This window comes from Peromyscus leucopus, chromosome 19 (genome assembly GCF_004664715.2).
Source record: "Peromyscus leucopus breed LL Stock chromosome 19, UCI_PerLeu_2.1, whole genome shotgun sequence".
NCBI classification, from domain to species: domain Eukaryota; kingdom Metazoa; phylum Chordata; class Mammalia; order Rodentia; family Cricetidae; genus Peromyscus; species Peromyscus leucopus.
The window spans coordinates 2,130,686-2,202,774 of NC_051079.1; positions in this window are offsets into that span (position 1 = coordinate 2,130,686).

Consider the following 72,089-nt stretch of genomic DNA (forward strand, 5'->3'; position numbering starts at 1 on the left):
AGTGACCATCAAGCTTTCTTTTACAACCCAAAGGGGAATGGTAAAGGAGGAAGTCAACTAAGAACTAAAATCAGATAATATATCAGAAAAGGGGAATTTATGTGCTCAACTACATTCCTAGAAGTGGTTAGGTAAAATGTTAGGAGTCTATAAAGTTAGTATAAATACCACTAAGGCTGTATAAGAAAGGAGGGTCCGAGCTTAATTTGCCTTAAATCAGGAGATCGTTTGGCTTTCGATGCTTGATAGGTATTTCAGATCAAATACACTGTTATGAGTTCTTGGAAGCATACATAGCTTACAAGAAAATCAGTGCAGGGATCGGCTAATATACATACAAAAGATAAAATATCACCAAGACTTCTTAAGCCGTGACTTGACCTTTGGAAAAGTCCTTGACCTTTCCAAGTAGTAGCTTTTGTGACAGTAGCTGAGTTCTGTTACATTTTCCTATGGCTTGCAGCAGATGGTAAAAAAAAATAAAAATAAAATTCAGTGATTCCTAATGATATTCTGCTACACCCATAGATCAATGCCTAGTCCAATTGTCACCAGAGAGGCATTGTCCATGGGAACAGATACAGAGACCCACACCCAAATACTATGCAAAGCCAGGGAAATCCCACAGAAGACAGGGAGGAAGGATTCTAGGAACCAGACGGGTAGAGGACACCATGAGAACACAACCCACAGGACCAATTGAGCAGGGCTCCTAGGTCCTCACAGAGACTGACACAACAATCATGAAGCCTGTATGGGTCTGAGCTAGGTCCTCTGCATATATATTTGAATAGCTTGGTGTTCTTGTGGAACTCCCAACAGTGGGAGTGGGGGTTGTCTTTGACTCTTTTGCCTGCTCTTGGGACCCTTTTCCTCCTACTTCATCCAGCCTTGATATGAGGGTTTGTGCCTAGTCTTATTGTAATTGGTTATGTCATGTTCGGTTAACATCCTTGGGAACGTGCTCTTTTGTTTTGTTGTTTTGTTTTTGTTTTCTTAAGGGAAATGGAGGAGGAGTGGATTTGGGGGGGAGGGGAGGTGGCAAGGGACTGGGAAGAGTGGAGGTAGAAGAAACTGCAGGCAGACGTAAAGTATGTAAAGAATAAAAATTAAAACAACAAAACCCAGACTGCAGTGTTCAGGCAGAATGTCCGGCTCACCATGGATTTCAGCTGACCTTATACTTCTGGAGAAGATTAGAAAGTGAGGGACAAGGGAAGGTAGGAAGTGTAAAGCCTGGTGGATGGAAAGATGAGAGAGATGTTTACACAGTGAGTCAGCTCGATTGCTCTTCCTGAAAAGTCTATGCTATGAAATGAGTCATTGTAATGATTAAGTCTCAGGATTAAGAACATTACAAAACTACATTGGAAATTTGTATGAAGTAATTATTATAGAAATATTTATCAGGAAATTTAGCTAGAAAAATTAAAAGGGAAGGAAGTGGGGCAGTAGAGAGCAGGCGTGTGTCAAGGTGTTCCCTGGTGAGAGCAGTGGGCTCAGGACTCCACCAGAGTCAGTCCGGGCATCTCGCTAATCCTCCCTGCCACTGTGACTTCAGGCAACAGGTGCACAAGAGCCCCCGGCCACATCAAAGAAGCTGCCACATCGGAAGACTTTATTATAGGATCGAAGGCGTCTCACTTTTTCCTTTGTTGGAGGAAGTACTTCCTGGTATTTGGGGAGTGTTGTTTTTACTTCAACCATGCGTGTGGGGAGTTACTGCCACCTCCACTCGGTCAGTTACTTTGGATAAGAGCTGTTGTGATGCCTTTCAGCCGGACACCTTCCACGATTATATAAACCCCAGACTCCATAGTTTAACAGTGAGCCAAAACCATGCCACATCTGCTCGATGCTGCGGGTCACTCCCTGCGATGCATCATACTGAATGGAATCCTGCTTTCTGCCAGAACCTCTGGGGGCGTCTGTCACAGCATTCATCTTCTTTCCATCCTCAGCACCATCATCATCATATTTCATGTTCAAGCCTGGATGACATCAGAGACAACTCCCAGGCATACTTCTATAGGTTTTTGCCATGTGGCCACCTATTCCCAGAGTCCCCATCTCCTCACTATTATAGATCAAGTCATGTTCCTTATAAACCTCCCCTGAACTCTGCTCACCAGTAAAATCATTAATTCTCATAGCAGTGAGAGTTTGTATTTGACACTATCTACATCTCCTTATTGATTGACTTTTGTCTTCTCTACTAGAAAAGTTATAAAAATTTTGTCTTTGCTAATAAAGCTTTAAATGTTTTTGAATTATGACAATTTGACATGTGTCTCAAACTGACCAACCTGAATTATTTGATTATGATTCTACATGAATTTGTCTTTTAAAAAATAACTTTATTTTATTTCTCCAAACCTTACCGTGGGATAATGTAGCCAGAAGGTGCTTGGCACTGCAGCTTGAGAACCCTGACTAACCATAGTGAGGAAATCAGTTTTTCAAGTGTTTGCTTCTCCACTGATAGGCTTTTGTCTCCAAAAGCTGCCTGAGAAGTCAGTGTTCTTGCTGATGGTGTTGGTTATGAAAATTATAAGAAAACTCAGGGCAGGAGAGATGGCTCAGTTGTTAAAAAGCACTGTCCACTCTTCCAGAGGACCAGGATTTGATTCCCAGCACCCACATGGTAGCTAGTCACTCCAGTTCCAGTGATATCCTCCTCTGGCCTCCAAGGGTATCAGGTACCCATGTGATGATCAGATACATATGCAGACAAAACACTCAAACACATAAAACAAAGAAATAATGAACTTTTCTATGAAGAAGGACGCTGTCTACCTCATGCCTCTGATTTCTTAGTATTTCTTTCTCCCTTTTCTTTCCACCACGACTGCCGGCCTGGAGAGCCGGAGACCCCAGTTGGTCGTGCACACCTCAGCATTTTCTTAGCATTCTTTCTTTCAGGAGCAGGTACTGTGAAGCATCCTCCATACAGGCCCTGGGTCCACCAGGGAGCCATCTGCAGATGTGAGTAGTCTGATTCCGGAGTTAACTATTAAGACGCCCCCTTTACTGTACATGAAAGCTGTGACTAGCTGCCGCTTTAGCTTCCATATGACTTACTCTTTTTTTTGTCATAAAATTAGTCAAGGAACTGTTTTTTCCAGGTCTGCTCCCTACTGCGCCAGCACCACTGGACACTTGACTGGTACAGACAGAGGTGCTGGAGTAAGAGAAAGGGGGGCTCTGGACGTGGGCGTGGCGCTCTGGACGTGGGCGTGGCGCTCTGGACGTGGGCATGGGGCTCTGGACGTGGGCGGGGCGCTCTGGACGTGGGCGTGGTGCTCTGGACGTGGGCGTGGCGCTCTGGACGTGGGCGTGGCGCTCTGGACGTGGGCGTGGCGCTCTGGACGTGGGCGTGGTGCTCTGGACGTGGGCGGGGCGCTCTGGACGTGGGCGGGGCGCTCTGGACGTGGGCGGGGCGCTCTGGACGTGGGCGTGGCGCTCTGGACGTGGGCGTGGCGCTCTGGACGTGGGCGAGGCGCTCTGGACGTGGGCGGGGTGCTCTGGACGTGGGCGGGGCGCTCTGGACGTGGGCGGGGTGCTCTGGACGTGGGCGGGGCGCTCTGGACGTGGGCGTGGCGTAGCAGACCTCCATTTCCTTCCTGAAAGCCTTTGTTTTAGTTAACACAAATGACGGCCACCGCAGTTCCCCAACACTTCAGTCCCAGAGAAACTCCCAGGATTCTTTTATTCTTCTGTGATGTAGCTTGAGACCATAAACCAACCCTGGGCACACGCAGCAATCAACCCATGCATTCCCTCATGGAGGCAGAACTTCCCTTTAAACAGGTCCTGGCAAGTGAGACTTCTCCACAATGGAGCGCTTTCCATGTCTCAAAGGAAGGAGTCTTCTCTTCCAAATGTGTATCATGCCACTGTGGAGATTGGCAGTGTTTCTACTAATATAAAAATCAAGAACCTAGGGCCCCGTGGTGGGGGTGCCTACCTTTAATCCCAGCACTCTGGAGGCAGAGGCAGGTGGATCTCTGTGAGTTCGAGATCAGCCTGGCTACAGAGCAAGTTCCAGGACAGCAAGAGCTAAATAATAGAATAACCCTGTCTCAAAAAAAAAAAAAAAAAATCTAGAACCTAAAGGTCATTTTAAACAAATAAACTAATCCAAACCAATTGATGGTGTGGTCAGAATTCTCCCCAACAACGAAACACACAGTACCAAGTGCCTCACTTTCAGATGACTCAGAGAGCCTCTGAGACAGACAGTTGGGAAAAGGAGACGGGGTGAAATTTCCTTTCCCAGATATTCTCTTCCACATCCGCTGAAATCCAGGTCTCCCTTTCTTCTCTATGGACACTTTCCTAATGTAGGCGCAAATAGGATCTCCCAGGGTTTTCTCACTGTGACCAAGTGAGCTTATATAATCTCAACTCTCGTTCCAAAAAAATCAAGATCCATCTAAAAACGCGTCATCTGAATTTGGCAAATGTTCTTGTGGGAAAATCTTTAAGCAAAAGCAAATTTGTTGATGTACTGGGACAAGAAACTCAGAAAACAGATAAAATGTTCCATGAGCCAACTCTATCCTTAGCTTCAACATTCACACTTTCCTCAGCCAACAGTCCCTACCACCTTGGGTGAAGCCAACTCACCAGCTTGCCATTAGTGAGCCAACCGCCTTTACCAAAAGACCAGAGAAATTCTAAGACAGTCAGGAGAGTCCCTATGTGCAGAAACCCAGGGCTGTGGTAAAGAAAGACACCTGCTTAATACAAAAGGGATTAGCAATAGTTATGTGCTTTCAGTTTTTCAAGATGGGGTTTCTCTGTGTAGCTTTGGTGCCTGTCCTGGATCTCACTTTGTAGTCCAGGCTGGCCTCGAACTCACAGAGATCCATCTGCCTCTGCCTCCCGAGTGCTGGGATTAAAGGCGTGCGCCACCACTGCCCGGCTATTGTCAATGTTTTAATTCTACACATATGTTGTGAGTTGCACAATCTACCGCTGTTAGTTTTGCATTAAATTAAATTATACTTTAAAGAGATATAAGTAATAGCATTTTTCTACTTATGTGTTTACCATTTTTGGTGCCATTCTTTATTTTGTTTACATCAGGATTCCTTTGGTAATACTTCTTGTACAGGTCTAAGGACGATGATTTCTTTCTGGGTTTTTGTTTTTGTTTTTGTTTTTAGAGATTCTTTATCTTTATGTCTTTATGTGTATGTGTGAGTGTATGTAGCACATGCATGCTTGGTGCCCACAGAGGCTAGAAGAAGGTGTCAGATGACCTAGAACTGCAGTTACACATGGCTGCTTCCAACACCCACGCCCTCTGTACGAGCAGCAAGCGCTCTTAGCCACAGAGCTGTTCTCTGGTCCCTTATTTGCATTTTGAAAGTTTTTAAAATAGTTATTTTAATTTCTAATTGTGTGCACATGCATGTGTGTGCATATGTGTGTGTATTGCATGTCTGTGTATGTGTGTGTGCTCGTGTGTGTATGTTTGTGCGTGCGCGCGCGCGCGCGCGCGTGTGTGTGTGTGTGTGTGTGTGTGTTTGCGTGTGGTACCTGCAGATGCCAGCAGAGTCTGTCAGACCCCTGGAGCTGGAGTTAGTGGTGGTTGTGAGCTGCCTGACGTGGGTGCCGGCGCAATGGTTCTCACTCTTGCCTGCTGAACCGTCTCCCGGGACCTTTCGTAAGCTATCTTTGTCGGCAAATGGCAAGCCGACAACTTTTTCTTGTTATAATTTAAGAATACTGCTCCATTGTTATATGTCTTTTGTTATTTGTGAAACAAAAAAAATGCTTTTTGCCTTATCTTTAATCTTCTACACATATATTTTGTTTTTTGTTTTTTGTTTTGTTTTGGCTACTTTTAAATTTTGACCTGTTTGAATTTCAACTTGAGGTGTATTACAATAGTTTTCTTCCTGTCTTTCTTTCTTGAACTTTACTTTTCTTTCTGGGCCTGGGAGTTTACACTTTTCAGTAAGTCTGAAGATTTCAACCATTATTTCTTCAATTATTTCTCCTGCCGCACTTCCCTCTGGGACTCAGGAAAGTGACCCAGACACAAGTCCACCCCTCCAGGTCACGCTTTGGGGCTTTGCTGGATGACACCATAGAATCCTTTGACTGGCAGCCAAGTTTTCACTGCCCTAAAGCAAAGCCGTCCTTGAAGTCTACCTGACGTCCTATGAACTTTAGACTTTCCCAGTAAGCTTGGGTAAATGGCTACTGTTCCACAGTGCTCTCTAGGGGCAACTTTCTCCTCCCTGAACTCTGCCTCTTGGGGGAAGTCACTTCTTCAGCCCGAGTTCCTTTTCCCTGAGACACAGTCTGGTGCTTTCTTCAGAGAAACAGCTAAAGTCATATTTAGCACCAGAGGAATTAGATTTTTAGCTTTTGGTATAAGAAGTATCAAATATTCTGTTTGTAAGTTCTTTAAAGACTCTTGTTTTAAGGCTGGAGAAATGGCTCGGCCATTAGGAACACTTACTTCTCTTTCAGAGGACTTGAGTTCAGTTCCCAGCACCCACATCAGAAGACTCACAACTGCCTGCCACTCCAGCTCTAGGAGATCTAACATCCTCCTCTGGCCTCCTTGGGTGCCTGCCCCAATGTGGCAAAAATTTACATAGACACATTCATATATATAAATAACATTTTTCTAATCTTAAAAAAATAAAATAAAACTCATTTTTCCTCATTTTCTGCTTATTTTAATTTATACAGATAGTTTTTTCTATCTGATGTTCATTGATAGAATATGCATGTTTAAAATAGGAGCACTAAAAGCCTCCAAGTGTATGAGAGGGCTTGCTCCTGCCGAACTTTACTATGGCTTCTTCACTCTGGTACATGAAGGAAGAGAGACAGTTCAGAATATTGGTAAATATTATCCAGATCTCCCACTTTTCTGTCCAGTATTTCAAACTTAATTGCTGCTAAGACTCCATCTGCTGATGCCTGGTGGAGAGAACACTTTTTGCAAAGCAAGAGAATGGCTAGCTCGTCAGAATGTGTGTAGATGGGTGGGGGTCTGAGATCAGGATAATCCTTGGAACCTTTCAGCCTTTTCATTCATTCTCTACTCAGAGATTCTCACAGGGACCACCCTCGACGCCACCGCACCGCGGACCTGCCTGTAACCGAGTCAGCTCCTGCCTTCTTCCGTGCTTGCATCAACAGGTCTTTTTACCAGGTCCTAAAAGAACATCACTTCCTACTCCCAGATCCCATGACTTAGTTTTTCTTTCTCCAGCGCTCTTAGAAGCTTAGCAGGCTTCTAAGATCTCCTTGTTGTTTGCTTGTGGACACTTTTCTAATAGACTTTTCACCTTTTCATCGTTTTCTTGTATGATTTTACCTAATTCAAAGTCACTGTACTGGTTGGTTTTGTGTGTCCACTTGACACAAGTTCCAGTCATCAGAGGCCGGAGCCTCAGCTGAGGAAATGCCTCCATAAGATCCAGCTGTAAGGCATTTTCTCATTTAGTGATCAAAGGGGGAGAGCCCAGCCCATGGTGGGAGATTCATCTCTGGGCTGGTCGTCCTGGGCTCTATAAGAAAGCAGGCTGAAGTTGGTAGAGCAGAGGACTGTAAAGAAAACAGGCTGAGCAAGCCAGGGGAAACAAGCCAGTAAGCAGCTCCCCTCCCCCATGGCCTCTGCATCAGCTCCTGCCTCCAGGATCCTGCCCTGTGTGAGCTCCTGTCCTGACTCCCTTCAGTGATGAACAGCAATGCTGAAGTGCAAGCCTGATAAACCCTTTCCTCCCTGGCTTGCTTTTGGTCACGGTGTTTCATGGCAGCAATAGAAACCTTAACTAAAACAGTCAGGTTCTAGGTGTGCACTAAGGTCTGCATCAAGTCACTCTGGTGCCTTTTCAGTTATTAATGCTTTAGAATTGCCATCAAAGTTTCCCTCACTTTTTCATTCTTGTCCTCCCAGTCCTCTGGAGCAAACACACATACACATGGACGTGCATCTACTTCTCTAGCCTCATTCTTTTAATAGTGAATATTAAATGCATCCTTTTAATTTATTTTGCCTAGACAAAAGGCAAGATGAAATAAAATATAAATTTCATTACTGATTAGGATATTGCTCTAGAACACCACATTTTCTCCCAAAGTCCACAAGGCGTTTAATTTCAACTAATTACCAATCACAATGAACACGCAGGCCTCGAAGAGTTAAGAAGTTGTCCAGTGTCATACAATCAGAACATAGCAGAACCAGGCTTGTCTCCTTTCAAATTTCCACATGACTTGGATATATTTGGAACCTGTTTCCAAAGGTATAAGCATGATCAAGCACTCATCTAGGTGAACAGAGAGAAGGGAACAATGATGCTTCGTGTACTCATTGCTCAACTTGGACCATTCTCAGGGGTGAGCAACTTTGCTCCATCACACCCCATCTTTCCTCCTAGCAAATTAAATCAAAACAACCCCCCAAAAGGAAAATACTTCATAAACGACAAACTTTTCAGTTGAAAAAAGTTAATAGTTTAGATTAACTAGGTTTTCAAAAGAATGCCATTTTAAACTATGAATAAAATGTCACCAGTTTGAAACGAGTTCTTTTCACAATTAAAAAAACAATAAATTAACAATCTGTGTTTTAAAAATATCCCCACTGATATGATCATAACCCAGACACTATTTTATCTTTCAGCAGGAAAGTATCTGAGTGGATGAAGTTCTCAGACTCCAGAAACCTCAGATCCAGCCTCAGGAAGCACTGAGTACGTGACTTCCGTGTGCCCTCCACCTTCTGAGCTTTGTTTCAGGGTTTGTTGTTGTTGCTTTGCTTTTTACTTTTACTTTTTGGGCTCAGTCTGCTCTCAACAAATGTAGACTTACCTCAGCTCTTTGGGTCTTCTTATGTATTTCAGACAGTATTTATCTCTATATTATTTATCTACAAGATGAGCTTAATTCCAGTTCAAAGTAAGAATTCAATCAATGCTTACTTAAGGAGCTATGCGGACAGCAAAGTGCTGTGGGATGTCATTCTGTGTGCTGTGAATGTGTTGTTCTGGTTGGTTGATAAATAAAATGCTGATTGGTCAGTAGCCAGGCGGGAAGTATAGGTGGGCAAGCAGATGAAGAGAACTCTGGGAAGAGGAAGGCTAAGTCAGGAGTCACCGTGGCTAAACATAGATAAGAATTATGGGTTAATTTAAGTGTAAGAGCTAGTCAGTAATAAGCCTGAGCTAATGGTCAAGCAGTTATAATTAATATAAGCTTCTGAGTAACTATTTTATAAGCGGGCTGCAGGACTGCGGTGGCCTAGCGGGACCAGAGAAACCTTCCAACTACATCAAAAAACTCACAATGAAGGAAGAAACAGAGATCATCTCTCCCAGGGTTCCTCTCAACAGAGTAGGAACTCCTTTCTGCTGCCACTGTCTGTTTTTGAAAACAGAAAAACGCTGACCCACCCAATCATTCTCCCCTCTGAGATCACTCAGATGACCTAGCATTCTGCATATGAACCAGGAAAGCCCCAGCATGAGGTGGAACCAAGGTGTCTCATGGTTCCCACTTTACCTCATTGCCTGTGAGAGGATCTGTGCGTAGCAGTAGGGCCCCCAAGCAGAAGATGCTTTCTTGGTGCCATGAAGAGCATTAGGGAGGCAGGCCCAGATTACCAAGGGAAGAATATTCCTCTCAGTTGCTTCCTGTTGTTACAAAAGGAGTGTACATCTGATGGATGTCAAAGATCATTTTCACAGTGCTGCCTACAGAATGAGAGAAACTGCAGATGCCAGACTGTTTCCTGCACCAGAGGCCTGGCCTTACACTGTGGCCTGGTTAAACTGTGAAAGATGGCCTGTTCAGGTGTCAGGCACCGCCCTAGAGATGGGGGAACTCAAAAGAGGGAATTTACCAGCTCTTGAGAAGGCCATACAGTGACCCCAAACAGAACCCCAGGCTCCTGAGGAGAGCAGAAACATTACCATCCTGTGCACACAGATCACCTATTAAAACAGAAGCCACATTGAAAAGGCCTTGAGGAAGAAAAGGCTTTAGCCCTTCAGAAACGTGATGCTCATCTTTATGCCCCTAAATGTGGTCCCTGGGACTTTGATTCTTAGAAGCAAAAGAGAGAAACAGTTTTGAAGAACAAAGTGTCTTGGCCTGAGAGTAATTTCTTGCTTGTTCAGTCAGAGACAGTTCATTCTGAGTCTGTTCAGTGTCACGATCAAGGGAGGGGGAAATAAAGCATTGGTCCAAGAAGCCATCTTGCTCTGAGGAGTGATGAAGTACATTTTTGTGAGCTGAGGCACTCTCCGGGTTCTGCTATGCAGAAGGAGCCTGAGTAGGCAGGTACAGGAATAGGCCGGTTCACTGGGAGATTATTAGTGAAACCAGAGGCTTATCTGACACACCAAGAGGGAGAACTAATCCCCTCCAAGAAGAAGAAAGGACAGCGTCTTACTCTAACTTGATAGATCACTCGTGTGGTGGGTGGGAACGCTCTTTCAAGTCCTTTTGGCCTAGGCAGTAAATTATTCCTCATGTTTCTGTTTTGTAGTGGCCAGTGAGCCATGAGTCATGCAGTGACTCACAGCATCATCAGACATGTAGATTTGGGGGTGCTCACTGGGTTCACAGGTTCACACTGATAAAGAAAGTCAGCCTTTGTTGAGATGGTGTCTTTTTCCATGCTACGTGTCTCCTGTGTTTTTCTTAGCTGCCGCAGCCATCTGATTTTGCTATAAGACTCAGAAGATAGCAATGCACAACGCTAGAAACTAGAGAGTCGCGGATGTGATGTTTTGGGGGATTTTAAAGTGCACGCCCACACGGCAGGCTTTGGGGGATTTAAAGTGCACGCCCACACGGCAGGCTTTGAGGGGATTTTAAAGTGCACGCCCACACGGCAGGCCCTTTATGTATTTTTAAAACCATCTTCACTTTTGCAATTTGTGCTGGCTAGTTTTGTGTCAGCTTGAAACAAGCTAGACATTTTGGAAGAGGGAACCTCAGCTGAGAAAATCCCCTGCCCCAGATCGGCCTGTAGGCAAGCTTGTGGTGCATTTTCTTGATTGATGATTAATGTGGGAGGGCCTGGCTCAATGGGAGGTGCTGCCACCCCTGGACTGGTGGCCCAGGTGCTGTAAGAAAGCAGACTGAGCAAGTCATAAGGAACAAGGCAGTAAGCAGCACCCCTCAAGGTTTTTGCCCTGCTTGAGTTCCTGCTCTGACTTCTCTGGATGATGGACTACAATCTAAAAGATAAAATAAACCCTTTCCTCCCCAGTTTGCCTCTGGTAGTGGTGTTTTATCAAAGTATGTTTCTTTAATAAAAGGTAATATGCTGGTGCTTTGTTTAGGGACAGTAGATTGCAGTTGGATTTACTATTACAAAAGGGATGTCTCTCAACTTTCCAGGACTTATTTTCCTCATCTTCTGTGTATTCTTGATTCCACAGTAACAGTCCAACAGATTGCAAGTAAAGTGAGACTGTACATGCACACCTATCTCTCTCTCATAGGTCTCAGACCACACCTTTCTTAGCCCAGGTTCTCTCTCTCTCATGGATCTTCTCAGACCACATCTTCCTTGGTTGTGTTTACTGATGAGTTCTCTAAGCAGGTGACTGAGCTTGTGAGACAACCACTCAAGATACATACTCTAGCAGAAGGGGACTGCCAAAAGTCTATAGACCCTTGAAGTAAACTCATCCACCCAACAAGTATTTTTAGATATTTACTGCATACTGGACATTAAACGCCAAAGACCTGGTACCAGCAAAACAGAAAAATCCCTGCCTCTTAGGGAGTTTATGCTGTCCATGCACAAATAGGTAAAGTGTACAGGAGCTGGAAACTCTGAAAATGGAGCAGGTGTCTTAGTAGGGAGTCCAGTTTCAACAGCAGATCCAGGCTTGGCTTCACTGGAATGCTTACTTTCGGATCACAACTTGACGGAGTAAGAGAGAGCCAAGAGCATAGCCCAGGAAGAATAGTCGTGGAGAGGAAAGTACCATGGAAGTCCAGGCAGAAACATGGGACATGTTATGGAAGCAGCGGAGAGGCCACGAGAGTCACGATGGAGCGAACTCAGAGAAAGCAAAAGATGAAGAGGACATGAGGGAGCCCAGCACCAGAGCCTCTGGGGGATGGAGGATGGGAGGGCTAGACTGCTGACTTGTTTTGACTGGAATAAGAAGCCACTAGAAAATTCTGAAGAGAAGGCAAGTGAGATCTGACTTGCAATGTTACAATAAAGTTCAATCTGTCCGCCATATTGGAAGATAAAATGAAAGGAGGTGGCACATTTGGGGTCATTAATATTAAGGAAGCAATTTAAATGGCTCAGGAAGGAACATTTGTTTTGACTGGAGAAGTAGCAGGGAGGTATGAAAAGTAACTGGAATCTAAATATAATTTAAAGGTAAACCCATTAAGATTTCCAGATGGAGTCAGGCAGTGGCAGCGGCGGCGGCGGCGGCGGCGGCGGCGGCGGCGGCGGGCGGCGGCGGCGGCGCGGCGGCGGCGGCGGCGGCGCACGCCTTTAATTCCAGCACTCGGAAGGAGAGCCAATCGGATCTCTGTGAGCTCGAGGCCAGCCTGGTCTACAGAGTGAGATCCAGGACAGGCTCCAAAGTTACACAGAGAAACCCTGTCTTGAAAAAAAAAAAAAAAGATTTCCAGATGGATTAGAATTGAATGTGAAAAAAGAATTGCGAATGGTCAAGTTTGAAAGCCTCTTTTACTATGCATACTCTTGTGAGTCATAAACGTCCATGTGCTTTTATGAACACTCTCATTGGTCTCTTTTACTAATTGCCCCTGACCTATTCTTATTCCCTTTAGGTCTCTGACCAATAAGCCAAACCACTTAGCAGTGCTCGGGAACTCTGTAGACCCACACTACAGGCTACTCACATGAGGTGTGAATAGCACTGCACCCAGCCATAGTTTGTCACCCAAATATGCAGATGGAGCCTTAACTAATTAGTCTTTACCAATAAAAAATCAGGAGTCAGATATTGGGGTAAGAACCTGAAAGATTGGAGAAGCAGGGGAGCAGCCATCAGAGCTTCCCACCTCTTCCGTTCCTTCCTCCAAAAAAGTCAAGACCCTCTCTCTGCTCCACCTTACTACTTCCTGCCTCCTATCTATCTACAGTCCTACAAACATCTATGGCTAATTTTGATAAGCTAGTGGCTAGCTCCACCCTCTGACTCCAAGCAAGCTTTTTTTGTCAGAACATGAAACACCACACAACATTTTCCCCTTTTTGTCTAAATAAAAAGGGAAGTGTTTAACTAACATAGTTATACAATGTATACAATAACTATACAAATACAGATAAGAATTACATTAACAATGTTCAATCCATTTGTGTTAGACAAATTCAGAGAAAATACTCCATTATCTATCCTATCTTGGTGAGTCCAAAGAGTTGTACCTAATTCACTTTCCATCCTAACTAGTATTACCAAACCCAAAGTATCTTTTTATGTCTCTCAACCTTATACACTTTACACCTCTTTTGTGAGTTTCTTTTCTGAATTTGTTAACAAGAAAAACTATCATTATAACTATCTAGTCTTCAATTCCATCAGAGACCTGAGTAAACATTAAGTACAGAGCAAACAACTTCCAAAACTAAGAAATGACAGAAACAGTTGATTGCCTGCACAGTCACCCAAGGTTCCTCTGTAACGTTGGCCTGCAGGCCTAGAATATCTGATAGACTTTTCTATGAATCAGGATTTTTGAAGAACTGTTCCACCTTGTTTTGGCAAAGTTTGGCAGTCACTTTCTTTTATATCCTGCTTGTCTAATTTGGACACCATACCATCAGCATTTGAGGTGAGGGCAGTTTCTTGCCCAGTGACTAACTTTTGCCATAAAGAAAGTAAACACCATATGGAGTTCCTTCAATGCCTATCATCTTCTCTGAAGTAGATTGGTGCTGCCAGGAGCAGACATTTTTCATTGTCATAAAAAAACTTATGTTATTAAGGCATCTTAAATGCCATATTCTGCCTGGAGCTTATACAGGGACACTTGGCTCAGTCTGGGAGGAAGGGACTGGACCTGGCTGGACTGAGTCTACCAGGTTGATTGCAGTCCTCGGGGGAGGATTTGCCCTGGAGGAGGTGGGAATGGGGGGTAGGCTGGAGGTAAAGGGAGGGTGTGGGAGGGGGGAGAATAGGGGAACCCATGGTTGATATGTAGAACTGAATGGTATTGTAAAATAAAAGAAAAGAAAAAGAAAAAAATGCCATATTCTGTATCTCTGAAGTGCTTGAAGACCACCTATCTAAAACATATCTGTTTAACCTTAAAAACTTACCTAACCTGACCACAAGTTTCATTGTAATAGGAACTAACTACTAACCTGCATTCTATATTATCCTAAATAGTTTACAATAATAATTTTCAAGAACTAGAAATTTATATTACATTGTTAAATGAGCTGTATAGGTACAATACCTTAAACAAGAGTTGAAACATATGTACAGTATGTTCTAACAAAAATAACCATAAATTGGTATCAATATACAAAAAATCTTAAACAAGAGTAGAAACATATATACAATATAACAAAAATAACCTCAAATTTGTATTAATATACAAAAATCCATACCAATGTAAAATATTTAAGACTGGTAGTTTTTTTGTTTGTTTGTTTGTTTGTTTAAAAGTAGATTCAATAATCTACTCTTTTATCCTATCATTTCTATATCCCCCAATGTTCTTTTCAGAACAAGATTCCTGAATCTAATCTCCTTTGTTCAGTTTTTTTTTCTGGCCATTACCAGTAACAACTTGTAGCTAATGCCCCTAAAGGATGACAAATATCCATAACCCACTGAACAAAAACAACAACAAAAAAGCCTACCCCACTTCTTGGGAATGTACACATTATGTTCTTAAAATGACTTCCTGTTGTCTGAGGGTGGTGGCATCTTTAGGGGACCCTAAAAAATGAGATAATTGTCAAGTACTGGGAGAGCTAGTTGTATCATTTGTTGTCCAGTTTCTATATAAAGGGAAAGAGCAGAACTTCTCTCAAGTCCATACGAGAGGAGTCTGTGAGTCTGGATCATCTCAGCTAGCCACCTTGAAATTGTCCTGAACAGTTTATAGTCCAAAGCCAACATTTGAGTGGTGTTTCTCAGCTTAGTGACATTATTACACTCTGGGTGGAAATGTTGTGGGGCCTCATCCTCCTTTTGAAGACTTCAAAGGTTGCTGTTAGGAATGGTCATGGTTCACTGCATTTTAAATAAATGCATTTTATTTAAATGCATAAATAAAAACATTTTAAATGTCATATGCAGCAGATTTCAAAGAGTTTAAAGGACCACAATTTGTTAAGCACATCCAGAGCACAAAAAATTTAATTCCTAGTCACCTGATAAAAGACTCAAATGCAAAATCATGTACAGGAAGCTAAATAAAGCCTTTTTCTAGAATTATTTAGTACTCTGTATGACCCTTAATATCATGACAAAAAGTTTAATATATATATTAGTTTTTTAAATTTTGAGATAATATTTATACCTTAAGAGAAGTTTTAAAACTCAAAATAAAATCAAAGAATTATGAGATTACTGGCAATAGAATAGTCCCTTAATTTTGGTTTTTACTCTGTCCCATATCAGGTGACTCTGCAGGCATGAGACAGAGATTTTGAATTTTTCCTTTAACAAGCATGCTTGGGTTTAGAGAAGGAGAGAGACACACTCCAACTCCAAAGCAGCTTTTTTTTTTTTTTTTTTTTTTTTTTTTTTAATTTTTGTTTTTTTTTTGGACTACTTGGTAGAGATGGTCGAACTCACAGAATCTCTCTCTCTATGCTATAATGCAAGCTTCTTTAATTTTTAATGGAACTGGGACTACCAAAAGACGATTTGTCTCATATGTCTGTAGAGAACAGCAGAAACAAACATTTGGGAAGATTTATGAAATTGTATCCTGTTGGGAATGTGATATACCAGGTCAATTTACCCTTTTCCTTGGGACATTTTCTCTGGATGACTTGTCCTTTGTCTTCAGATGTCTCATTTGCCCAGTGGTCTTCAGATTCTTTAGTTGGATGCCTTCATTGTCCTGGAAAGACAAACATGAAATCCTGTCCCAATCCTAACTTTGGGTAGTTTCCTTTTTAGAAAGTTATATATGATCAAATGAAAAGTGTTTGTTAGTCTTGTAAGTTAGCTTAGCTTGAATGATTCCTGCTAATAGAAAAAGTCTTAGTTTCCCCCTGTAAAACCAACTCAGAAACCTTTTCTACATAGGTCTTGAATTTTTTACTCTGTTTGAATGGTAAAAATATCCATTCTAAGATGATATCTTCTCTCTGCCTTAGAATTTCAGTAGGAGAATGCATAGAAGGTAAAATAACCAGAATACAATCAAGCTCTGAATCCAAATGATCCATGTGTCATCCTATAATTTCTTTTCTACTGAAGCCAATTTTTTTCTCAGACTCAGATGATAATTTTCTTGGACTATTTAAGTCCTTATTACCTTGTAATGTTTGAAATAAATTACTTAGTTCTTGAGTTGTCAATCCAATTGTGGGCTGTAGTCAGTTAATATCTCCCAGCAATTTTTCAAAATCATTAAGAGTTTGTAATTGATCTCTCCTGATTTGTACTTTCCATGGTTGAATTTTTTGTAAACCTATCTTATATTTTAGGTAATTAATAGAATCTTCTCTTTGTATTTTTTAGGACCAATTTGTAATCCCCAACATGCAATTTTTTTTTTACTTCTTCAAACATTTTCTCTAAGGTATCTGCATCTGAATCAGCTAGTAAGATATCATCCATATAATGATAAATTATAAATTGAGGGAACTGATTACAAGTTATTTCCAATGACTGTTTTACAAAATATTGATATAAGATAGAACTATTTAACATTCCTTGTGGAAGAATTTTCCACTGATACCTTTTAACAGGCTGGAAATTATTATAAGTAGACACTGAGAAGGCAAATTTTTCTCTATCCTGTTCTTGCAAAGTTATGGTAAAAAAAAGCAGTCCTTTAAATCAATCACTATAATAGACTATAATAGACCATCCTTTAGGTAATAGAGAAGGCAAGAAAATTCCAGGCTGTAAAGAGCCCATTGGCTAAATCACCTTATTAACAGCTCTTAGATCTGTTACCACTTTCCATTTCCAGATTTCTTTTTAATAACAAATACAGGAGAATTTCAAAGACTGCTTTAGCTGCTCCTGTACCAGCTGTTCTAATAGCTGTAATTTTCCTGATATCAAAGACCATTGTTCCATCCAGACAGGGTTGTCAGTTAACTATCTTAAAGGTAGGGCTGTTGGTGCCTTTGAAAGATCAGCAGCTGTTGTGCCTTCTTTATGTACAACCTGAAAGGTCGGTGATTTTTTTATAATACCTTTTAATATTTTTTTCAGAAACATAAGTTAGTTTATGGTTTGTGTCTGAGATTGGAGGAATGTTAATCTGGGTATTCCATTGCTGTAACAAATCACATCCCCATAAATTCATTGCTATGTTAGCCACACATGGCTTTAATTTTCCTTTCTGTTCTTCCAGCCCTATATATTCAACCCATCTTGTGCTTTGTTTTACCTAAGATAAAGTTCCAATCTGTCAAAGCTGAACACTTGCCACACCAACTCCAGTGTCGTTCGTGTGACATGAACAATTATGTCAATAATAGCGGACGAGAGATACGTGTCCCACGGGACTAAGCTCCCTGGAGGTCCCTGGCAGAGTGCCCATGTTATGCCTCCTTCTCGAAGGAGACGTGCTTCACAGATCATGAGCTCTCTGGGCTTGGGTTCTGTATAACTGCTTTTCTGATAATGTTCTAATTAATCTATAGAACACAGCCAAAATTAATGAATGCTTGGGTTGTGAACTGTGGAGGAAAGGGAAGCTAGACATGGACCTTATTTAGATATAGCAGAATGAACTATTCCTTAAAGACCTCAAGCCTCAAGCCGCTAGATAATAGAAAGTATAATAGTTCAGGCACTTCTAGGGAATGAACACTCACCCACTAGGAATCCCAACTAAAGTGATTTATGGAAGAAAACATTATCTCATAGGAGGCAGATAGTGGGCCCCTCTGTTGAGGAAGTTCAGCATGGAAAACTTAAGGACTAGAACAGAACCCTTCCCCTTACAGGTGTAAAAGTACAAGTGTCCATATTCCAGCAGGTAAAAAGGTTTTATATTAGAAGAGATATATGGTAAAGAACTAAAGAAAGTCTTAGGGAGGATCTGTAGCATCCAAATTGGCTAAATGGGTCATGAGAACCAGAAAAGTAAAAATGAATAAATAAACTAGCGAGCGGCTGAGATAAAGATGAAGGACACAGCTGCAAGAAGCCTACACAAGTCTAGGAACTGTACTATGTTTAAAAAACACAGACTGCTCTTTGGGTCATAAAGTTCTTATGAGTGAAAGGATATGTCTAGCGCCGATTAATAACTGTGTGCTTGATGTTTTTTAAAGATGATGTAATTGAATTATTGCCAAGCTCTTGTTGTTCCCTGTATGACTTGATAGTTTTCTTTTCTGTATATAAACTACTGATTTGCAGAAGTAAAGTTGCAGCAGATTCAAACCACCTTTGAGTGTGTTTGTTGTCTGTCTGTCAGTCGCCGAATCCTTGCCTTCCTGACTACCCAAGCCCTGATTCTCCTACGGTCATGGTACTCCCGGTGGGCCAGTCCGTGGCAAACACTTATCTCCCGAAGAGGCCAATTTGGATGTCAAGATTTTGGTGTAATTATTAGTACATCTGCCCCTGTGTCTACCAAACCCTCAATTACAATGTCGTGTGTGTGTGTGTGTGTGTGTGTGTGTGTGTGTGTGTGTGTGTGTGTGTGTGTGTGTTTAACATTGGTCTTTGATCATGTATAGAAGTTTGTCAAAATGTTTGCTTTATGGTTTCTTTTGAAAATTTTGTTTTATCTTTTAAGGCTGTTCTGTCATCCAGAGCAGAATTTTTTTTTATAACAGGTGTTAAGTCTTTTAACTGCTCTGTGGAGGAGTTTCCCCAATGCTGACAGGGAATGACTGAACCAAGTTTGATATGGAGGCCTGCAAGAGGATCCCTATGATTTTTCCTAATGGCAAAGGGTTACCTTGCTGTCCCATGTTGATGTGCATTCATTAATCCAATATTGGCATTTGCTGTACCTTCTGTGTATTCCAGAAGACTGGACCTTCTGTTTGGATTCTTTCCAGAAAAAAACCATTGTTCCTAGGAATTGCCTTACCTACAATCCCTTTTCACATGATTTGGTTTACCACAATTAAAACATCTAATCTTTTTTCTTAATCTTAAAATTTTTAGAAGTCACTTCTCCTATCTAAGTATCATCATAAGCATGAGATCCAATATCAGCCATATTTCTAATCCATTCATCTATGGGTGCTGATCTTGCCTTTAAAGGCCAGATCACCCTTTTTACATTCTGAATTAATGTTTTCAAAAGCCAAAGATTCAATTAATATTTGTTGAACTTCTGGATCTGATACCATTCTATTGACAGATGAAGTCAATCTTTGTAAAAAATCAGTGAAGGCTTCTTTTAGGCCTTGTATAATTTTAGTAGGTGGCTCAGTCCTCTTTCCTGATTCTTCAATCTTGCCCCAAGTATTCAAAGCTGCTGTACAGCACAGGGCCAGCTGATCATCAGATGTCACCTGTCTTTCCACACCAGCATAATGACCATCACCAAGGATTTGATGTTGGGAAATCTCATAACCTCTACCCCTACTTTGTTGTTCTATAACCCTAGCTTCATCTCTCCACCAAGTGTTCCACTGTAGCTGAGAACCAGATTCCAATATTGCTGTAACTGAATCTTTTTTTTTTTTTTTTTGTTTTTCGAGACAGGGTTTCTCTGTGTAGCTTTGCGCTTTTCTGAACTCACTTGTAGCTGGCTCGAACTCACAGAGATCGCTGCTTGCTCGAGTGCTGGGATTAAAGGCGTGCGCCACCACGGCCCGGCTACTGTAACTAAATCTTTCCAGTCTTGTGGAATAATTCTTGTCTGAGTGGCCCTTGAATTTAACATCTGCTTCACAAAAAGTGAATGCATACCATATGAAACTATTGTTTCCTTAAATCTCTTTAAATGTAATGTTTTGTAGGAACCCAGTTAACTTTTGTATATCCTTAATGGTGCTTATCATCTGGTGGTCATTCTTGAATGGTAACTGGATAAAATAAAGTTAGTTTTCTGGTAAACTTGGACCACTCCTCTTCAGTTTCATAATGTAATGGTGTGGTAGCTTCTGTTCTAAACTCCTCTGTGTGTGAATATTTTTTAGTTCTATAGTCTGTGTTTCTGTTTGTGTGTGAATATTTTTCTTAGCTTCATTAGTCCATCTTTTTAAGAATTTTATCTTACCAGTCAATTTTTCGTATTCAGCACTGATATCAACCAACTTTTGGGGGGATAAAGGGAGAATGACCAAAATGATAATTGATATCATGTTAATCCCAGATAATAATTATCCCTTCATTTAATTGCTCCATTTTCAAACCATCCATTGCAGAATCATACAGAGACCTAACTCTGTGCATCATAGTATTTCCCATTTTCCACATGGGGATAAAACATTTTTGTAACTAAGTCTCCCTTTAAGAATTCCCAGGTGTCTCACCAGATTTACTGATAATGACAGTGAAGCATGAGGCTGGCTGCCACTGCACAGGATGGCTGAGCAGAGGGCACAGCTGAGGGCAGCTGCAGCTACTCTCGTAGTTGTCAACTGAGAGTATGTGGAGGTTGCAACAGTAATAGAAGCCTGAGCGGGTGTTGAGGTGACTAACCCAGTGTGTCAGAAGCCTGAGGAGGGAGTCCAGGAGAAGCCCACAACCCACAGTGAGAAGGAGCCATGGAGCCAGCCATCTGAAAGGCAGACACAGGAATGTGTGGGAGCAACACATGTGACAGATGTGGGAAGTGAGAGCACAGAGCTGCCCGACGGCAGTCAGCCAGTGTTGGGTAGTGAACTCTGGAGGCATTTGGAGCCAAGGCACCTGTGGAGCTTGGGGCCTGTGGAGACTGTTGTAAAGAGGGTACAACCAAAATATCCCAGACTCACTCAGAGAGCTTGGGAAAGAAAGGAAAAGCCAGCCAGTGTCATAGCAGCTCAGATGGGTGCAGCTCTGGTGGCTGGTGGCTGCTGCAAAGCCAGGGTCAAGCGGCTATCTCATGAATTTATGACCCATGTTGGGTGCCAAGTGAAGCCTTGACTAATTATTCTTTACCAATAAAAAATCAGGAGTCAGATATTGGGGTAAGAACCTGAATGATCAGAGAAGCAGGGGAACAGCCATCAGAGCTTCCTACCTCTTCCATTCCTTCTTCCAAAAGGGCTGAGACCCTCTCTCTGCCCCACCTTACTACTTTCTGCCTCCTATCTATCTACAGTCCTCCAAACCTCTATGATTAATTTTGGTCAGCTAGTGGCTAGCTCCACCCTCTGACTCCAAGCAAGCTTTACTTGTCAGAACACAATCAAAATATCACACAACAGGCAGGCATCAAGGCAAAGCATTTGGCCAATGGCACCTGAAATTAAGAGAATATAAGAGACTCAAAAGAAATGTCATGTATGAGATGGTGTCTTAGATACTGTTCTATTGCTGTGAAGAGACATCTGACCTAGGCAATTTGTTAAAGAGAGCATTCAACTGGGGGCTTGCTTACAGTTTCAGAGGTGAGTCCATGTCCATCATGGCAGGGAGTGTGGTGATGTACAGCAGGCAGGTGTGGTGCTGGAGCAGTAGCTGATATTTTACATCCAATCCAGCACGAGGCAGAGAGAGTGAGCCTGGACTTGGCATGGGCCTTTGAAACCTCTAAGCCCACACCCAGTGACACACCTCCTTCAACAGCATCATACTTCCTAATCTTTCCCAAAACATGATTCCAGCAACGAGGGACAAAGCATTCAAATATATGAGCTTACACATTCTCATATAAATTATCACAGGAGGATAGATGGAAGGCATATAGTTTATAATATAGCCCACATAGCATAGACTATTGAAGAATTCTGTATCAGACATGGATAGGGAACAGTACTTAGCAGGACTTTTTATTACATATATGATTTTAGAGACAAGGTCTCATTATGTAGCCCAAGCTGGCCTCAGAGTCATGGTGATCTTCTTGCTTCAGCCTTCTGTATGCTGGGATTACAATCATGTGTTTAGCCATTAGATACTTCACCTTGAGAGAAGAGTGTGATTATTTGGGATAAATTTACTATGAACATTCAGGGATGTGATTAGTTTGTAGTAGCATGAAAGTGAATACTGGAGAGTCAAAGTAATGGACCATCCTTTGTTCAAGATGTGAACCCATCAGCAAGTACAGACAAGCAGCAATCATGGAGTAGGGGGAGCCAGGGTCTTTTCCAGCTTGATGGAACTGAAAGTGCCAAATGATTCTCTCCACATCCCATCTATTGAGGGCAAGGGTGTAGCTGTATGCTCTTGCCTAGGAATTTAACTCTGAAAAAACTGCAACTAAGTATTTAAGTCATCCCACTGATAAAGATGGCAGCACAGCGGGGCCAGAAATAGCAGCACAGGAGCAGTGTCTGGTGTCGAGGGGGGCAGCAACGACAGCATTGTTGTACTATTCTCTGGATGTGGCCTGACTTTGGTGTGGCTCTGGCTACTTGGATTTCTATAGTTCTCATGTTTTCTGCAAATAAGCAATAACCTGGTCTTTAGTCAAGCCAGAGAACAGGTGGCATTCTGCCAACAAATTCCTTTTCCCCTTAATTTGGAAAGTTGGTTACTAGTATAGATAAGAAAGTGTCCCCACCAGGATAGAAGCAAGGATTGATGTTCCTGAAAACTAAAAATAGGACTACCATGTGATCCAGCTATGTCTGCCTGGGTGTATACCCAAAGGAAAGAAGTCAGGACTTAGCAGACCCATGCTTACTACAGCACGTTCTCACATCCGCCGAGTTACAGACTCAGCCTCATACCCATCAGTGGATGACTGGATAAAGAAAGGGGGTACACACACACACATACACACACACACACACACACACATACATACACACATACACACACACAGCCAAGGAAGAATGAAATCATACAGTTTACAGGAAAACTGATGGAACTAGAGTTCACCATGTCAAGCAAAATAACTGTCTTATCTCCTGTGTGAAATCAGGGGGCGGAGTGGGGGAGTGAAAAATAGAAGAGTGATTATTAGAGATGAGGGAAGGAGGGAGATGGTAATGGGGTGTAGTTGGAAGTTTTCCTGTGTTCTGCCTGGACCTGCAGTCACTCAGACCCAAGTAAACACACAGAGGCTTATATCAATTGCGAATTGCATGGCCATGGCCTATGGCTCAATTTCCTTGCTAGCTAGCTCTTATAACTAAACTCAGCCCATTTCTGTTAATCTAATGTTGCCACATGTTCCATGGCTTTACCTGTGTGCCATTACATGCTGCTCTCTGGATGGTGGGATAGTGTCTCTCCCTCTTCCTTTTTTCTCCCTCTCTCTTCAATTTCCCACCTTGTTATAACCTGACTTGCCATAGGCCAAATAGCTTTACTTGTCAACCAATCATAGCACACACATCCACAGCATATAGAAAAACGTCCACAATGGGGAATAATTTTGGACAAAGTATGTTATATGCGTGGATAAAAAGCCACTATTTGTGCCAGCTAGTTTTTATGTCAACTTGATACAGGCCAGAGTCACTGGAGAGGAGGGAAGCCTCAACTGAGAAAATGCCTCCATGAGACTGGGCTGTAGGCAAGCCTATTGGGGATTTTATTAATTAATGACTAATGTGGGAGGTTCCAGTCCATGGGGAGCAAGACAGCAAGCAGCTCCCCGCCATGGCCTCTGCATCAGCTCCTGCTCCGGCTTCCTGCCCTGCTTGAGTTCCTGTCCTCACTGCTTTTGATGAGGAACTGTGAGTGAAATAAACCCTGTCCTCCCTGAGTTTCTTTGACTCATGGTGTCTCATCACAGCAATGATAGCTATAACTAAAACACCATTGTTTTCTATAATCAATGTATGCCCCAACTATTATTTCCAATATCAATTTCTCTACTATCCTTTCAATCAAATCAGATTTCTGAGGAGTCAACCATGTACACAGCTCCAAGGGAAGCTCCTCCACTGAAGGTGGCTAAGTAGCAGATCTGGTTAATAAGTTGTAGTGAGAAGTAGACTTGTCTTGTATCTTTCTTCATATCTTCTCAGAATCACTGTCCCAGACCATCAGCTGCTTGTCCTACTACCAGCGTTTCTCTGGGGAATCCCATGTTCTGTGATGGTCTGCAACCTGACTCCAGCACCCAGAGTCTGGACCCTCATCATTCCAAACTCAGAAATACATTTCAGGATAAGGAAATCAGCTTCTCTGGTGGCTGCAAAGATTAGAGAACAACCCAGAAGCAGAAGGGAGTTAGCTTTTAGGGAGGCAGACACTGATAGGAAGCAGAAGATAATTCTTTTCTTTCTTTTGTTCCTCTGCCCCCTTTTTTTTTCTTTTTTCTTTATTTATGTTTTAAATTACACTCATGATATCAATCACATTTGTGGTATTCATAGATTACATTAGCATTATTCATTCAATTATATATACATATATATATATATATATATATATTTAATTTTAAATATCGAATCTCATTTCTTGAAGGGGGTAGGAGGTCTTAATTACAGGCTTACAGCACAATGGGAGGACCCCGGAGCCTCTGCCCCTTTTTTAAAGGGTGTCACTATGTAGATCAGAGTGGCCTAGAACTCACTCAATCTATCTGCCTCTGCTACCTCCTAAGAGCAGAGATTAAAGGCTTGTCACCTTACTCAGATGTTGTCAATTGCTCTTTCATTGGCTTGTGCTAAAGCATGATTTCTCCATGTAAATCACTGAGATAATCAGCATCTCACACGGCCAAAGGTGCAGAACTGCTCAAACAGTGGTTGTTTTCTTGACACCTGATGCAGCATAGTAGTGACTACCTGGAATCAGTGTTTTAAATGCAACTCCACCTCACTCTTGCTAGCCAAAGACAGACCCTCTCAGTAAAGCATTGGCACTTAAGCTTATCAAAGTCTCTACTTTTCAGGGATAGTCTGTTGAAACAATCTCCCTTAAAATTGTTTCTTCTTCTGACCAAGAGAAAAGGCTAGCACAGCTGTCCCTTCCCTTTTCCCACCTTGACCAGAGACCTGACCACTGGAGGCGTTTCCTGACCGTCAGTGAAGGAGAGCAAGTGGCAGGTCCTGGCCCTGGCAGTCAGTGCTCATCCACGACCCTCCTGCAAGCAAGAAAAACTAAGTCAATTTTCTTTTTTAAATTATATCATAGTGTAGGCTTCCTTATGATATTTCATTCATATTTAGTTCGGGTTGCATACCCATCCCTTCCTCTCACCCCCTCCCAGCTCCCCATCCTGGCTTAAACCTTACACCCCCGTCTTCCCTTCCTCTTCCACATCACAAGTTATTACCTCTCCCTTAAAGCCTCTTTTCTCCCCTCTTCTCATGGGTCCATTTTAATTCCCTGGCCTCTGCACACACTCAAATCCATATAAACACATAAAAATTATAATCTATGACTCTATGAGAGAAGATGTACCATGTCTTTCTGAGACCTCACTCAATTTAATATTTTCCATTTCCATCCATTTTCTACAAATTTCATTTTTCTTTACACTGAATGGAATTCCATTGTGTATAGGTATAATATTTTCATTGTCTGTTCATCAGTTGTTGGATATCTAGGATGATTCCACTTCCCAGTTATTATGAATAGAATATCAATAAACATGGATGTACAGGCGTCTCTGTGTAGGATATGGAGCCCTTTGGGTATAAGCCCTTAATTGATGTAGTTTATTGAATAGTAGTTTGCTATGAGCCACAGAAATGTAGTAAGAATTCAGCTGAATATGTTAAAGCAATACCTGGAAGAATCAAGGAATTCTTCCAGAGGAAAAACCAAATCTCAAGGAGTATTTGGTGTTATTTGGCTTTTAATATATCTGCTGTTTCCTGCTATGAATTTCATGTTCACTCATAACTTTCCCAAGAACTTTTAACAGTGTATTATCTGAAATATCTCTCAAGCATCCTAGACCAAAACTGCAGACAGAATAAGCCTTTCAGACCAAGTGCTGATCTGAATTAAGGTAAACACCCTTGCAGAGAAGGTCTATCTTCTAGGCCTGTCTCCTAGGCCAAGCACCTATCTCCTAGGTACATAGCTTTGTTTTTTGTGCAAATGAAGCTCAGACCCTCCTTTCTCTCACAGTCTAAGTGGCATTCCAGAGCAATTGACTCAGAACAAAAGGGTTTTTTGCCTACTAGGGGAAATGAAACCGTGAGGCAGGTTTCCTAGCATCCAGCAGAGTTACCCCATTGGACCAGAAGGCAGCAGGGCAGAGTTTGCAGATTATAGGGTTATTGAGACCAGGTCACAGGAAGAAGAATGGGAAGGAATGAGGATGGAGAAGAATGAAGATGAAGATGAGGATGGAGACAGAAAAGAACTTAATTGAGTTATAAGTGGACAGAAGAAAAAGTGACGGGGAAGAGCTAAGTATGAGTAACGAATTGAAGCTGTATAGATAGAATCTTGTCTCAGAGGAAAAAAGTAAACGGACTGTAGAGCTCGGTGTACTTAGATGCATTCCCTCGGATTATCCTCATTGCTGGACCCCTGGGAAGGAGACTAGAGGGGCTGGATCCCAAAAGTTTCTGAAAGTAGTTCTTTTTTGTTTAAAGAACCATATATACTGAATTTCAAAGTGGCTGTGTTGGTTTACACTGGGCACCAACGGTAAACAAGGGCTCCCTACCCCACATTCTCACCTGCGTGTGTTGTCACTTGTTTGCTTGGTACAGCCATTCTGACTGGAGTGGGACAGAGCCACAAAGTCATTTTAATATGCATTTCTTTGATAGCTAAAGATGTTGAATGCTTTTTAAGTTTTTATTGCCATTTATTTCTTCTTTTGAGGACTCTGTTCAGATCTATAAGCCCTTTTTATTGGATAATTGGCTTTCTTATTGTTTAGCTTTTTAACTTTTTTGTATACTCTAAGATATTAATCTTTGGGCAAAACTCTTCTCCCAATCTGATGGCTGTCTTTTTGTTCAGGTAACTATTTCCTTTAATGTGCAATTACTTTTTAAAAATCAAGATGCCACCATTTATTGATTATTGGTCTTACTTCCTGAGTAATTGAGTGTTGAATTGTAGTTTGCTCAGCTTTTTTCTTTTGCTATTAGAGTGATGATGCTGTACACTTTATATATATATGGCAGAAACAGGACAAAAACCTTGTTTGGGGATGGAGTAATACAGTAGAAGCTAATGCTTCTTAGTTTAATCTGTACGTTGATTCTACTAAATCTTCAAGGGCTCTTTTCTACACCTGGAAAAAGAGTTTTAATTCACCTAAAAGATTAAAGATATGACAAAGAGATAGGTGCCTGGAACGTGTCCTATAAAGCCGTGTCTTAGCCTTGGCTCTCTCTGTGCGCTGGTTGCCATGGTGTGAGGAGCTTTCCTCTGACACGCCCACCTCCATGGTGCCCACCTCACCTCCTTAGCCCTACAGCAATGGCAGGACCAACCATAGACTGAAAGCATGAACCAGAACAAATAACTCCTTTTAATGAAACAGTTGAAGACATCTTTGAAAGGGTGACAACCTTATTATTCCCAGAGGTCACAAGGTGTCACAAAGTCAGAGTAATTAAAATAGCAAGGAAACATGCCAAAATACACATCCAGATGATGAAATGTATGGTGTTGTGAAAATAGACCAAGTCCTTTTTGAGGATTCATTCTGTGATTAAAGTAGAATTTTATATTAGTGGAAAAGTATGGATTTTTGGAATAAATACTATTGAGACACCTGGTTAGAAATTAGTGAAGGGAAATGTCATGAAATCTCTCATGGCACTTGAAACAAAAATAAATTATTCAGTTTTAACTAATTAAAATTAACAGTAGAAGTGATAGCAGTAATGAAGACAGGTATAAATGTCTTTTTGTTGCATTTCTTTATTGAAATGCAATTCAGCCTTCAACTGCCCTGTGTCCACTCTTTTTTTATAATTATTAGGGGATGGAAAGATGGTTCAGCAGTTAAAAGCACTGGCTGCTCTTCTTAAGGATCCAGGTCCAATTCCCAGCATCCACATGGCAACACACAACTATCTGTAATTCCAGTTCCAGGGGTTCTAGTAGCTTCTGGTTTTTGTGGGCACTGCACACATGTGCGCATATGTACTTGAAAGCAAAACGCCCATACACTGAATGAAAATATAAGAGAAAATAAGTAAGTATGAATTATTAAATATAAATGTACTTAAAGGTGTCATTTCCTCTGAGCTTGGCTTTATCCATGTGACCCTCATTCTGCTGTGACGTGTTTTGTATGTTCTGCTGCAGTCAGGATTTTAGTTTTCCTTCCTTTTTTCATACAAAGGCTAACAAAAAGAACTTCCCTCACACTTCAGAAAGTTACCCTTCTGTGTTATTTTTTTGTTATTTATTTATTAGTAATAAGAGGTGGGTCTAATAAAGAATTGTCATATTGTTCAGAGCATTTAACCCTGGTCCACACTTGTTTGAAACAAATGCACAACTCTGGTGCCCCTGTGTCTGGAGTGTGGGGTCACATGTGTGTACAACCACACTAGGTCAGTCCTAAAAGGTTTAGCCCAGACAAAGCAGCATTGGCATTTGTAAGCATACAAATATTTTTTAAAAACTGATCACATGTATCATCTGAAGGAAATAATTATATACTCCATAAAAATTAAAAATAAGCTGGGTGGCTCTTGCCTTTAATCCCAGCACTTGGGAGGGAGAGGCAGGTGGATCTCTGTGAGTTCAAGGCCAGCCTGGACTACAGAGTGAGTTCCAGGAAAGGCGCAAAGCTACACAGAGAAATCCTGTCTCAAAAAACAACAACAACCAAAAAAAAAAAAAAATTAAGTCCAAAAAATATAGGAATAGAAATTGAAAAGTGGTGAACAAATGAATACATATGTTTTATATTTACTTAAATAATATTAGTAAAAGTTTATAGCTAAACATCTTAGAAAATACCTGTATTATTTAGGGTTATCCAAAGGACTGAACATACATGCTCACACATGCATGTACACATATATGCTCATGCACACACATACACACACTCTATAGCAATTGGTTCACACAATAAAGAAGGATAAAAAGTTCTGCAATCTCTCTCAGCAAGCGAGAGAACAATAAAAGGCTGATGGTATGATTCAGTCCTTGTTCACAGGTCTGAGAACTAGAGGGTGCTCCTAAATGAGGGTGTAAGTCTAGTCCACATCCAAATGCTCCAGGACGAGGGATGCCTGAGTATGGAGGAAGCAGACATGGATGGTACAGCTCAGGCAGGAGGAGAAGTTGTTACTCCTTCACCTTCTCATGCTCTATTGGGCCTCAATAGACTGAATATGTGTGCCTGCATTAGTGGATGTTCTAATGCTATCCTCTTTACCCAGTCCATCATTCAAATATTAATCTCTTCCAACACTATTCTCAAAGACTCACTGAGAGTTATTTGTTCAAGCCTCTGTCCAATAATCTTGATATATAAAATTGCCCTCACAATGTCAGCCTGAAAGACAAGAGTCAGATTGTGACAAGAGAGAATCCTGAAAACATGGTAAATGTCTCACTGCAATGAAGTGAAGGCAGGAGCAGAAGCTGTTGAAAATAGACTAACCCAGATATCGAGCAAATAGGACAGATGTAACTATGTGCTTTAAAATTTATAGGGTGGTGCTAGAAGAATAGGCACAGGATTCGGATCTTTCAAACCATAAAACGAACTAGAATAAGGAAAATGTAAACAAATAACAAAACACAAGAAAGGGAAAACATGGCAACATGGACTTCCAGGCATGCTGTAGCTGCTGCACTGTGGACCTCATAGCTTCTGTGGCGATCTGTACAAGATGGCCACAAGACTGAGTCTGTCAACACCCTGTCACCGAGGGGATTGTGAGACCCACCCCTCCCTGGGGGGTTATACACAGATAACAGCTGATAAGGGAGGGAGAGCTGTTTTCTTCAGTCATGTAAACAAACTGCCACCCTGTCCCAGGCCCGTAAACAACCCTAAGGAAACCCCTTGAGTCAGAGAAGAAAAAAACAGAAGGGGGCTATTTGAAGAGAGAGGGATTAACAGGGGCAGGGGTGGGGTGGGGTGGGGCAGGAGGGAGACACACAACAGAGGATAACAGGGAGTGAATATGATCAAAATTATTATATACATTTGAAAATGTCATAATGACATCCAATGTGATTGATATATGCTAATGAGCACATTAAAATAAAAAGAAAGGGACTATGAAGAAGGGAGGAGTTGAGAAAATGGGGGGGTGAAAGGAGTGATAGAGAAGAATGCTGCTAGCCCAGCCTCAAAATTGATCATAAGAACTTGGGTGCACTAAATTTCTCAATCATATGTTCAGAGCCTCATTGAATATACAGTATATTAGTGTCTCACCCTCCCTTTCTTCAGGGGATGAGTTCTAAGACTCTTCAGTGGATCTTGAAACTACAGACAGCCACAGTACTGAGGATTCTGTATACTATATGTACAAGCCTCTTGTGCAGTTCAATTTATAAAGAAGAAACAACCAGAAGTAATTATGATAACCAGTAATAAAATACAACAATCATTACAATATACTCTAAGTTAGGCAAATTTTCTCTCTCAAAGTATTTTATTTTATTCTCCCCTTTAATTTAGTACTTTCTGGCCTCTCTGTGGCCTAGCCATACAGCCATGAGTACTCTTGTGTTTGGGGGCTGTACTAGTCAGTGAGAACTAACAAAGATAGACAACGGTCACCCACGGGTGAACCCCTAATCAGACTGCTTTCTCCACCAGCAACTACACTTTACATTTAGTATTCCCCACAGGCACCACGGTATGGATGAGTTTAAAGTGTTTCCTTTTCAGGGTGAGGGGGCTTTCCAGACACGATTTCTCTGTGTAACAACTCTGGCTGTCCTGAAACTCACTCTGTAGACCAGGCTGGCCTTGAACTCACAGAGATCCACCTGCCTCTGCCTCCTGAGTGCTGGGATTAAAGGTGTGCATCACCACTGCCTGGCTGACAGTAGTTCCCAAAGGTGGAATCTAATAGACGAGAGTAGAGAGGACAGTGGAGAGGACAGTGGAGAGGACAGTGGAGAGGACAGTGGAGGGGACAGTGGAGAGGACAGTGGAGGGACAGTGGAGGGGACAGTGGAGAGGACAGTGGAGAGGACAGTGGAGAGGACAGTGGAGGGACAGTGGAGAGGACAGTGGACAGAGAGGACAGTGAGGACAGAGGACAGTGGAGAGGACAGTGGAGAGGACAGTGGAGAGGACAGTGGAGAGGACAGTGGAGGAGGACAGTGGAGAGACAGTGGAGAGGACAGTGGAGAGGACAGTGGAGAGGACAGTGGAGAGGAGGACAGTGGAGGGACAGTGGAGAGGACAGGAGGGACAGTGACAGTGGAGAGGACAGTGAGAGGACAGTGGAGGGGACAGTGGAGGGACAGTGGAGAGGACAGTGGAGAGGACAGTGGAGAGGACAGTGGAGAGGACAGTGGAGGGGACAGTGGAGAGGACAGTGGAGAGGACAGTGGAGAGGACAGTGGAGAGGACAGTGGAGGGACAGTGGAGAGGACAGTCCTCAAGAACATATCAAAGGCACTGCCTCCATTACTCAAGTTCTGCCTTTGATTATTTCACCCTAGCTATTGCATTAATTTTCTTCCATCTATCTGTGGATAAATGAGAAGTCAAAGCTTTGGTTTCTCAAACATCAGAAACAAATATCTTCATGTTGGTGACATATAGGTAGGATAAATAAAGTAATGCATTTTTCATGATACACAAAAAAAATAAGTGAGGGGTTTGAAGAATGGCTCTGTAGTTAAGAGCACTGCTCCTGCAGAGGACCTGGGTTTGGTTCCCAGCACCCATGTCAAGTGTCTCACAACCTTATGTAATTACAGTCCTAAGGGGTTCGATGCACTCAGGCCTCTGTGGGTAAATAAGCTCGTGCAGGCACACACACACACACACACACACACACACACACACACACACACACATAAATGAAAAAAACCCACAGAGCTTTTCAGGACTACCTATGTCCAGTATATTTAGGTTCTTCGTAAAACCACCCTGTCTTCAATCCAGCTGCCCAGCAGCTCTACAGACTTTCAAATATACCAAGAAGAGAGGGGAATTTCTAAAGAAGATTTAAAAAATCTGAAAAGGGTGGACTTAAGAAGTCAGGGTGTGGTAAGATTAAGAACTAGCATTGTCTTTTTCTATACCTTAGCATCTAAGCCTAATGTGTTACTCCAAACATTAGTTTCTGCACAAAAGCCCTGTTAGGAATATGGCATGAGATGGCCGAGTCAGAAGCCAGGCAGACCTAACAGAGTGAGTTCGAGTCATGGAAGGTCTGTAGATGTAACCAACTGTCTTATTAAATAAGAAACACAGAACCAATGCAAAGAAGAATGCCAAGAGGTCAGAGCTAAGAGCTAAAACCTTACCCTTCCTCCTGCAGTGGTCCTACCTTTCTGAACCAGACCAACTTCCTGTGTGTCTGTCTTTTTATAGTGTTTCTGTTCTGCCTTCTCATTGGTTGTAAACCCAACCACATGACCACCTCGTCACGCCCTTCTGTATAGACCTCCAGGTTTTCTATGATTGGTATTGAGATTAAAGGCGTATGTCTCCAATGCTCGCTGTATCCCTGAACACACAGAGCTTACCTAGCTCTGCCTACCAAGTGCTGGGATTACAAATGTATGCCACCACTGCCCTGCTTTCCTATGGCTTGCTAATAGCTCTGACCCCTGGGCAACTTTATTTATTAACATACAAATAACATTTTAATACAAATAAAATATCATCATATAGTTGGCTATTATTACAGCATTTCTGATACTGATTACACTTTTTTGCTTGTGTTCTTGAGTGGGGCAAACTCAAAGACAGAACTACTGTTTTAGCTCAGTAAAGGCATACAGTTCCCAAAACTCAGACAAAAGGTCAAGGTAAATGTCAGTACCTGGAACAACTGGGTGTTTCCAAACTCCAACCATTAATCTGCTGTCTACTTTGTGCATGTAATTCCACCAGAGAATTCATTTCCATATCCGTTAACTTACCTGTTTCCTGTGGCTGTCTTAACACAGTAACTGGGTTGAATAGTTGACAGAAAGCTTATGTTCCACACATTCCAAGCTACCTATTGGCAGGTCCTTTGCAGAGAAAGAAAAAGTTACACCTTGATCTAGGATATAAGTAAACTCCCTATATCTAATCAGATGTATCATGCCAGAGGCAATCGGTAAGGTTTTTAAACCCAGTACCCTGTGGGCAATGAATCCTCTCAACTTGCCCAATTACCAGTCCACCGTACAATTTAACAGGGTTCTCAGTAAACAGTCTCTTCCCTGGAAAACCAAATATGAACAGGTCGTCTGTGAATCGTTAGCTCTCTAACAACTTTGACTCCTCTATGTATTCACAGCTGACAGGTAAAAACAAGTCCTTAGTGTTCCGACGACGACGACGACGACGACGACGACGACGACAGTCACACATCTTGACAAAGCAGCTAGAGTGGTGGAAACACTTAGCAGTTCGGGTTCAGAATCTCCTGTAAGAGTGAGGACTCCTCATGCTGCAATCCTCTGCCAAGGCTTCCTACTTCCCAGGAAGACGTCACACCTCGTGTGAGATCTTACCATCTCCTTCACATGTCCCATTCATCATTATAACATTAAGTCCTGATGTTTTCCTTTCATTACTAGAAATTCACAACTGTCCTACCTCTGTTCATAGTCTATGCCTTAAATAGAATGATTAGAAATCCCTTTAAAAAATCCAGACTTGATTTGTTTATGGGTGGGTTGTATTTTAAGACTGACATAACAGCATATCAGAGGATGATATTATCCCTTTACCATAAGCAAAATCTATCTCAGTGGAAGAATTTATTGGATACACCAGAACTTCTCCGTTCATGAGAAATAAACAGATAGTTCTCAGTAATGTGAGATGTTGTATATTATGGAAAGTAGTACATACTTTTGAAGTGTTCTGTAAACAAGGTTTGGACAATTCAGTTTGTTCAGAAAAATTAAAGAACTTTTGTGTGCTGTAGTATTTCCAAAGGAGGTAACTATGATGGCAGTGAGCATCATGTGAGTAGAGGTAACAAGAGAAGAGAATAAATCCTACTGGTTCCATATGCTTACCAGACAGCTCTCAGGAAAGTTCTAGACAAAGAGAATTCCCAGAATTCCATTACTATAGAGGTCCAGAGCAGCTTTTATAGAAAGTGATAGATAAACCGGACACTGAAGTCACTGGTAAGGAAACTACTAAAATGTCTTAAGATGTCCCTGGTTTTTCATATAATATGGGTCACTAGCATGGTCCTCACAAAACTATAAATCTGGGCATGGGTAAGAGTCTAACACTCAGGGTCCACTTGCACACCTCTAAATGGATTCCATGTCTCTGTTCTTGGGATGGGCCTGCCATGCAGCCTGCTTACTGTTGGCTATAAATGGGCCGAACCTCTTTCCTGGCTGGGGAACTGGGATTCTAACAATGTGGGGTGAGAAAAATAGAAACTCTTGGAGTTGTTGAAGCCAATTTAGGGAATTCTAGTGTCAAGAGCACAGACTTTATTGGAAATATTGAAATATTGGATGAACTCAGTTTGCTTCCCTGGGGTCTCCATTTCCTGTTGTGTGTGCCTTTATGTGTCACCATTTCCTGTTGGCTGTGCACAGGACACCACATTTGTTTCTAACCAGAACCTGGGTTTTTGGAGGTGTTGTTCTGTAGTTGTGTTATAGCATATACGATTCACCTTGTCAAGAGACTTCCCGCTCTCCTCCCCAAATTCAGGGAGAAAGCAGCCACATTAGGAAAGTCTCTTTGGCAAGGTACGGAGAGCAAAGTCCGGGACCTGAGGCAGCCACCAGAGCTTCCTGGGTCTGCAGATAGCAGGAGGTTGAAGCCCTTGATCTTACAGCAAGAAAAAGAAAATTTTAACAGAACTAAAAACAGATTCTTCCCAAATAGAAGAGTAAAAATGCACCCTGGCTAACACTTTGATTTGGCCATTGAGAACCCTTGTGCATAGCACCCTAATGACCAGGGTGCACAAAAACTACAAGCTATGAAATGTAGTTATTTTAAGTGCAGGGCTTTGGGTAATTTGTTACACAGTTATAAATAACTAGTATAACAGTGCTATTATTTAAGACCATTGTGAGGTACTAACAGTAATTTAGAGATTTTATTGTCAGTATCGGCTCCAGTCATCAGGAAAGGTATAAAAAAAATATAATTATTAAAGTTCAAATTAGCACATTTTTAAGATTCCCAGTCATTCATTTATGGCCTAAGATATTATCGCTGGCCTTTATGACAATGAGATAATTCTTTCCAGGACTCACCAACTTCCCCTTACGATTCTAGACTTACCATTTCTGATTCTAGACTCAACATTTTCACAAGGAAACACAAATATTCCAGGTCACCAGCACAATCCACCCAGTGTCAGCACCTGTGAGTACAGTGCTTTCTTTAGTATCATCTGAAATGAGACTTCTATGATCCAAAGCCTGGAGCTTTTATAAATGAAACTCCACAAAAGCAGAATGAATAGGAAGGCATGTGAGACCTTCAGAGGCTGGTCCCTTCGCCTGGCATCGTGCTGTCCTATCCTGTTTCTTTTTTTCATTGGGGCAGCTCAGCTTTTTCAGTGTTCCTACTCTAGATGCTATCTTAGCTAAGGTTGCTATTGCTATAATTAAAGAGCATGACCAAATCGACTCGGAGGAGAAATGGGTTTGTTTGGTTTATCCTTCCACATGCTATTCCAACACTGAAGGAAGTCAGGACAGGAACTCACACAGGAAAGGGGCCTGGAGGCAGGAGCTGATGCAGAGGCCATGGCAGGGTACTGCTCTTGCTCCTCATGGTTTTCTCAGCCTGCTTTCTTACAGAACCCAGGACCACCAGCCCAGGGATGCACTATCCACATGGGCCAGGCCCTCTCCCATGAATCACTAATTAAGAAAATGCCTACCGGCTTGCCTACAGCCCAATCTTACAGAGGAATTCTCTTAATTGGGTTCCCTCCCCTCAGATGACTCCATCCTGTGTCAAGTTGACATAAAACTATACAGAACAATTGCCCCTTGTCATATCACCATTAGGCTACAACCTTTGTTTTCTCATTCATCCCAAAGACCTCACATCAAAACATAATTTTAAAAGTAACACAGTCTTCACAAATTCAAACACATTAAAAGTTCAGTCACTTTAAGATATCTAGTCTCTTTAAAAATCCAAAATCTCGTTTAAAGTTTCAAAATACCTCAACTATGGACTCCTATAAAAATCAACATTAAGTTAAATACTTTCTTACTTCAAGAGGGAAGAACCAGGGCATGGTCACAATCAGATCAAAGCAAAACCAAACTCCTAATGTAAACACCACAGTGTCCAGTGTCTGGGATCCACTCACAAACTTCTACACTCCTCAAAAGGGCTTGGGCCACTTCTCCAGCTCCGTCCTCTGCAGCACACCTAGCTTGTCTTCTAAACTCAGGCAGCCTCTGCTTCACCACTGCTGCTGTTCTTGGTGGTCACCCTATGGTACTGGCATCTCCCAAATGGCGGGGTCTTCTTCTGCAACTGGGCTGCACTTTCACCAATAGCCTCTCCTAAGCTCTCTTCATGGTGCCAAGCCTCAGTTTCTCTGCAAGACCCCTTCAAACATTCAAAACCAGTACCACCTGGGTGAATCTTACACTACCAAGTTTAGCTGCCAGTGTGAGGTACAGCCTTGCCTGCCTCTGGAACAGCTTCTGTGTGCTGACTCTCAGGAAATGCATCCCAGAAGATTTCAACTCAATAATGCTGGTCTCTTCTTAATCACTGCGAATTTCTCAGCTCCAGCTGGCCAGCATCCATTGTCCCAGTGAAACAAAGGTTTTACTTTAGTGGTTCTGCTCTCTTGTTAATCACATCTGACTCGTCAGCTCCGGCTGATCTGACACCACAGATTCTTCATACAAATGGCTCAGTAGTGTTTGCTGCCCTTTGAAACAAGTCAAGCCTCCATTGTCTGCACTGCTCTCAGCAGCCTTATCTTCAACGCTTCAACAGAACTGCCCACTGAGCTCTCCACACTCAATGGCTCTTCTAGCATAAAGTTCCAAAGTCCTTCCATGATCTCCCCCAAAACACGGTCAGGTTTGTCACAGCAGCACCCCACTCCTGGCACTCACTTCTCTTAATTAGGGTTACTAGTGCTGTGATGAAACACCTTGACCAAATCAGCTGGGGAGAAAAGGGTTTATTCGGCTTACACTTCTATATCCTAGTCCATCACTGAAGGAAGTCAGGGCAGAAACTCATACAGGACAGGAACCTGGAGGCAGGGCTGATGCAGAGGCCACAGAGGAGTGCTGCTTGCTCCCCATGGTTTGTGTGGTAGTCTGAATGCAAATGGCCTCCACAGATTGATAGGGGGTAGTATTGTTGGCAGTGTGACCTTGTTGGTATAGATGTGGCCTTGTTGAAGGGTGTCACTGAGGGGTGGGCTTTGAGGTTGTGGAAACTCAAGCCAGGCTCAGTGGCTCATTGTCTGTTCCTGCTGTCTGCTGATCCAGATGTAGGACTCTCAGCTACCTCTCCTGCACCATGTGTGCCAGCATCCCACCATGGTGACAACGGACTAAACCTTTATAAAAATTGCTGTGGTTATGGTGTCTCTTCGCAGCAATAGAAACCCTAACTGAGCTTGCTTGACCTGCTTTTTTTTATAGAACACAGGACCACCAGCCTAGAGATGGCACCACCCACAATGGGCTGGGTTCGCCTCCATCAACCACTAATTTAAAAAATGTCCTACAAGCTTATCTACAGCCTTATCTTATGGAGGGATTTTCTTAACTGATGTTTCCTCCCTTTAGATGACACTAACCTGCATCATGTTGATATGACCACCCAGCACAGATGCCCACCATTGGTACATTCTTGATGAGCTGTGATGACTTTTCAACCCTCTCTATGTATTATGGCCAAAACAGTTTAAGGTGACTCCCAGTAGCTGGCATTAAATTGGCAGCATAGAGCTGTCTGGCTGCTACCTATAGATTGGAGAAAGGCTTGGTAACTTGACCAACTTATGCCTGTCATTGAGATAGCAACAGTAGTTTGGATCTAATTTGGTGCAACAGATAACCTTTAGGAATTACAGTAAAGTAATAGGTTTTAAGTAGAAAAGTAAGCCATTTTTGAGACCTCCAAACCCTATCCTTAGAAATAACTTTTGCTTGGCTGTTTTTTCTACACACACACACACACACACACACACACACGCACACACACACGCACACGCACACGCACATGCACACGCACACACACGCACACGCACACGCACATTAATTTACTTAAGTGCCTGGGATAGTACTAAACCTAAGCATATTTAAGATAAAGACAATGCAGGAGAAGAGACTTTAAGGGCAGTGAGGAGACACATCATTAAAATACATGTCCTGGGAGAAGGACAAAGATAAGAGAGTTAACCGGGATTCATGAATTTTTATCTCCAAGTACATAATTAAGTGAATGAACCCTTGGGATCTTTGAGGCCAGATTTAGGACAGATCAAGGAAGAATACTGCCCAAGAGAATTCTTGCTTGTGTTCACACATCTGTTACCTCCTCTCTCAGTGCCCAGCTTTTCACCCTGTGAAAGCCAGCAGTGGCCAGCAGCAGCCAGGGGCGGCCAGCAGCGGCCACCAGAGGCCAGCAGTGGCCACCAGCAGCCGTCCTTTCTCCGACTCTGTATCATTGATTCCCTAGCTTGTTTGGATTTGCTTTCCTGTCTTTTCATTTTTTCACTCCTTTTTTTATAACCCCTTCTAATTCCTAATTTTCCATATTTTCTTCATGTTTTGTTACCAAAACCTGTCTTCAGGACATATGAACTCGAAATTGGAGAGGAGACAGAATTCAATATTCAAATAAGAATTTGTTGAAAGCTAATGTGACCTGGTCACTTGCTCTCTGCCTCTGTGCCAATGTACCATAGAAGTGGAGACCGAAACCAGCGGTGTCTTTAGGTGCCTTTGAATCTGAATTGTGAAGGCTGAACTGTCCAGCTTTCTTGTTTGACCATCAAGGGGAAATCTGGTGTGATGGAGAAGGAACACTGGTTGGACTCAGGAAGGTCTAGTTTTTTCCCTTACTAGCCTTGAGCCTTTGACAAAACACTGCAAACACTCTGACGCTCAGTTTCCTCTGTGGTCAAGAGAGGTTGGCTACTCCACAGTGGTGTCGTAGAGGACCAACAAGACAATGACAATTAAAGCCCCCGATAAACAAGTGGTATTGGCTGCTATAATCATAATGCAATAAATATGGGTTGGTATTGGCTTCCACATTGCAAAAAAAAATGTAACTGTGAAAAAAAAAAAACCACAACTGGACTAGAGGAACTATTGCAAAGTTTAAGATTGTGCTGTGTAAACAAATTAGAAATTACTAAGCTGTATGTTTTTTTCCACTGTGTCTTTGAAAAAGATATTTTTTACTTTTAATTAGCAGACCCAAGGAAAGAACTTCCATGAGCACAGAACCTCTCATAAATAGGTATCAAAGTCACTGCCTAAATGAACCATGAACTCTGTGAACTTGACCCCTCTGTAACATTTATGACACCATCATCCTCACTGAAAAATAAAGATCCATGTCCACCTCATTTTCTGATCTGTGTGGCTCCCTGGAAACAGGGAGGGTCTCCTAAATTTAATTCCTATCTACCTGTGAGCAAGGAGATTCATATTTGCTCTGTAAGTAAACCAATTCCTGTGTGTATGGGGCTCAATAACCAAAGGATTGGCTCTTCCATGCTGGGACCTGAACTTAAAACCACTTCAAAGTGCACATCCTTCTTTGGTTCCTGAAGCCATATGCTTCAAGTTTTAATCTCATTTGGCAGACCAGTCTTCAGATTGACTCCACTAAAGAGCAGAGTGTTCAATCCCAGTGTCCTCCTCTACAGAACTGAGTAATAATAAGCCTCTCGCTCAGAGTGCTAAGAGGAGCAGCTGAGTCCTCAGATGCTCAGCTGGGGTCCAGCCCAGAAACCTTAGTTAACAGGAATCTAGGGGTTGTAGCAGCAATAACATCCCAGCCATATTCTAATTCACACTTTGACAAACTCTTAATTGGATCAGTGACACAGTTTTGGGTTGGTTTGCCGTTTTTTCCTCCTTAGGTCTCTTTGGCTGTATTTCTAGTTCTCCGTTTCCCAGGGTAGGTCTGTCTCAGTTCAGCTGCTGGCCAGAACAGCTGGCAGGTCGCCCACGCTTGACGTTTTTCTGTTTGTGGAGCCAACAGGCTGTGGAGGTTGGGGGTTGATCATCTTTACCACGGAGACATTGGAATCTGTGGAGTTAAACATTTCCCTACCGTTTCCATCCCCACCCTTTTTTTTCTCCCTCCCTGTGAATGGATCTGAAAAGAATGAACCTGAAGTCTATCTTGAACAGCTATAAACCTTTATGGTTCGTGGGCTGCTCCCTGAGGAGTGAGGCATTAGCCTCCCTCTTCATTCCTGGAGTAAACAAAAGGCATCAGCGTATTCCCTAACATGGGGTCAATGTCTGAGGGAGTGGAGCTCTCGGTGCCTGGCACCTGCTGATGTGAGAAGCCTCTTGGCAGCAATCCACCACAATCACCTTTGATGACCGCACCAAATACAGCATGCTCCCAAGCCTTCTAACTCCCCAAGTAATAGTTATCCTGGGACAGCAGCGTCTCCAAGACTGACAGACTTTATTCTGTAAGACTATGTCCTATAATATATACATCGATGTGACAGAATACATTTTATGGCAGCTATGTAGCTGAGATTAAATTGACTGATTTTTCTAGTTCCCTCCATGAAAACCCCAAAGCAGAACGTATTCTCCTCTGAGGTGCGTGCTGACTCCAGGCTGGGGCTTTGAAGTTGCCCTGCTGTCCTGTCTGATGTCATCCATAAAACGCTGCCTCCTTGATGGTTCCAGTCAGTCTCTAGACTTTGGTCTGTGACTTATTATAGGTGCCCTCTTTGAAAGCTCAATGGCACCATGCCATAGCTGTTGACTGCTTAGTCAAAATGTTTTAGTTTGTGATATGAGGTGTAATCCTTCCTGGTTGTACACAAGGACATGGGAGAGCATGAATAATTATACTGGAGGGTCACCTACTTTTCCTCTGTCTGTCTTTATTCTGTGCCTGTGAAGAATCACGTCTTAGCCCCTACACGAACTTCATATGCTTAGGTCTGTGAAGGGGCTCTGTCCATAGAGTCCTCCATGCCTCCTCATCTCTGTGGTATATTCTTATATTTGGATTTCATTATAGTCATATAGCTCCCATCCTGGACAGAACATCATCATCAGGCATTAGACCACAAAAGACTGGTGATCGCCAAGAATCAGCTAACCACAGCAATTGCTGCATCCACCTTTGCTCCGATACATAACCTCGAGAGACCAGCTCAGAGCCCTAGAGCTGCTTAGCTAACAAAGATTAAGAAATGGGAGAGGGTTGGTTTCTGATTTGTGGTGAACTAGTAAGTTCAAAGCAGTGTCACGATTGGTGCTAAGATAAAGATAAGAATAAAAGTCTCAGAAAAGTCTCATGATTACAGAAAAAATGAGAAACACTGTTTTGGTGAAAGCAACAACTGTATAGAAATTTACACGAAAAAACAAGCAAACTTAGCATCATCAATACAGCTTGGACTCTGTATGGGCCATTTACAGGAAAGGCAGCTCAACCTGGTGTTAGTTTAGCCTTCAAATTATTTTCCAGAAATATAGGAGACCAAAACCCTGAGTAGCATTTCTGTGAGGATCAGTTCACTCTAAACCTTAATTTAACCCACAAAGTCATATTCCATAATTTTATATTTTCATTATAAGCAATAACTCTGGTTAAAAAATTTAGTCTATATTTTTTTTGCTTTAAATATTCTTTTTACAATTTGTCTTTTCTTATTAATTATTGCATAAGAACAGGGTAATAATACATTAAAAACTATAAAGAAGAAAATTAAAGCTGCCTATAGTTCTTCCAGCCAACAGGACTGATAAGATTTTACTGTCTTTTTTCTTTGTAATTGTGAGTGTTTTTACATTTTGAGCACACTAGTAATGTCATTAAGAAAAGAGCTTTTTAAAAATCACTTAAATTCAGCACAATATACTGAAAGAAATATTTTCTGATTACTAAGAGCTCTTCTAAAATTTAGAATCTTAAATGAAGACTGTTAAGAAGTTGTGTTACAGTTCCAATATTGCGGATCTCTTTACATGTCTGTTTCTTGGACATTACTCCTTCTACTCCTCTGAAGGATATAGGCCCACATTCTCCACTGTTATGTAACTTCTGTAACATTTACACACATAACCTGGACTTCCAAGGACGGAAGTTCCAACACTGACAGCAAATGAACTTCTCTACACTCCCACCACCAAATCCATCACTTTTACCCACATCTGCAGCCATAAATTCTGAGACATCTGCTGCCAAGCCACGCCCCTGGCTCCCATTCCCTTGGGACTTCTAAAAGACTCGACTCTTCAATTATCGTATTTTGTCCTGCATTTTTAATATCACCGTTCAGAAAGGTCATCATCGCCTCCATCTTAGGATAGTTTCCTTGGGCCCTTCAGTCTGCCTCCAGGTTCTTCCTCATTTCTCTGTTCCCATTCCTGCTCCCCCCATGCTCTCCAGAAGAACGCCATCGGACACTGCTTTGGTCATCGTCACCTTTAAGTTAGACGTTATCCTCTGGAGTGAGCACTTTCCCATCCCTATATTAACCTCTTAGCAACATTGTACACAGTCGACACTTCTCTTCCTGAAGCATTTCTTCTCGCTGGCAACACACAACATCCTGATCTGAAAAGACTGCAGGAGGGCAGGTGTTTGCTTTCTCTCCCGACATTCTGCCTCTCACTGATTTCCAGCACTGGTTTATAGTAGAATGACTTAGAGAAGTCATTGAAATTTCTGCCTAGACTGAGATGTGGCACAGTGATTCCCTTGCTTTCGTGAGGATCAGGCACCCATCCCAGGAAATAAATAAATAAATAAATAAATAAATAAATAAATAAATCCAGTTTATGTGGAGGAAGGGGGACTGAGTTAAAGTATCGTGCTGGTCTTGCAAGGACCAGTTTGATTTCTAGCACCCATGGTGAACAACCTGAAGCTCTATCTCCAGGCCACCCAGCACCCTCTTATGGCCTCTGTGGACACACACACACACAAACAAAACAAAATAAAATAAAATAAAATAAAATAAATCTTCAAACCAAATTTTCAGAGCTCAGAAATTCTCCCTCAAGTTCTTCTCTAATTGGTCTAGGATGGAGTCTGGTTGTCCATGTACTTTGAGTTTTCACAAATGATTCTAACACACAGCCAGTGTTAAGGACTATTGGCCTAGCTTGGCCTTTGATGGCTTAATGTACTAGTGCAGCTTTAAAATAACATTAATACAATATCAATTATTTAAAACATCATCTTATCAAAGAGATCTTCACCACACTGTGTAAGAGAGCTCAGCAATCTCCCACCACTAACAACAGTTCCTAGTCCCATAGAATGTCTCATTTTTCCTAATAATATATGACCTTATGATTGACATAAGTAGCTGTTCTTTCACAAAACCCTCCACAAATCAAAAGTCATATGTTTAAATGCATTTAATAAGTGCAAGCCTACCAAAAACCCGAGTTTAGCGACATGACACACTGTAAAATACCCATTGCTCACCCTCAGCACACAGAAGAGCATCAAATCAAGTATTGCTAACAAATCAAGTAGTCTAGAAAAAGATCAAAATCTAAAGTATGGTTTCTACTGCATGATTATCACCTTCACACCATCATGAAGTCAAAAAAACTGTAAGTTGAACCACTATAAGTTAGAGCAATCTGAGTATGTATTTCTTTTTAGGTTGATTGTCTTTTTACTTAGGAATTCCCATGTACTAAAAAATAGTCTTGTTACAGAGTACACATTTACAAAATATCTCCTGACTGAATTAAAACAAAACACTGGGGACTTTTTTAAAAAGGAAAGAAGAGCAATTCGTAGAGCTCAGCTGTGCCGGAGACATCACGTGTGGTACCAGTGGTGTCTTGACGGCTGTTAAAGGCAAGACATTGACTCAGAGGCTAGAGCGGAGAATAATGTTGATTCAGTTGACTCTTTCGGGGACCTTTGAGGTCATTTATTACAACTTCATCATGTCACTTTGAGAAGAATGGCTTAGAACTGCTGAGGGACCCACTAAAAGACCCAAGAGGTCCTTGGTAAAGACAGACTAGAGTGAAGATACTCAGACTACTGTTCCTCTGATGAGCCACACCTCCTTGTCCTCCAGCTTTTTAAAGATCAATTTTTATCTTAGAATACCACAAAGTAATACACACAGTATCATCACTAGGTAAATTATTCAACTTGACTTAAAGAAATGCAATGCACACCTAATAAGGATCTCAAAGACACACAAACCAATAATCAGCTTAGGATCCAATGAGAGAGAGAGAGAGAGAGAGAGAGAGAGAGAGAGAGAGAGAGAGAGAGAGAGAGAGAGAGACTCCCCAGCACCCTTCCCTACTTCCATGCCATGTTAAAATCATCATATTGTATCTCAAGGCCCCCTGTTTAGCCTTTCCCACTAAAAAGGCAGAGGGAATAATCCCGAAAAGGCTGACACCATAATGCAACTTTTTTTGCAGGAGGGTGTGGGAGAAAGAGAAGGGCAGAGGTGGGTCATATATCATAGACTAGCCTCAAACTCCCTCTGCAGCCAAGGATGACCCCTATCTCCCAATCACAGATTATACATATATGCTATCCTGTCTGGTTTTATGTGGTGCTAGGGATTGAACCCAGGGCTTCAGACATGCTGGGCAAACACTATACCGACTGAGCTACATCCTTAGCCCCACAGTGTAGCTTTAAGGTGGCTATGATCATGATTATAATGGCGACATTTACTGAAGGGAAATAAATGAGGAGACATTTCATATCTAATAAGCTGGCTTTCATCTCTAGCCACTTGCGGTATTTAGTATGTGTGAAAGGAGAAGGTTACCAGGAAACATGTCAAGCTGGCTTACAGGCACCAGATCTGAGAATCAAGGGGATGTTTTTAACCATTAAAGTTCTGCGCATTTGCTGGGAGCTGCAAGTCTGGCCTTGAGCCCAACTCTTGCAGTACACAGCTAACACAATCATCAGTTGCATTATTTGCTCTCCCTGAAGATCCACCCTTACCTTCCTCTGGCTAAATCACAAAGTATGTTTTTCATTTGCTGTTAACACAGAGAGAGCAAGAGAGAATGCAGCTTCCTATAAAATCCTCTCAATTAAAAAAATATATTTAAAAGGCGCCCAGCTAAAGAAAACAAAGTTGAGCAATGGTCATTTTTCATCTTCTCTATAAAAGTGAACATTTTTTTGTTACAGAGAAAAATATTCATTTAATACCACTTGAAATCATTTCAAAGCACTGGGGAATCAGTGCATGAATCAAAGCCATACCTATGGAATCCTGCAGTCTCAGTGAAACCCTGCTCGCCATGGATCTGGAGTGCATTCCTCTGGCCCTTTGAACCAGTTTCTGTTCTTGCAAAAAACTCTCTGTATGGTTTAAAGCCTTTGACCAGGCAGTTGGTCCTCACAGCTCACTTGTAAAACATTTGCTTGGCAGAAAGGGATTGGGGGGGATGGAGGGGGGAGCTGGATGTGGATGATCTTCATCACACACACACACACACACACACACACACACACACACACACACACACCTGAAAAGAGCACCACAAACTCCAGAATAGTGAGGAGATCCAAATCTAGCATAAGCTCCCAGAACCACTCATCCCAAAATATAGACCGAGATTGTCCCAGGCCTTCAAACCCCACTGGGCTTTAAGACAGGCTAGAAACATAAGTAGTGGGAGAAAGTGTAAAGACTGGGAGGACACAGGACAAGAGGAAAGACCCCAGTTTAACTCCAATTTCTACTGTGATATGAAAGCCATGGAGTTTTCAACACTCAGACCCAGCCTACAGATAATGACTAATATTCTGGCCACCCAAGAAGAGATCTTTAAAATGTAAAAATATGTCATTACCAGATGGTCTCCTAAGATTTGGTAGCCTGTGTGCACACTTGTGGGGCTAGATGTGTTAGGATCCACCAGCACTGTTTACCTATCAAGATGTCTTAGCTCCCAGCATCAAGAATCCCCGTGGCCCATCTGGAGTCTTGTCAGCAGTACTTAGGAAGGTCCTCGGGGCCCTGTCCCAAGTTTGTGCTCCTTTTCCTCCACTGAACTACAAAAGGGGGAGCTAGTGTCGTTTACCCAGAAAATATATGACCAACAGTTAAATCTTGGCATGATGTTAACTTAAGTATTCTGTTACTAGGCATGGAAACGGTTGTTTGGAGAGGGGAAGTGAGCTGCAGTTCTCTTCCGCCTCAGTTCAGCCTCCGCTGACTAGAACAACACACACCGCTAGGCTTGCTGATGCTTCTCCTGAACCATAACCTGATGTTGGCAAAGAGTCTCATGAACAACACATCGGCTGTCTCTGCGCTGAAGTCAAACCAGGCACCAATCTACGGCCCTCCCGATTCCCAGCCCTTACTTCTCCAGCTCAAGTATCTTAAGATCCTTAAGCATCTTTAAAAACATTTGGTCTTCTGTTAGTGTTGCTTTCACTAAGTCATAACTACCGGTCTTTTTGAGTTAGGAATTAGCATCCTTGATTTGATGAAGCCAAATTTTTGTCATAAGTGTCTCATTTAGTTACAAGTCACAAAATTGAGGGAAGGGTAAAATTCAAGCGGCTGTTATGGAGGTTTACCTGAACGAAGTTTAGCGGAGATTGCTTTCCAAGGCCATTGACAATGTGTATTTGCTGAGCATTTGGGTTACATGAATTTCACACACAAACACTTTAAACGAATGTCAGCATACTTAAAAGACTTACCCTCCTCTGACTGGTATTCTTTTCATTATATTTCCCAGCACACACAGCAACAGATATTTGTGTATTTGTTCATAGGTTTCTGTCTAACTACTTTCCAATCACTGATGACATGTGTGCATGCATATATGCATGTGTGTGTGTGTGTGTGTGTGTGTGTGTGTGTGTGTGTGGCTTCCCCAGCCAGATGCCTCTCCTACAGCTGAGTACTGTCATCATTTCCTCTGGAAAAGAAGCCCCACCAGGATCATGCTGATCATACATATGTGCTCAAAAACACATATGGATAGATGAATTAATGGATGGATGGATGAAAGTGGTTATGTCTGTGTGCTTTCCTGTCTTGTCTAATCATCTTCTACATCTGGCCTTGACTCTGTGTCACCTCATGTCTCTTTTTGGAATCTAAGTAACTTCTACAACTTCCTTTCCTCAGTCTCTACTCCTTGCCTCTCAGTCTCAACCTTTTCTTGTCTTCAGGGCTCTAGTTTCTCACCTCACCATGTGATAATATTCCATAACTGAACTCCGGAGGCGCTGTCTTCTCTGCTCTTTCCTTGTGGCAGCCTGATGCTAGGTGTCTGGTTGCACCTCAGGGCCTCCACACCTGAATGAACTTGCCTATGTATTTTCACATATCAGTTTGTTAACATGAACCTTAAACTCTTCCTAATCCAACAAAGATAATCCCTCCTGTCACTACTGTACACCATCTAAAGGATAATGGAACCACACAGTAGAAAGGGGGGTACTTGGGGGTAATGATAGAGATCATGTCAGAAAAATAAAATCCCCTAGACTTTCAGCGGTACTGGAAGCCCTGTATCAAATATAATTAGTAATATTATTTCTATAACAAAACATACTCAAGTGATACTCAATATCAACTAACCAACATGACTAATTCTCTCAAACTTGTAATCCTGACACATTTACAGACATAAACAAATGTTTAGATTGCTGGGAATTTATGAATGTCTTAGGAGTACCTTTAAAAATTATCAATTAGATCACTGAAGCTGAAGAAAGGGGAAAAGGAAACCAGGGGACCGAATCATTTAACTCTACTTCTCTATGGCAGAAGACTTCAGAGCACCATTCCTTAACAGGAATTCCATGCTGTTGCATGTCCACCTCGCCTGCTTGATGTCTCCTCCTTGACTTGGCAAGGCAGTGCTCGTCGCTGAGAGCTGGTGAGCTCTTACCACAGCTGGAGCAAGTCATGCTACCTGAACCTCTCTTTCTTAATTTATCAAGCAAAACTCCATGGAGTTACTAGGACTGAAGAAATGCGTGAAAGCTCATTGCAACTGACAGTTTTGTAAGCTGTGCATTGATTGCTTTGCACCTGACAAGACTTGGTGCTCAGAGTTTTGCAGTTCCCACCTCAACTCTTCTGAACGTTAGCGGCACCTAGAAAATTCCAGGTGGCTTAGCCCAATTCAAAATCCTTTGTGTTGTAGAATATGATTTTAAGGTGTATTACTTTTGTTTATGTTGCATTTGTTTAAAACTCTGTGAAGCTGTGTTAATGTGCCTGTCTAAAACACCTGATGGTCCAATAAAGAGATGAATGGCCAATAGCAAGGCAGGAGAAAGGATCAGCAGGACTGGCAGGCAGAGAGAATAGATAGGAGAAATCTGAGAGGAAGGGAAGAAAGAGAGAGAAAAAGGAGAGGAATGAAAGAGGAATGAGTAGAACTTCAAGGGCCTGCCACCCAGCCACCCAGCCACCCAGCCACACAGCCACACAGCCACACAGCCACACAGCCACACAGCCACACAGCCACACAGCCACACAGCCAGACACAGAGTAAGAAGAAAAAAAAAAGGTATACAGAAATAGAGAAAGGTAAAAGCCCCAAGGACAAAGATAGACAGGATAAATAAAGTTAAGAAAAGCTGGCAAGTAATGGGGACAATAGGGGTCCTGTCCCTCGATAGACCTCTCCCAGGGTCTGGGAAGAATCTACAACCAGCTGATAATTAATCTTTGATGATATGAAGTGAATCTACATACATGAAACTCCTTAGTCCATACACTTTATTCTTCTGAGTCGGTTCTCTCTCTACACAGCTTCTATTCTGCTCTCATGCCTAGCTCATGCTCCTTTCTTGCCTGATTTCTCTCTATATTTATCTGCTGTCCTCTATCTTCTATCTTAATTCTCTCATCTTAGCTCTACCCCATCTAGACTCTCAATCATCTAGTTCTTTTCCATCTCAGCTCCTCTCCCATCTCCTTTCTCATCTTGTACTTCCCCATCTGGCTCTTCCTCATCTTCCATCTCTTTCCTCTAGTCCTCTCTTTTAGCCCTTCAATCTAGTTCTTCCCCATCTTAGTTCATTCCTCTCCAGTTCTTACCCATCTAGTTCTTCCATTCTCTTTTCTCTTCTCCATCTTGTCGTTCTCTAAAAAATAAAACTGCCTTTTTATCCCTTTGGCCCTTATCTCTCCAAGTTATCTCTGCTCCTGCCATTTCTGGTGAGTGTGCTTAGTTGCTAGGTAACTTGGCTAAGCAACTTCCACCACAGCTGGATGTACCTGTAAGCTGGAACCTTTAGTTCTGAGTTAATTGTTAAGGGTAGACCTAAAACTAGAGATGAGGCTTTGGAAAGGGAGAAAGATAAGCTTAATTAGCACATCTACCAGGCAGACTTCTCAAACAGATAGTCTGGATGCTTAAGTCTGTTCCTAGAGATTACAGAAATATCTCTGATAAGGTATGTTCATCCACCCAGGGATGGTCCTGGCCGGATGTTGCCAATGATGATAATTACAGGGAGGCTTGAACTGGGATTCTGGCTGTGTATAGCTGTCAGGGTAGAAAGTTATCTAAATATTCCATTAGTAGAGGGGAAATTGTGCCCAAAGAGTGATGGAAAAGCTACAATAGCACATGAGAAACTCATAGCAGGAAACGGCTGATAATCAAAAGTCAATATCACCAAGACTCCTTGAGCCTCAGCTTGACCTCTGGAAGGCCCTTGGTTTCTTCCAGGTATTAGCTCATCATAATCAGCTGAAATTCTACTTCATATATTCTTGTGGCTTATAGCAGGCAAGAAACAAGCCAAACTAACGCCAGGCATTTACAAGTAAGAATAAACTTCCGTGTGTGATTTATTTGGGAGCTTGGTGTTGGGCCCTCCAAAAGAGAAGAAACAACCAATAACACTTTGCTTCCTTTGAAATCTGAATTCGGAGCTTTTTAATTTACCTAGAACATATGTGAGAAACAGGGGTCTGGGATAAGTCATTTACTTTTTCAAGATCTCACAGGTACTATGTGCAAAACATAGGATTAACCACTACCCAAGGATTTAGGGTAGAATTCTTTTTAGAGCTCTAGATTGATAAGAGGTGAGGGTCATGAAAACTCTTTGCTCTTTTCTTTTTCTAAATAATAATTTTGAGGAATCAAAAATGGCAATGTGTGTGGAAAGATTTGGTAAACTATGAAGTGCTAAACAAGTAAGGGATGTTTTGGTAACTACCCCATCAATGGAAGGGAAGCCATGCTGTACCAAAGCATGTTGTTTTGAGCACAGCAAACACACTGAGTGGACGGCATCTATTCCTGTTTATAGAAGCCCAAATGTTACCTGGGGAACTGTGGGGTGCTGGTGTTTGGTAGATGTGAGACATGGATCACTTCAGACTTTGTAAATAAAGTTATAGATTTTATTGCTGTTGTTGTTGGTTTGGTTTGGTTTTTAGACAGGGTTTCTCTGTGTAGCCCTAACTGTCCTGGAACTCACTCTGTAGGCCAGAGGCTGGCCATGAACTCAGAGAGATCTACCTGTCTCTGCCTCATGAGTGCTGAAATTAAAAGCATGTGTCACCACCACCTAGCCAAGTTATACTTTAAAAAAAAAAATGTAGCATTTCCTGAAGTTTACAATTTCAATTTTGAATGGCCTCTGTGCCCAAGTGGACTTAGATGTCTCCATCCTCTCTCTCCAGTCCACCTCCTGGATCTCAGCCCTGGTTGTGTCAAGGGGAAAAAAAGTGTGTGCGTGCATGCGTGTGTATGTGTGTGTGTGTGTGTGTGTGTGTGTGTGTGCGTGCGTGCGTGTGCGTACACGTGTGTGTGTGCACATGCATGTGTGTGTGTGTACATGTATAATTTTATTCTTCATATTTTTATTTTCAAAGTGCTTTCTTTATCATTTGATGTTTATAGGAATGTGGAGGATTATCAGGGCTTGTATTCTGTTCTTAGTTTATAAGAAGAAAATTAGGGCACATTAAAATTAAAACATTTGCTGGGTGATTGGGGTTCACATCTTTAATCCAAGCACTTGGAAGGCAGAGGCAGACAGATGTCTGAATTCAAGGCCAGCCTGGTCTACTGAGAGTTCCAGGACAGTCAGGGCTACATAGAGAGACCCTGACTCAAACAAGAAAGGAAGGAAGGGAGGGAGGGAGAGAGAGAGAGGGAGGGAGGGAGGGAGGGAGGGAGGGAGGGAGGGAGAATACAAAACACCCAGTCTAGAAAACAAACAGGTACTCCTAGCTAATAAATACAAGGAGATTAATCTTCAATTCCTAAGTGTAATCCTTTCAAATGTGTTTGTCTTCTGGGGCCATTCAATGTTCTCTAGTGAAAATAGCTCAACAGTGCTATTTATGTGCTCCAGGTTACTGGAGCCCAGGTGTGGAAAGGCGGCCTTACTGTGCTGACCCTGATCAGATCTATGGACCGAACGGAACCACAGACAAGCCCCAGCCTGAGTCACAAGCCCACAAGCCTAAGATTTAATCTTCAGAACCCGGACAGGCGCTCCTGTTGTGTGCCATCCGTGAACACAATCTTTCTACTTCTTGGAGACTCTGAGGGCTGTTCCCAGGGCAGGGCAGATGGGACAGGAAAAGTCAGAGGTGAGGAACACCCACCCTCACCCCAGAGACATAGCTAGGCTTTCCTTAGCCTGAAGGTTTGAACAATCTCCTAACTTGTCTTTTTTCTCTCTCACTCACACTCAAGATCTGGATGTGTTTCTTCCCAGGAGGCTCTGGGGTCTCCAAATGTAGAGGTTGTTAAATGGGTCATTCTGTGCAAACTTAATCTTCAGTGGTCTGTGGAAAGTGGGAATAACACTCTTGGAGGGCTGGCTGGCGTAAAGGTGGCCACTTCACATATCTAAGCATATCTAACTCTCACCCCTTTCTTTCTTTTTTTAACTGAAAATATGTTTTTCCCATGAATATATTCTGTTCACACTTCCACCTTCCCCACCTCCTTCTGGGTCCTTTCCACTTCTCACCCATCCACCTCCATGCCTTGCCTTTCTTTTCTCTCTCTCTTTAGAAAATAGACCAATAAACAAAAACAGAATGTTTTAGAAGAGAGAAATCACAAAAAACCGCACATACAAATAATACCCATAAAGACACAAAATCAGAAACCATAATATATAAGCAAAAGATGAGTAAGACAAAAAATGCCTAAACAAAGCAATATGAGACTAAATAGTGCTGAGTTCATTTTGTGTTGCCTAACTCCTCCTGGGGACAAGGCCTGCCCTGAAGTATGGTTGATAGACCCAGTGAGCCACCACCGGAGAAAACTGATTTTTCCTTTTCAAGCAGATAGGGATTTTTAGGGTGTAGAAATAGAACACTATGTCCAATTCCTCCTCTCAGTTCTGGGAACACATCTGGCTTGGACCTGTGCAGGCCCTGTGCATGCTACCACAGTCTCTGAGTTCATCTGTTCATCAGCCCTGTATTGTCTAGAAGACACTGCTTCCTTGGAGTCCTCCTTCACTCCTGGCTCTTACAAACTATCCACCTCCTCTTCTGTGTAGCTCCTTGAGCCCTGAGGGGAGGTGTTTGTGCTGGATTTTTTTTTTTTTTTTTTTTTTTTTTGGTTTTTCGAGACAGGGTTTCTCTGTGTAGCTTTGCGCTTTCCTGGAGCTACTTGGTGCCCAGGCTGGGAACTCACAGAGAGAGTGCTGGGATTTTGTGCTGGATAGTTTTATGTCAACGTGACACAAGCTAAAGTCATCTGAGAAGAAGGAACCTCAGTTGAGAAAATGCCTCTGTAAGATTTGGTTGTAAGGCATATTCTCTATCAGTGACTGGTGGGGGAGGATCCAAACCATTGTGGGTGGGGCCACAACTGAGCTCATGGTCCTGGGTTTTTTTTTTTTTTTTTTTTTTTTTTTTTTTTTTTCGAGACAGGGTTTCTCTGTGCAGCTTTGTGCCTTTCCTGGAGCTCACTTGGTAGCCCAGGCTGGCCTCGAACTCACAGAGATCCACCTGGCTCTGCCTCCCGAGTGCTGGGATTAAAGGCGTGCGCCACCAACGCCCGGCCGGTCCTGGGTTCTATAGGAAGCAGCCTGAGAAAGCCAGGGGGAGCAAGCCAGTAAGCAACACTCCTCCATGGCCTCTGCACCAGCTTCTGCCTCCAGGTTCCCACCCTGTTTGAGTTCCTAACTTCCTTCAGTGATGGACTATGGCTATGGAAGCACAAGCCAAACAAACCCTTTCCTCACCAACTTTCTTTTGATCATGGTGTTTCATCATAGAAATAGTAACCCAAAGTACGACAGCGTACGATACAGACATCTTTCTTAATTAGGGTTTCTATCACTGTGAAGAGACACCATGACCATGGCAACTCTTATAAAAGAAAAGCAATTAATTGAAGTGGCTTACAGTTTTAGAGATTTAGTCCATTATCATAGTGCGACAGGGTGATACGCAGGGAGACATGGTCCTGGAGCAGGAGCTGAGAATCCTTTCATCTTGACTCACAGGCAATAGGAAATGGTCTGAGACACTGGGTGTGACTTGATCACATATGAGACCTCAAAGCCAACCTCCACAGTGACACATTTTCTCTAACAAGACCACACCTACTCCAACAAGGCCCTACCTCCAAATAGTGCTGCTCCCTTTTGGGGCCATTTTTTTTTTCAAACCACCACATTCCACTCCCTGGCCCCAAAAGGCTTGTAGCCATATCATAATGCAAAAATGCATTCAATCCAACTTCAAAAGTTCCCATAGTCTACAATAGTCTCAAACTTATTTAAAAGTCTAAAATTTAAAGTCTCTTCCAAGATTCATGCAATCTCTTAACTGTAATCCCCCGTAAAATCAAAATCAAAAAACAGTTCACATACTTCAAACATATAATGGGACAGGATATACATTATCATTCTAAAACAAAGGGGAGGGGCATAGTGAGGAAATACTGGACCAAAGCAAGACCAAAAACAAGCTGGGCAAACTCCAAACTCTGCATCTCCATGTGTGATGCCAAAATGCTCCTCAGATCTCCAATTCCTTTCAACTTTGTTGACTGCAACACACTTCTTTCTCTTGGGCTGGTTCTGCTCCCTTTTAGCAGCTTTCCTCACGAGGTATCCCATGGCCCTGGCTTCTCCAACATCTTGGAGTCTCTACGGCAATCCAGGCTTCAACTTCACAGCTTTACACAATGGGCCAGTGGGCCTCCATTCAGGGGCATCCCTGACACATGCCTGACCTCAGCGGCTTTCCTTAGTTGCAGAGGCAAATTCCGTAGCCCCTTTCTTCTGTGTTAACACTAGAACCACTCGGTAGAAGCTGCCAAGCTTTCTTGCTAACAGGGGCTGGAACATGACCTCATCAATTATATCTTCACCAGCTTTCTGTCCTTCACTGCCTAAGCTTGGCTGTCCTGAAACTTGCTCTGTAGACCAGGCTGGCCTCAAACTCAGAGATGCACCAGCCTCTGCCTCTGGAATGCCAGGGATTAAAGGCTTGTGCCACCATACCCAGCTCTAAGCTTTTCTGTAATGCCTTTTTACAAATTGGAAGCTTAGCTGGGTGGGATCTGGTGCTGAAGACACCACTCCCTTTATTCCATTTCTTATTCTGTTTATCTCCTTGAACACAGGACTTAGTTCCATTCTACTTATGGAGTTCTTTCTCTCCTTAAATCCTACATTTTGTAATTTACCCTGCTCATTTTGTTCCTTTCCATTATAAATCTTTATTAGAGTTAACACTAATAACCACACAGCAGAGTCTATACCAGGCAGTTTTTAAATTTCCTCTGCCAATGGAGTTAATCCAAATCTCTTCACTTTAGCCTCTGGCAGACTCTGCAGACAAGGGCAAGAAGCATCCACATTTGTTACCATAATACCACAAGAAAGATCTCTAGGCCACATATTAACATTCTTCTCCTCTGAAACCTCTTGAGCCAGGCCCCCAAAGTTCAAATCACCCTCAGCACTACTGTCTTCCATGCTCCTACTAGGATAGCCCATCAAACAGAATTTAAAGCATTCAACACTTTTAGTCCCAGGTCCATATTCCCTCAAACAAAAGCATGGTCAGGCTTATCACAACAATACTCCAGTCCCTGGTACCAACTTCTGTCTTAGGGTTTTTATCACTGCGAAGAGACACCATGACCGCAGCAACTCTTATAAAGAAAAAAAAAAAAAACCGAATTGTGGTGGCTTATATTTTCAGAGGTTTAGTCCTTTCTCATCATGGTGTGAGATGGTGGTATGCAGGTAGACATGGTGCTGGAGCAGGCGCTGAGAGTCCTTACATCTTGACTCACAGGCAACAGGAAGTGGTCTGAGACACTGGGTGTGGCTTTATCTTGAATCTAACACACTGGATATGGCTTTGAGACCTCAAAACCCACCTCCACAATGACAGAATTCCTCCAATAAGGTCACACTTCCTAATAGTGCTACTTTCTTTGGGGGCCACTTTCTTTCAAATCACCACAACTTCTCATTTAGGACTGAGTGCTCCAAAGTCTCTCAGTCTCTGAACATTACCCTGTTAATTCTTATTTGCAGCAGGAGGAAGCTTCTTTGATGAGACTGAGTGAGCCTTTGGTCTGTGGGTATAGCAGAATCGGGGCATTTATTGCTATGTTCCTCTGGTATAACAACGGCATTCAGTTTTCTCCTAGGTCCATAACCTTCCCAGTCTCACGTTTCTGGTCTCCTGAGCAGTGTCAGGCATGGTTCCATCTCATGGAGTGACCCTTAAATTGGATCAGATCATGTTGGTGACTCCCACAATGTTTGTGCCACTACTATGCCAGCATCTCTGCAGGCAGGTCACTGTTGTAGATCAAAGGGTTTGTAGCTGGGTCGACATCACCGGTCTCCTCTGGTAGTGTGCAGAGTACCTCCCAGTACCATGAACTAGTCAATAGGGGTGATGGGTCTAGTTAGACAGCAGCTTGATTTCTCCATGTTCAATGAGATATGTAAAAGTCTTCAACAAGAGGACCTTGCCACCAGTTTGCAGAGAGTAGCTAATAACCTTGGCAATAGCCTGAGTTGTTTGGAGTTTTCATAGGGCCCCTTTAGCCAACAGCTCAATTAGATAACAGTGTGAAATATATTCTATTTCCCTTTCCTTTGGAGAGCCTCCCTTCTCCCCAGTCCCTTACTCTCTACCTAACCTCTGTGGTTATTCAGATAGTAGGTGTCTACAGAAGGCTTAAAAGCTAACATCCCATATGAGAGAATTCATACAATATTTGTCATTCTGGGTCTGGGTTACCTCACTCAGGATGACACTTTCTAACGCCATCCATGTGCTTGTGAATTTCATGATTTTTTTAAGAGCTGAATAATAGGCCATTGTGTAAATATACCATATTTTCTTTATCTACTTGTCTACTGATGCTAGGCTGTTTCTAATTTTTTACTGTTATGTATAGAGCAACAACAGACATGGATGAGTCAACTCCCTCTCTTGATGAAGAAAATCAGGACCAAGGAAGCAAAAAATCTTAGGGTCAACCAGACAGGAAGTAACAGAATCAAGATTTGAATTGTGATTGGTCAGTTCCAGCTTCACCTTCTGCTTCACCATGGAACTCTAAGGGATGCCCATGAAGAGGGGAAACTGAGATCACGGTATACATACTAATTTCTTTTGTTCTTTTTTAAAAAAAAATCACCACAAAAGTAACAATTGGACTAAAAGTGGGTTATTAGCAGGGCTGCATTCCTTCTGGAAGTTCCAGTAAAATCTGCACTTGCTGTCCCAGCTTCGATGGCCCTTCCTTGTGGTCCCAGCACCCACATAATGGCTCACAAACGTCTGTAACTCAGGTTCCAGGGAATCTGGCGCCCTCTCCTGGCCTCTGTGGGCACTGCATGCACATGGTGCATAGACATATACAATCAAAACACCCATATGTATAAAACTTTTAATTATATTTTAAAGTATACAACAGGAGGTTTTTAACTATGTAAACAAAATGCATATTTGGTAATACTCCATTTACTCTTCAAAAGCTTATGACTTTGTCTTTCTGTAACAAGAGCACCACATACTAAATGTTATATGGGTGTCTGCGACTGGAGTTGAATCAGTATTTGTTTTTGTAAGTTGTAACTGAAAAAATCATAAGCCATGTAATAACAAATATTTAAGACTCAATTATATTTTAACAGATGAAAATTTTCAATAGAGTGCTCTTAAAATTATGAGTGATTGGCTGGGAGGGGCAGAATATGCCTTTAACCCCAGCACTTGGGAGGCAGAGACAGGCAGATCTTTGTGAGTTCATGGCCAGCATGGGGTAAATTACGAGTTCCAGGCCAGCCAGGGCTACACAGTAAGACCCTGTTTCATACACACATACACACACACACACACACACACACACACACACATACACACACACACACACACACACATCACACACAACACATACATGCACACACACACACACACACACATACACACATACATACACACACACACACACACACACACAGTCCCAATCCATAGTCAGCAAGCACCACAAGTGAATTCCACATGACCTTCAAAGAGTATGCACATAGTGAAACTCAAATTAATGTGTTTATTGGGACAGTGTGTTAGTCAGGGTTCTCTGGAGGAGCAGAGCCCAAAGAATAAACATACATTGTGAGGAGGGATTCATTAGATTGGCCGCACAAGCAGCGGCTAGGAAGCATGACAATGGCTGTCTGCACGTGGAGAGGCTGAGAATCTCCATCCCTGGAGCGGGACTCATCAGAGTCCCAGTCTGCTGCTAGAGGAGGGCAAGTAGCCTTCAGGTCCACATTATAAGGCCGAAGAAGCTGGGTTCCAGTGTAATGAAGGACAGCAGCAGCAGCAGCAGCAGAGCAGATGCACTTGCTAGCAAGAAGCTCAGACAGGCACAGCAGCACAGCCTTCCTCGGCACGGACCTCCTTCAGAGGGCTCTTATTTTATCCCATATCCAATCAAGCCGACAGTCAAGAGGAACCACTGAGTAAGCAGACATTTATAATCACTGCAGTCAGTCAGAACCCCATCCATCAGTTCTCGATAGAAGTACTGTGGCTGCAGGTTATATGCAATTGCAGGGCAGCGACTGCAGGCCCATTTCTGTTTTTCTCATTGAGAGACAGTGTTTATCACGCACACCAGGATGTGGAGCAAGGAGAACACTCCGCCATTGCCAGTGGGAATGCAACCTTGTACAGCCACTATGGAAATCAATATGGTGGCGCCTCAGAAAACTGAGAGTCAACCTACCTCAGGACCCAGCTATGCCTCTCTTGGGCATGTACCCAAAGGACACCCTATCCTACCACAAGGACACTTGCTCAACTCTGTTCATAGCAGTTTTATTCATAACAGCCAGAAACTGGAAAAAACCTAGATGCTCCTCAAGCAAAGAATGGATAAAGAAAATGTGGTACATTGCACAATGGAGTATAAGTCAGCAATTTTTAAAAAATGATATCATCAAATTTTGGGGCAAATGGATGGAACTAGAAAAAGTCATCCTGAGTGAGATAACCCAGACCCAGGAAGACAAGCATAGTATGCACGCCTATGTGGATATTAGCTGTTAAGTGAAAGATAATCATGCTACAGTACACAGACCCAGAGAAGTTAGGTAAAGAGGTGGGCTATGGGGGTGACACATGGATATCCTTGGAAAAGGGAAACAGAATAGATTCTGAGGGTGGACTGGGAGTGGGTGAGGATGGGAGCCAGAAGGATCAGGTTGAGGTATGGAGGTAGAGAGTCTGGGAAGGGACAGTTGGAATTGGGGGAACCTGGACAGTGATGTGGAAATCTAGTGCAGTGGAAACTTCCTGGAATCTATGAGGGTGACCCTAGTGAGGACACCTAGCAATGGAGGATATGGAGTCTGAGCTGGACATCTTTTGTAACCAAACAAGGCTTCCAGTGGCAGGACTGGGCTGCATTCAGTTGAGTTGTTGACTGAGGAGTTTCTGTGGAGATCCCTAAATAACCCAGACTAATGCTGGGACAGAGGGTCACTGAGAAGCTGACACTGGGGCCTCATTGCTGAGGCCAACTTCCACTCAGCTCCTTGAACATGGAGAGTGTGGGCTCAGAGTCCTTGCCCCCACATTCCAGTCTCTTTGGCATGAGAACACACTCTGCAGGCTTCTGAAAGAGAAACCTGGACACCAACCCAGCCACAAACTCTCCGTCAACAATCTGCCCTGCCTGTAAGATGTGCTGGGGCAACGGTGGCTCAGAACTTCTGGGAGTGGCCAGCCAATGTTTGGTTTAACTTGAGGCCCACCCCACAAGAGGGATCCCTTGCCTACACTGCCTGGATGGCCAGGAACCAGAGACAAGATAGGGTAGAACCAAACACAACTGGCCAAAAAAAAATCAATGAAATAATTCCTAATGATACTCTCCTATACTCATAGATCATCAGAGAGGCTTCCTCCAGCAGCAGATCAGAGAGGATGCAGAGACCCATGGCCAGACATTATGCAAAGAGAGGGTTTAAACTGGTTTCCATCAGGTCCCTCTCTTCAGAGACTGGGGAACCCCATGGAAGAGGAGGAAAGATTGTAGGAGTCAGAAGGGGATGGAGGACACCAGGAGAACATGGCGCACTAAATCAACTAATTGGGGCTCATATGAGCTCACAGAGACTCAGATGGCAAACACAGGGCTTGCATGGGTCTGCACCAGGTCTTCTGTATATCTATTATGGCTGTTAGCTTGGAGTTTTTGTGGAACTCCTAATAGTGGGAGTGGGTGTGTGTCTGACTCTTACCTGCTCCTGGGACTCTTTTCTTCCTATTGAGTCGCCTTGTCCAGCCTTGATATGAGGGCTTTTGCCTCATCTCATTGTGTCTAACTGTTTGTCTGTCATCTCTTGGAAGCCTGCTCTTTTCTGAAGAGGAAACAGAAGAAATCATCTATGAAGAGGGGAGGTGGCAGGGAGCTGGGAGGAGGGGAAGGAAGGAAACTGTGGTTGGGATGTATTGTATGAGAGAAGAATCTATTTTCAGTTTTAAAAAATTTACAAAAAATAGTAGGTTGATTATCTTCTTATACTTCTAAGTGCAATAGAAAAGACATACTCCCATATTTCTAGGCCTGTACTATAGGAGATGCTACTTGGTAAACCATGGAAGGGAGAGGAAGGGTCTTAGAAGGTCCAAAGCTCCACTGTGAACGCAGCTTACAGGGTGAGTGGTGGGAAGCTGGATGCAAGAGGAGCCGTTGTGAAAGGAGACCTGAAAAGAGGACAGCACTTTCCTTAGCCGTCACCAAGCAGCTCGGTCCTTCTGCACTGGGGTGAAGACTGCCAGCCAGCATCACGCCAGAGTCTGCACCATATCCTCCATCTCTGAGCTTGCCTCCCTCTGCCCTCATCTTGCAAGACAGGACAGTCGTGGAGGATACAATCAATGTCCTCATTAAAGCTCTGGTGTCAGTGCTGAGCCTTTCTGTCCTGTTTGTTTGCAAAGGCACTGACCACATTGGAAGCCTCATCTTCAGTGTAGGGACTCGTGGATCTGCTCCGGCAGCTGGAGTCACCCGAGCAGCTGTCCTGCCTCCTCCACTGCTGCCCCAGCTGAGGAGGAGAAAGCAGAAGCAAAGAATCCAAGGAGTCTGATCGTGATGGGGGCTTTGGTCTCTTTTTACTAGTTCTCTTTTGTTAACATGTTAAATAAAATGTCAAGTGTGTGTGTGTGTGTGTGTGTGTGTGTGTGTGTGTGTGTGTGTAAGAGAGAGAGGTGTGGGGGTGTGAGAGAGAGAGAGATTTAGGGAAGAAAAATAAAGAGCAAACTCCAACAAAGGAGCTGTTAACTATCTAAAGCTAATGAAAACAATAATTGAAGTGTATCCTAAAATTTAGAAATTTAGTAATATAATTTAAATTCTATTTTGAGAAAAATAGTAAAATATGTTTTCCTTTTGTAAAACAAACTATAGAAGTATGCCTAGTGACGTTGATGGGAAAACAAAAAAACAAAAACTGTTGGGGCTGAGGATGTAGCTCAGTGGTAGATTTAATGCAGTAAGCCCTGAGTTTGCTCCTTAGCTACACACACACACAGACACACACAGACACACACACACACACAGAGACACACACACACACACACTATAACCCAGATTCACCAATCCTGCATACTGGACATTTATTTACCCAAAAGACTGAGTCACGCACCACAGAGACACCTGCCCATGAGTGTTTACTACATCCCTAGACACAAGCGCTGAGGTATAGGACCGTACTAAACGTCCATATCAGAGGGACGGGTGGAGAAAATGTAGGTAATACACAAAATGGATTGTTTTCAGCCATAAAGACTAAAATTAGGCTGTTCGTAGGAAAATGAATGTGGGTAGAGATAATCATAGTAAGTGAATTAAATCAGTCTTCAGAAGGCAAATATTGAATGTTTTGTCTCATTTGTGGGTCCTAGATTTTTTTATAGATGCATAAAATCATTCACATGCAGGTAATATGAAAGCATATGTGAAGCAGGAGAGGCAGGACGAGAAGGAAGGGTGGTGGGTATCTGGCAGAACATAGGAAAGTACATTTTTCACTTGATAAAATTGGCTTACAGAACCAAGGATAATAAACCCTTTTAAATGGAAAAGAAAAAAGACATAGGAATATAAGGAAGAAAAAATTATACAAATAAGTTTATACTTTGAGTTTTATCTCTAATAATTACAAATGTACTTGTATGCTACTAAATATAACTGTTGTACATGTATGTACAGATAATTATAAATACTGATATGTTATTGTAAGATGCACACAAGTTAATTAGACAAGACAGTTGATATAAAACAGAAACGGGAACACTGGGCTATCTTCCAAGTCATGTTGTTTTCGACCTAATATCGTGTCTTTTTATACATGCCTCGAACAAAGTTATAAAGTGGATGAAACATACTTTAGTGTCTCCCAAACCTCCTGTCTCTGCTACACCTTCAGTGCCTCCACCTTGGCGTCCTCAGGTCCTGTCTGCTAACCTCCAGGGCTCTTGCAGTCCAGAACAGAGCATCCCACACTTCTGTTCCTCTTTACCCAGAAACGTTCCTGGGACCCTGTCTCGGCAGTGTGGCGAGTAGTAAGTCCCATGGTCAGGGTGTCCTTGCCCCTCTAGTCACATGATGCATTCCAGCAGACACCTTCCAGAGTTGACCTCAGCCCAAGGCGTCACAGGCAGAGAGAGCACACTCTACAATAGTAGTCCTAGCATTTGGATGCTGTGTAAATGTGTTGACCTTCCTGTTAATGTGCCTTTAATGGTAGAATGGTGTCATTTCATCCCTGAGAAAGTTCTTCCTTTAACTGAATCTTCACCTATACAGACCATGGTAACGCACACGTGGGTGTTTTCATTCTGACTCAGATACTCACTGTATTCTAGCAGTATCTGCTGTCATTTCTCTGCCTTAGGTGGATCAGTTTCTTAAGCTTTCTGATTTGGGGACAACTACTTGGTCACAATGTCCTCTTTTTTCTGGAAACGGCCATTTCTATAAATTCTCTTCACATGCCTTTTGGTCACTTCAAGACTTCATTCTCTCCGATCCTGGGACTCTTTTCCTTTTTGATTTTCAGACTGGAACTGGCAGATGCTTCCCACCCACTGGTTTTGTTTTGCTGCCCACCCCATAGGATTCTACATAAGACTTCACCTCATAAAAAACAGGAGGAAAGGGAAACCAGTTCTATTGGGGTCAAATACTCCAGACAATCACACTTCTACATTGTCCATCAAGGCCTCTTTGCACAATTCCCCTGCAGTTTTCAGATCTAAGAAAAAGTTCTTTGCTTAAAAATTATATGTAAACAACTTCAAAGGGAGGAAAGCCTATACTGATGGAGTTCATTTAGGGATTTTCAAATGTTGATCACTTTCTCCATGTCAACACTAGGGATAAAGAGTTTAGGCATAGGTTTCTGCCCTCCTGGAGTTTCCCCCCTAGAATCCTGTAGCTGGAAGAGTCCTTTAAAAAAATCATCATTAACATCATCATCATCATCATCATCATCATCATCATCATCGTGTGTGTGTGTGTGTGTGTGTGTGTGTGTGTGGTTTGTAGGGGGAGGCATACCACATGGTACACCACGCACAGGGAAGTGGGAAGATAACCCTGTGCCAACAGTTCTCTTTCCAGTTGGTTCTGAGCATCAGAACCAGGACATCAGGCCCCTGTTGTCAGTGCTTTATCCATCAAGCCATCTCACCCCTACTGGCCCTGGAAGAGTCTTTAAAGACCCAAATTATCCACCAGGGCCATTAACATTTATCTGCTGTCAATCAGTGTTTCATGGCTTGGGCGGAGGAAGGAATTGTGGTTAAATGAAGCTTGAAACATCAAGTTTCAATGTACAAAATAAGTAAATGAAGAAAATGTGGTTAAATGAAGCTTGAGACATCAAATTAAAGAAAGCTAAACCAAGTATTCACAGGCCGCTCAGACCTTTGCAGGTAGCATGCGCTGTAATTAATTCTGAGGAAGAGACAAAGAATGAGACACCATATAATTTGCTTTCCACATTCAACGCAAATCTTTGAAGTCTACTCATTGACATCAACTTTTAGCTGAACATACTTTTGTTAATGTTTTTAAGGCCAAGACCCAAGGCAGCATTTCCTTGTACGTGTGAGGAAACTGAAGGCAGCCAGAACTGCATGGGACAGAGCTGAAACAGAAACTCAGTCTCATTATTTCCGTGATTGTTTGTCCATTTTTGATGTTCCTGTTCTTATTCTTGTCTGTCTCCACATGGAAAGACAAAAATCAACGTTCCTCTCCTTGACTCCCCTTCCTCTCCTAACGAGTGTCTTGTCACATATTTGCATTTTTTCTGGTTATGTGTTTGGATTGTAAACTCTTAAAAGGCAAAAATCAGCCTTTAGACAATAAAATGGGGCCAGTTGGTGCTTGGTAACCATCTGCAACCAGAATATGAGAGCTGAAGTTCCCTGTGCGCCTGCTCCTTCCAGTCTCAGAGAACTCGCTTCCGGCTTCTGTGCCATCCCAGCCCAGGACCACTTAGAGTCTTGTCGACAAGAAGGGCGTAACCTATGAAGTGAAGTATTTTTATGCAATCCCATAGAAGTTATATTAACATGCTGTAAATTATATTCTGCCCACTCACACAAACTTGCTTCTTTATCACTATATGATGTTCATGTGTGAGGACTAAGGGCTAGACAGAAAACAGAATACTTGTCTTAACATAAAGGAACAAGTTTATGACTGCTTTTTCATGAGTATGAATATGTGGTTCCATATTTCATTTTTTAAAGTATACTTAGGTGCAAATTAGGACATATGGGTATGGTTTTATGGAAACTTGAAGTAGGAAAAAATTCCACATGCAAGTGATTGCTATAGTCCTAATAAGCAAGTAGGGACTGCCATACTGCCACCTTGTGGTAAGTATGCGCAGGCGTCAAATAACTACAGCCACCCCTTCTGCATTCTATTACGTAATGAATAGACGAAGAAAATACTTTTAAGAAAACATAATTTAGAAAAATTGATGATTTAATCATATGAGAAGTCAGGTTTTGTCTTTATAATCAAAGCATCACATATTGGCCACTCATGAGTACTCACTACATATGTGACCTGCTCATATAATTTCAGAAGTTCACATGGATCCACACAGGAAAACACACCTCACCAGTCCAAGGAGCAAGTACTGCTGATCTAGAACAGGAGACATTTCAGAAAATGACACTATCCTGGTCCTTTGGGGATTTGGAGTGTACCATTCCACTTGTGAGACTTGACTGGCTCAGTGATAGCCAAACATGATGGAAGGAAGGGCAACATCGGAAGTCATCTCCTTGATTTTGACAATCAGTTCCTTTTCTACAAGTGATCTACCAGCTAGTCTTGGCAGTGTCCGTCCACCCATTCTTTTATTCAGCCTATAATTATTACACCTCACTCGTAAACAAGGCACTTGCTAAAGAAATTGAGTTGTGAACAAAACCATGTGTGGTCTTTCATACACATACTCATTGCCCTTAACACTATAGACTTGCACCAATACCACAGCTGATGTTCCATGGGTCTTCACTCATGTCTTCCAAGCAGCCCCTGAGGGAAGCTGTCCCAAGTCCTGACAGAGAAAAGAACAATGTTAATCAAAAGATCTAGCCAAAGTAAGTGAGTATTAACATAAAGGAAATAGTAAGAAATGGAAAACACCTCTGTGGTAGAGACTTGCTGAAAGATGGCTGGCACAGCCCACTTAACGGGTGGTAAGAGATTGGGAGTCTAGCACTGTCCTGGAAGACACAGACAACTTAAAATTGAGTCAGTGACTACAAGAGGAGAAATCATCCCAGAGCACACATGGAAAGTTAACCTGGAAGCCATAAACGAGAATAAAGTAAGATTCTGGATGAATGGGAAAACAGCGTAAACCTGAGCAGACAAAGCTTTGGAAAGAAGCAGCAACTCCTCAAAGTCCTGGGGCTGGGTTTTAAAGAGGGGCAGAACGTGGTAGATGGTGTGGAAAGAATGGAGTGGCGGGAAGTGCTTTAGTGGACTGGAGAGATGGCTCAGTGGTTAAGAGCACTTGCTGTTCCTCCAAAGGACCTGGGCTCCATTCCTAGCACCTACATGGTGGCTCACAACCATCTGGAACTCTAGTCCAAACATGCAAATGGTACACAGACATACATGCAGGCGTAGCACCCAGACACATAAAATTTTTTAACTTTTATATTAACAAAATAGAATAAATTTTAAACAAAAAAAACCATTTTGGGTGAGAAAAATAGTGGATCCTGGTGGAGAGGAGACCTGACCAGATAGCCCTTTGAAGATGATGAGACATTTAAGATCTGGGCCCACCAGGACGCTCATTTGTCTGAACGCAGTTAGAGACTACAGTGTTCTAAAAGTGAGCTCCAGGCTTGGTTTTTCCTCTCGGCCTTTGTGGCAGGGCTGATGTGCTAGGTGAGCATGTCACCAGAGAATAAAGTTTTTGTGCTAGACCCAGAAGTTGGTGGAAGAAGCCAAGCGTCTACCTGCCTGAACTTCCGGTCCTGACCTCAGGGCAGAGCCTGTGTCTTCTCCTCAGGAAACAGGACCCGGAATATTTGTCATAGCAGATGAGAGATGACAGCGTCTAGACAAAAGCATTCAGCGTAGAAAAGGCAGGGCTTCCAGGGTACATGGCTAACAAGGGGAAGAGCCGAGGGAGAGCCACAGGGTCCAGGACACTGAGAAAATCAACCGTTGGACATCACTCCCTTCCTTCTCCCCGAGGACCTCTTGACTCCTGGGGCTTCCTCACTGAATAGCCTCCATATTGACTTGCTTGCCTGGGTCCTCTCCTTTACACTCTATTAATATCTACATTTTGAAGATACAAATGTATAAAAGTATTTAATGGCGTGTGAATCCTTACTCTTGACATGAAACCAATTACAGTTTTATAGCATAGTTTATGGCAAATTATGTCCCACAGACTAACTCTGACCCACCACCGATTTTTGTAAGCAGGATTTTATTGGAACACAGCCATGCCCATTTGTTTAAGTATTGTCTGTGAATGCTTCTGAGTAAAAGTGGAGGGGTCAGTGCTTTGTGACAGAGAACACATGGTCTGCAAAGCCTGAGTTATTTATACTCTGGGCCTTTATACAAGAAAGTGCTAACCATCTCATTGTGTGTGTGTGTGTGTGTGTGTGTGTGTGTGTGTGTGTGTTTATCACAACAATTGGGTCCAAACTTATGGCACGAGGTAATGTATTCTCTCTAAGTCCCGGCTGTATCACCTCAAAAACAAAAACAAAAAACAAAAAACCAGCAATAATAGTTCTTGCTTCAACTATGTCATGAATGACACTGTGGTAAGGAATAAATGGTATAACAAACAAACATTTATAAACTGAAGCTGTGTTCCAGGGTCTCCAATATCCTCACAAAATTCTGTAGAATCTCTGCTCCAAGTAGAGCAGCCCAGCTGTCCAGTGAGCTAGCTTCTCACCCGTCCTGCTCGTCAAATAACTCCTGAACAGTTCTCTGGGCTCAGCTAGTCTTTTCGTTTTTGGTATTTTCCCAGCAAATTCAAAGAAACTAAACTCTGTAATTCCATTAACGAGTAGCAAAGCTTTACAACGGAGAAAGCCAGACAGTTACCACAAGACAACCAACGTGGCTAGATCCAAGAGCGAAACAAAGATATGCTCCAATGTTTGAAGTCAGTAAGACCTTGAAGACAGCAGCCAGAAGTTTACATTTGATCTGATGACTAATGGGAAGTCCCTGGAGGCCGGGGTAACAAGGCTAACACTGCAGGTGCAGAAGAGGACCTCGCTGCAGTGCGGAAGCCCCAAGGACTGAGGCTCTTTACAGGGTTTCCAACCAGGCTCCATTTTGACATTGGGATCAGTCCTAAAAAGTTACGTTTCATGATCTCCCCATCCCTCACCCTCTGGTTTCCTCGGTGATTAACAGCCTGGCTCAGGGCCTGACAGTGAGCTGTTCCTCCAACTCAAAGGAAGCTCAGTCAGAATGGCCTTGTTAAACTCGCTGCAGAGCGCTTGGATGTGAGGGGCTTCGCTTGGAGATTTACGGCGCGAACCCAGGCTCCGGTTACTTGGTGACTGGGCTGAACTTCCCATTGAGCAATAAGACAGGATAACAGCATAGCTCCTCAAGGTGAACCGCCTTCTGAAGTGCGCCCAGTTCCACACACTTCTTCCTAATGGTATACAGAGGAGATTTATTGGGATGTTTTGCAGGCCAGGAAATTGCTAAATGATTTTGTCGTTGACAAAGGAGCAAACGTCACTGCCCAGTTTCTGTTGGACTTTCTCCACCTCGTTAGCTGAAGCCACAAATGAAGAGAATAGTCAATTCCTCGTTCCGCTGGGAGAGCCACCCAAACATTATTACAATTTCACTGTTCTCACTTCAGGAGTTATTGATGGCAACTTCAGAGCATATTTGGATTCCTACTTTTTCCCTAGCCTTGTGAAATTCCTTTAGATTGTTACTGGGCTGGACATCAGCATTTTTCTAATCATGCTAGTGTCAGAAATACCCTTCTTCCTCCCTTCTCTTTACATGCGTTGGAACTATTCATCAAATGTGCTTCCTGCAGAACGGAAAGGTACGGGTGGCAACACTAGTTCCCACTGCGTAGCTGCCATCCTTTCTTCCTACAGTCAGGGAATTTCCAAACCAAATCCACCAGTTATGTCCAATCAAGGCATAAAAACAATTTTTCTGAAGCAGAAGATTTTGACAATTGCCAAAGTGATGCCCAGGAAAACATTAATACTTGCCACATTCCCTCCATGTTAGTGGTTAGAACTGAGACACAGGACAAAGCAATGGAGACATATTGCCCACGGTGACTTTTTTTTAAATGAAAGATTGGCCAGGCAGGGGGTTGGGGGTTGGGGAGACAGAAGATTGAAAAAATTAGATGCACCATTTTTAGTAATTTTTTTAACATCTCCCAAGTGATTTCTAAAAATGTTAATACTTTACCACAGTTTTATTCAGTGTGACATTTCACTCTCTACCATGTGCTCCCAAATTGGGGGAAGATTTTGGGGCCTCAGAAGAGGGATTCAACTTACAGATCCCAACTGCTTTAAAAAAATAATAATAAAAGTCTGAATGTCAATTGCAGCCCTTTGGAAGCTCTATGGCACAAAGATGTTCCTCATCTTTTCTTACTCCAAACCAAGTTAAATACAAAACAAAGCTAGAATATTGTACGTAAAAAGGTGAAACAACATTACGCCTATCAGCCGTCAGTTAGTAATGGAACAGAAGCACGGATCCTGGGGCCCACATATTATCTCTCACTGGGAAAGCACTGGTCTAGCCCGAGACTGCCTTCCTGTGTCCGCTCCGTCCTCTCTGCACAGACGCCCAGCCCCCACCCCCACCCACGCCCTGTGGTTGTGAACTGTCTGAGAAGCTCCACTCCCTTCCTCTTCCCAAGTCACTGTTACAGGAATTATTGCAAGATTAATTCTTTTGTACTATATTTCACTCAACAGAAGAGTAACTCAGGAGCTTGTGCTTCTGGGACAAGAATCTAAAAATATTAAGTTCCTCAGAAAGAATCTTCTAATGAGATTTAGGGTTGGTAATATATACATAATCGGATCAGCAGACATGCAGTCTGGGTTTCTATTTATTCACCTAGCAGCTAAAGATTCACAATACTGTGTAAAGAACCAACCAACCTACAGATATATTTTGGGCGAGTGCGATAATGTAAACTGCATGTTCAAAAGTAGTTTCTCGCTCATTCTTGAGTTGTAATCTACACGGTATAGCCTGCTGCCTGCCAAACACCGTGTGTCAGTCATGTCGCACCGTGGATACCTGAGAGAACAGTGACCATGATATACTGACTCACCTCATCACCTGGTATGCTAAAAGTGTTTGTCCTTTTCTAAATCAATAGGGCTTAATTTTTTTAGTGGTTTTAAGCTTATAGAGAAATTAAGTTATTCAAGTCTTCTTTAAGGACGTTTTCTTCTTAAAAGCTATTATGGGTGTTTCACTAAGGTGAAAGTAATGTGTTTTCCAGAGTGGGGGCAATGTTTGGCAGGGTGATCGTGGACCTGGAAGCAGACCCTGCCTCAGCCCTTAGCAGCTCCGTGGCCCTGAGTACATGAGTCCCCTGTCCCCTGTTGGTCTGGCTTTCTGGTCTCTAGAAGAGAAACAGTGGCAGTGGTCACAACAGTCGCGTGAGCGCCTACGCAAGGGTTCAAGCATCAGCCGAGCAGCAGTTAGGCGAGCGCTGCTCGCTACAGTCCGCCGCAGTGCGAGACCTGCGCTGCAGCTCAAGCCGGACCCTGAAGGCTGAAACACTGACTCTAGGAAGGGGAACCGAATCCCGGCTTCTGTCCTTCGGCATGAGTTTGCTCTGCCCGGGGCCCTGTGCGTTAAACTAAAGAGAAATGAGAGGTTCTGCGGCCTGCACGGGAGCAGGGAATTGAGGACATCTGGTTTTCTACACAATCTTGTTAACTGAGCCTTTTGATCTGTCCTGAAGAGATGGGATTAAAGGAAAAGTCGTAATGAAGTTGAGAGCCAGCCTCTGGGCCGGGACAGGGCTGTCCTTGGCAGTGAGGGATGGCGCGGGACAGAACACTGGAAGGAGTGAGTGCGGGGAGGAACAGACCACCACACAAGTCCAGACTAGCCCGTTTTAGGATTCGCATTCATGCCTTCTGATAAAATGCAGGAAGCCTGGGAACTGCCGGGAATGTGGAGGGGGACTCTTCAGGGCAAGGCTCCAGTGTGACTGAGGAACTCTAGTCAGCGGTCAGCGGCAGGACCCCGGTACTAACCCTGTGTACTTCCTGTGACCTCACTGGACCTGACACTGTCCAAGCTGTGCCCGCTCCTATGGCTCCTATGTCGTGGGCAGTGGCTGCAATCAAGCCCCTTCTAAAAGCTTTCCTTGCCCCCTGGTGAAAGAAAGGAATGGGAATTTGGGGTCTGCGTGAAAATGTGTTCAGCGGTAAAGGGAGGATGGCAGGCTAAGAATACACAAAAAAGAACCCAGAAAAAGAGGGGAGATCTGTAGACCACAAAGGCACTTACAGCTGCTTCTCCACCTCCAGTCAAGAAAGATCTCAAGGCCAGAAGAACCAAGGCACCTGCTGGGTGCCAACTGACTAAACTCCGGAGAAAGAAGCAAGTGCCTTGGTTTACTTATTCAAGGACTCTCTTTTTTATAATCAAACACCAAAACAGAAAGTTCTAAGTCTGAGTCATAAGATATATGGGATGTTTGATATGCAGCTTAATTCTTCAAAGAGAAAATTCCAAATAACTTACAACGCAATTTTTACAGATTTCCAGTTTGAGGGAGCCTTGGAATCTCATAAACAATAATATAAGACTAAAGCTTTTTAAAAGTGTGTGTGTGTGTGTGTGTGTGTGTGTGTGTGTGTGTGTGTGTCTTCCCTGGACAGTAATCAACACAATTTTGTACCTGTACCTTTAGACTTTAAAAGGGTGGATTATTTTTAGATTCTTCCATTTCTTTTCCCTGTGCATACCACTTTGTTAGAACACACATGACTCTTTGAGAACAGTGGGATCCCCCATCGCGCTGCCTGGACAAGCTGGTCAGTCAGGGATGCTGCCTTCTCTTTCCTCAGAAGGCAGCCCTCACATGTCCTTCAAAGACAGCCCCACCAGCACCTTAGAATTTCTCACAAACTGTCACATTCCTTTGAATAAAAGAATTGTGTGTGTACAGTTTCTCACATAGACGACTAAAGGTTTGGGTGTAGACTTCTTAACAGTCAGAGCTGATGCTTTGAAACTGACCAATATCCTCTTCCCTTCTTTTATATCAAGACTTAAACAGGAACACATTACAATTTTTCAATCTATGTTGGAAAGATTTAATTCAATAGCTTCTACTAAGTGACCCCCAAAAAGGGAAATTTTGTCTCTCCTAAGACAAGAATGAACAGATAAGCCATCCTTTTTTATTTGATTTTGTCTTTATCTCTCCCTACATGTCAAAGGTATCTTAGTTATTCAAGGATAGACATGGTTTGACAGATCCTCACTGTGAACAGCCCCTGAAACACTTAAAGAGCTTTTGCTAAATTAAGCTTTAAGTTGGCTTTTGAAAAACTGTTA